Source organism: Alosa pseudoharengus, unplaced genomic scaffold (genome assembly GCF_046254945.1).
Source record: "Alosa pseudoharengus isolate Yale_2024_CS ecotype anadromous, Long Island Sound unplaced genomic scaffold, YU_APseudo_1.1 YU_APseudo_1.1_scf_23, whole genome shotgun sequence".
In the NCBI taxonomy this organism is placed as follows: Eukaryota; Metazoa; Chordata; class Actinopteri; order Clupeiformes; family Clupeidae; genus Alosa; species Alosa pseudoharengus.
The window spans coordinates 15,605,473-15,676,874 of record NW_027468685.1 but is presented as its reverse complement, the minus strand read 5'-3'; the positions used below and the strand labels follow the sequence as shown (position 1 = coordinate 15,676,874).

Sequence of the window (71,402 nt, the reverse complement as noted above, 5' to 3'; positions counted from 1 at the left end):
TGTTAATTTTCACTTCACTTTTTGTATTTGTATAGCTGTAGACCGACTCATAACATAAAACTTCCAGGGTTTTACACAAAATTAACGCGTTTGTAAACCACATGATTATAGTTGCATTAACCTCCACCCACCCACCTACATTTCAGCATTCAAAATAAAAGGTAGGCAATGAACTCAATTAAGTCGCCAAGCCCTGGATACAAAGTATAGACAACTCAAAACTCACAGCACTTATGTAGGCTATTAATTCCTGAGATGTGAAAAGTATTACAGTATTACATTTTCTAGAACTGTGAAATGTCAACAATCAGGCTAAAGAAAAAGCACCTGGTGAATTTACAGGTATAATCTTCTCCGTGATCCCATAGATGTCACGTTTCATTGGACTACAGCATCTTGAAAACAAAATCTAGGTCTTCTTCTTAAAATAATTAATTCAACAGCCTGACATCCTCCACCAAGAATGACCATTCCACATTTAAATTTGGCATCAGGGGAGAGATTATTTTGCTTAATTTAGATCATTAAATAACAATCTAGGCCAAGACTATTCAAATCACCTCTACACAATGGCAAAGTAGCCTATCACCTCAACCCTATACTATCTCCTGGTTCTCAACTTCATAACTTTGCACAAACCTATACTATCAACTTATGTATTTATTATTACTTTAATGTTTGTCATCAAATGCCTCAAAGGGACAGGGATAATAATTGTGTTCACTGATTAATGAAACTGAAGAACAACATGAAACCTGAAGCAAAATTCATGTTATTCCAATTAAACATATTAATATTTCATCTATGTCTGGGGTGAGAAGGTAATTTGAGTGCCTCACAGCTTGATTAAGTAATGTTACTCTTGTAAAATGTAGAGAGACAAGGCAACTAGAGTGTAATAATCTATGCTACACTGCCCACAATATTGAGCAGTCTCACCACAGGCTGTAATTTGTGTTGCAATGCACTGCAGGAAACCAGAAGGCAATATGAGCAGGAAGTGCAAATTTACTCTGATGTTTAGATAATTTGGCAACTGAAAGATCTTTGCCAAGATCTTCGCCATATACACAAATTTGTTAATAAAAAAAAACATTTGTAAATGCAGGTATCACATAGGCTAAGTTTCGAAGGATTCAAACAAGCCCCCAATGTCAGTGTACTGACTTGAAAAAGTTGTAATATTTATTCAGGAATCCGAAGAACATCCTTAATGTACAGCTTGCATGCTATGCCTTCAGTGACCTCTAGGAATTTCTTGAGTGCATGTCGATTTCTGGCCACTAGATGACACCAAATATGCCCTTTTTACACAAAATGAGGTCATTGGACACTACAGAAGCTTTTTTCTCTGTAGGACCATCTGAAAGAGCAGTTTTATAATTAATATGGCAACATTTGAGAAAAAAACAGATTTACAGTTTTAAAATTGATACAGATACTGCAAATCATATAAAACATAATTATATTCATTAATAGGCCTACATCTTGGCAATAGCTCCCCCCAGACTCATCTACAGGCATCTATGGCAGATGTGATTTGGCACAATTAAAATAAAACACACACACTAGGCCCATTTATTAGAATCAACTTTAATCACCATTTGGCCTCAATCACATAAGAACATATTATTTTAAAAATATAGATTTTTTTGCACAGTCCCACTTAGGTCCCTTTACAAATTGAGAATAATTTTAAGACACAGATATTAATGCACTAGACTGATAGACTTGGGGTGGGGGTGGGGGTGGGGGTAAGAAAAACAAGGTTAAAGGTCACTTTCCAGATAAGGACGTGTCACTTCTGGGTCACGCCATAGTGCAAATAAGCACAGAAGATGATGCGTGATGAGTCCATTCAGAAACATCTTCAGAGTTACAGCTGGCTACTGAATGAGTGCAAACAGTGACACTGCACATGATATTGTGTTAAAAAAGCTCACAAATGCAATAATCAGTGATTAAAACAGAGGCCGTTGGGAGAATTAACACATTAACATAAAAAGCTTTGACTCGGCATGTATCAAGGACAATTAAAAAAAACTTTGGTCAACACTCAAGCTGTCCTTAAGTGCTATGCAATATATATAAGGTCTATATAGAACAGGTCATGTGTATGCACCTGTCAAAACAGACCAGCAATGCCAAATGACACAACAGCTGTAAACCACACTCAATCCATATTGGCCGATTGAAATGGATAGAACAGTCAAACACACGCATAGGATTTAAAGCATCTCTGACAAGAAAGCCTCCTCTAACACTCTAAGTTGGACAAGCATGGCATCAGCGGCGTGAAAACTGGAATGGCCAACAATCAAGATAATGTACACAGTATCCATGAGGTCAAAAGAAGATACCTACGGTAGTTCTCTATATTAAGGCCAGCACATGATCAGTCTGCTCAGGCACAGTAGAAAACACAGAGGCACAGTGAGTTCCCATGGTCCCATCTGGAGTGTAAGCAAACCACATCCTCCCTCACTCTCTCTCCCTCTCTCTCTCCTCTTCTATGAGCAATCTGAGCAGTCAAGTTTAATCTAATCCCAAAAAGACACCAGCTCTCCTCACCCCACTCTCCACCCCACACACACACACACTCACACACACACACACACACACACACACACACATCTCCCAAATCCCCAAAATAGAAAAAGGCATCACAGATGGGAGATTATTTTAATTGGCTCCTCATTGGTTGGGAATCCCTCCAGCACTGGACGGAGGGTAAAACCCCAAACTAGCTGAGGGAACTGACACGGTATTAACACACCTCCCTGGCGTTGGGGTTTATCTCGGGCATGCCAATCTCTTCAATGCAACCGCTGACACACACAGACAATAAAAAAAAACGACAACACATAAGACCCACGGTGGAGAGGCATTGATGTGTAAACAATATCAAAACAAGAGAAAAAAGGATAAGAAAATTAACAACAAAACACCAAAAAAATCCCATTGCGACACCGTTCTTTTGTGATGTGAATAAAATAAAAAAAGGCTTCTATGACAATTGCATACACCAAGCTGCGTAGTGTAATGGTGTTGGCACGAATCAAGCCCTCCAGCAGGACTGGGCTTAATTAGACTGCCTCGTATTGCTCTTGCAGTACTTCAGTCATGGTCAGAATCCGCCAACATGGTCCTAGTTTCAATTCAAATTCAAATTTAAATGAAATTACAAAGCCTTATATTGCTCTTGCAGTCCTTCAATCCTGGCCTGAAGCAGCCAGAAATGGTCTGCTACACATCTCTTGGACGTCCCTTTTGAAAGAAGACAACGACAGAGGACTGAAAAAAATAAACACTAATAATAAAGATATTGGCACTTTACTTCTGGGATCCCCTTTGATGCCCAAAGGCATATGGGCAAAGATCAGTCTGATCTGCAGCATTCCAGAAGGCACAGCAGGGGCACTTCCCGCTTACTCCCAAGCCTTGTATCAAAGTCCATTATGGTAATTGCACTTAGGTCTCACAGAGCTACAGCCCTCCTACACACACACACACACACACACACACACATTCCCTAATCCCTTATTCAAACTTCCATCGCTGGTTCTTGTCTCCAGGAGTGCACTTCCTCATCTGGATGTCTGTGCGTCCCTCCGCTGTGCGGTAAGAGGTGATGCACATGCCCGAGTGAGGATGGTAGATGCTCCCGTCCTGCAGAGAGAGGGTCATCAGGCACACACACACACACACACACACACACACACACACACACACACACACACACACACACACACACACACACAGACGCACGAGAGGAACGTGAGAAATCGCATTAGCAGTTTCATTAGAAATCAGGCGGGCCAACAAGAGCCTACAAAGAATCTACAAATCTCGTGCAAGTTCCTAAGGCGATACAGCCAGGCAATGCCCCTGCTGGTGGCATGGCCACAAATCCCAAGTAGTCCAAGCACAAAGAAAGCTTACCTTTCATAATACCCTGCATATACAGTATACAAATATCATGTATTGAATGACAAAATGTAAATCTACACTTGTGGCATGATTTTTATTTCCATGTCAACGTTTTAGAATGTATGTGCTAAGGAGTTTATGCAGAAAGACAGGGTCAAATGGTGTTGAGTGAAATGTTGAACAGGAGAGGGATGGGGGTTGGGGGGTTAGACTCACATCTCTGAACTCCCAGACGATGCCGGGAGGCACAGCAGTTCCGTCCGGCGGGCAGTGCTTCATTCCAATGTAGTTCTGCCCATTCGGCACCTCCGCACATAGCTCCGTCACCGAGTTGAAGCGGATCTCCTTCTTGGACGTGTACTCAAAGTACTGCAGGTGAAGAGGATGTTTGCCAATGAGTCATCACAAATAAGAGTACAACCGACATACTGGCAGATCATTCAGTGGAACTCACATGCAAATAACCATGAGTTAGTCTAGCAAAACCCTACCTGCCATCAAAAACCACTTCATTCAATGAACGGTTCAATAATTCGCAGCGGTCATATAGGTTTAGTCAGATTTCTTTTTCTTTTTCGCATGCCCAAATTTCTGTCAATGATTCCCGGGACACTGAAAGACCGGGGTACACGAAACTTGGTGGGCATGTAACCCCACATGGATAGCATGGAACCATCGTTTTTCGTTTTGATCTGTAGCCCCCCCGCTGGACTGGACCCCCCGAAAGGAGGGTAGGGCAGACACAGTTTTCTGTGAATATCTCGAAAACCGTAGTGTTTAGGAGGACCATTTTTTTTTTGTATGTTGATCTCAAGAGGCCATGTCAACCCATTCCATAACCACTCATTTCATGTATAGCGCCACCTAGTTAAACACAAAAAAGTAAAAATGAGGTGTTGTAATCGCAGGTATCTGTGACCTAACATAGTCAAAACTGCACGAAATTGGAAGTGTAGGATCATTATGACACCCTCTGAATGCACGCCAAGTTTCGTGGAATTCCGTTCATGGGGGGCCACACAATAAATTAATTTATGTTACTATACACCAACTGGCCTGTAGGTGGCCTGAGACAGTTTTCTGTGAATATCTCGAGAACTGTAGGGCCTAGGAGGTCCACCTTTTTTATGTATGTTGGTCTTAAGGGGCCATGTCAACCCATCCCATTACCACTTATTTCATGTATAGCGCCACCTAGTTAAAAATTAAAAAGCAAAAAATTTGGTGTTTTCATCACAATATCTCTGGCTGACAAGGTCAAAACTGCATGAAATTAAAAGTGTAGGATCATTATGACACCCTCCGAATGCATGCCAAGTTTTGTGTACTTTCGTTCATGGGGGGCCTTACAATAAAATAATTTATGTGTACATTTAGTGACGTACACCAACAAGGATTCCCGGGACACTGAAAGACCGGGGTACACAAAACTTGGTGGGCATGTACCCCCACATGGATAGCATGGAACCGTCATTTTTCGTTTTGATCTGTAGCCCCCCCGCTGGACTGGACCCCCCAAAAGGAGGGTAGGGCAGACACAGTTCTCTGTGAATATCTTGAGAACTATAGGGCCTAGGATAGGGTCCAGGGGTCATGTTAACCCATTTCATGTTCACACATGTGCACAAACAGATAAACACACACACACACACATATACATTTACAGTAATCATACGTATGACACATACTCACACAGTAGACATATGTACGCTTGCATGCACAGGCACATACGCAGGCACACACACAAGCACGCACACACACACACACACACACACACACACACACACACACACACACACACACACACACATAACATAAACATAACACAAACAATCAAGAATTTCTCAGAATTATGAACAGGCAAGATGGAGGTGGGGTTGTATAAAATGAATTTTACATGTGAAATCTAGGAACTAATAATGTTTTGGTTAGAATCATATAGGCCTTTCAGCGTGATTTCTTTTTGTGGAAAAAATGTGCTGGACTGGGCAGCGGTCATATTTTGTACCGCTCTGCGGTACATCTAGTTGACCACACATTAGAGTCCGACTTAATATTTAATGGTGACTGCATGGGGCAGGACATTTAGGGCAGATGGCGAGACGGGAGGCTGAAGATCTCTGAACTAGGAAGCCTTTCTCTTAATCTGACAGCTAGGGTGTCTACACAGTGAGATTTGAGATCTTTGGTTTCGGTGAGACACGGCTGTCACGACAACGACATACCTTAAAGGGTATTATCCTGCTCGTTGCCGTGTCCGCTAATGACCTTAACTACATTACGGTGCGGTCACCATTATGGAAAGACATCAGAAGCCCGTCCATCTTTACGCCAGCGGAGCACAAAAAAGGTAATCAATCTCCACGGTCCAAAGGGTTCACGTCAGGTCTCATTCATCATTCACGCGGGCCAATCGACGGCTCTATTAAAAGGGCAGGTCCTGTCCCGACTCAAACTTATTTACTCGGTCCACATCGCTCCGTCTCACCGGAGCTCATTTATCTTTCACGCCGTCGACGGGGGTTGGGGTGTGGTGGAGTCGGGCGGGGAAGAGCCCTCATGGTCAGGCTTTTGTCAGATGAAGGCTAAAGTTTCCCTCTCTCAAGCATGTTGGTGGAAACATTGATTTTTGTCACGTAGCAACTTATAGCTTTTTTTCTCTTTTGAGGGACATCCGATGCGCGACATCAATGAGTAATAGGTGGCGATATCAAGACCAAGGAGACACACAGACACTGGGACACATGACATTAGACTCCCTCCTAACATGCGCCATTCAAAATGAACCAGATGCCTCTGTAAAACTACAAGGTGAAGCAAACACAAGTTGAAATACAGGCGCAGGGTGTGACTTGAAGTGACTGATTGCCATATTAAGGTGATGTGCGGTTCAGTGCGTACAGTAAGCTATGATGATGCCCTGTCATCCCGCTAGGACAGTCGAGAGGATAAGCCTGTCTGACATCTATACATTATATTGGACGTAACTCAATATAGATGACCTTTACAGATGCCTCCCTCCCCCCCTTCTTTTTCTAAATGACTAAGGTAGCTGTTTGTCCTGAAGGGCTAGTGTGATAACAGAGAGATCAAGTTGGGGCACTGCATGGGTGCCATACCTGGTTGCCGCCCTGGCCGTGGCAACCAAACACGCCCAGGTGTGCACCTGTAGGGCTGTGCTCTGGGGCGTTGTAGTCCAGGCACTCCGAGCGGATCCCTGCACTACGGACCTGAAAAAGAGAGAGAGAGAGAGAGAGATAGAAAGAGAACAAGCGAAGCAAACGCCATGATCATATTAAAAGGCCTCTTGTCTCAACACCAGCACAACTCCACACAAATTACTGTAGTCACTACTTTTGTGTTTGCTATGCTTTCAGGCGGTGTTCCTCTAAGTTTCCCCATGAGTGTGTGCTGTGCAGATTTATTGTGAGCTGTGCAGAGAGGACAACAGAGAGGCCCCTAGGGTGTCCTTCCTCTGCAGTTTTTAATTTTCCTCCAAAACAATTGAACATGTATCGACACTAAGCATGTGTGTGTGGTGTGTGAGACCGAGTGTGTGTGTGTGTGTGTGTGTGTGTGTGTGTGTGTGTGTGGTGTGTGAGACCGAGTGTGTGTGTGTGTGTGTGTGAGACCGAGTGTGTGTGTGTGTGTGTGTGTGTGTGGTGTGTGAGACCGAGTGTGTGTGTGTGTGTGTGTGAGACCGAGTGTGTGTGTGTGTGTGTGTGTGTGTGTGTGTGTGTGTGTGTGTGTGTGTGCGTGTGTGTGTGGCATGAGTGAGGACAGGGGCCGGCGATGGCAACGTCGCTCTGGGGAGTGTGTGGGCGAGATGTGGGGGCGCTCACCGCTCCGTGCCAACCCTCCCTGTCTTCAGGCACATGGAGCTCTGGGTAAATATTCCTCAGATACCAGTCGAAGCTGTGGCACTTCAGTCGCTGCCTCAGAACAATCCTCTCCGAAATGTCCCCATACGACTCCTAACAAACAAGAAAAGACAAACTTCAAGCACACCATAAAAAGGACACTCGCGCTACACTATATACGTTGATATCATATTAATGTCCGACCGGCTTATGCAACTGTCTGCTTGAAGCATCCTCAAAGGAGCTCTCATGTGTGACCTCTTGGAAGTGGCCGGCCATTCTGAAACGTCTGAATGAGTAATAAAGAGCGATAATGAGATCTCCTTAAATGGCAGCAATGTGCTATTTATCTGATGTAAACTAACGATCGGCAGAATGGCCCTGTATCAGGTGTCGCCCCTCATCTTTGGTCCCTGGCACTGGCAGCCGAGCGTGCCAGAAACTGGCACAGCATTTTTTCTCATTAGTTTGCCTTGTCCGACTTGGCACTTTTTCCGCACCTGCTTTTCACCAGGTAATTTATTGTTTGATCAAAGATCCCTGACGGTATGAATGAATAATGTAATTTTTTTGTTCAGGCGAGCAATATTGAGTTGCATGCATCTTTCATGTCTGCTTACACTAGCAACTGGAGACGGCTGGTACTTGCCCCACTTACCGTATCTCCGTTCGACAGTCTTTCAAAAACAGCAAGCAAAATCGGTAAGCGGAGGCCGAACATAAACTACCATCTAAATTTGTTGTAAAACTGTATTCCACCCTTTTTTTCTGCTCGGAATACGATATTGCCCCAGATTGTGTAAAAACACAAAGGGGCTTTTCTGACGTTCAAGCGTCTCAAACCATCTTCCCAGGGTAACTATATCTCCTTGACAAGGCCAGGGGACACAAAGTACTCCTGTGTCCTGTGAGCTATCTTGGCAGTAGTTTTGCTATGGAGACAGTTGATCTTATCGAGCCATATTACTAACCGTTCAGTTTAAAGCAATGTCTACATAACAGGAGATTACTGCGTAATTACACTTACATAAAAAGGCTGCGGTGTTAGAGCACTTTGTTGTGTGTCAATCAGCGCGCGTCAACATAAAGTCAGTCTCACTTAGCGCTCCTTTCAACAGGCCGGGATTGGTGCCAAGAAAGACACGAAATAAGGTTTCAGTACTAGTCTGAACTAGTGTCTAGCTAGCAACTCCCGTGCAATAATGTCACGGTCTTTTAAAGCTCATTCATTCAAACTTATTTTGATGCCACACTCTGACTAACAATATCAAGAATGGAGACTCAGACATTACTGATGCGCACCTGAAACACCTGGTACACTATGTAACGTTGCAGCGGGTAGGAGCATGAACCCTATCGTTTATAGACAACTGGGTACCCCCTCGGTGCAAAATGGGTAACCAGAGAGCATGCATCTGCCTGCTCTTGAACGCTTCCTATGTAAAAAACATGAAATACCTTGCGGGCCGGCGGGTTTCGTTTGTAGAAGTGGTGCTTGTAGGAGTCCATCCAGACTTCCGCGGCTCGGACAGTGTTCTGTAGGAAGTTGGGCCGGGCATAGGGGGCCTTCTTGGGGAAGACGTGGCCCACGTGGGAGCAGGGGTGGATCTCCAGCGAGCCTCCACACTGCCACACCTGTGGGTGAGCCGCCATACCAGAGTGCTTGTAAATCAGGCCTAGAAGTCACTAATAATGATCACAACTCAACATGTCAGTAGTACATGATGTATGATCCCAACATCACATATCGCTGTTACTGGAATAACAGCCAACCATATAAGTTGAAATGCTTTGGCAACAAACACCCCATCACAGGGTTCTCTTAGACAGAAAAAAGATTAGAAATCCAATTTGGATCCACCAAGGATGGCAAAAGGGGCTCAATGAAGCAGTTTGTAAAGGGAATGACTGCCTTCTTTCTTATAAACAATCACTTCTTCCTTGTTGCACAACAGTGAAATCAAGAATCAGATGACTAGATAACTATGACACAGACACAGAGATTGAGAACCCAGAGCCATAAACAATATAGCACTAAAGAAATGCAAATAAATAACATTTCATTTCTAAATTAATTAATTCCTACATTCTAGACAGAAAGATTAATTTATACTAACAGTTAATGAATATCCCCATCAAAACTACAGTTATTATAGTCAAACCACATAATTACATATACATTGATTATGTACACTGAGAGAGAATTTATCCTCAGACTGCCACTTCACTTATTGCAAATACTGTACTGTATCTGTTGGCATTCAGACAGTGCCATAAATCACTAACTAGTAATATCTAAGCATTAAAAGCCAAAGACATTAATCATAATGCAGCGATGACAAGCACTCACAATATACAGCACACACCATCAGGCACTGGTCATTCTGGCTGTTGTGTTATGATGGTATTGTTGTGATACCTTTAGCAGCTAGACATGTATAATTTCAGTGAAGAGGGAATATTTTCTTAAGAAATTCAATTTCATAAGGTATTAACAGTAACACTTATTTGCAACTGGTGTCATTAGTAGCTTAGAAGTAATACATATAAAAGACCATTTAAAATAGAGAAATGATACACTTTATTCCTATATTTTCCAAAATCCCTCTTCTTATTCTCATACACAGTTGTAAACCAATTCACACAGCATCAATTAGAGTGAGGTATTATATTGCTGTATGCATAAAACATGGCCCAAAGGTATGCACCATCTATCTTCAGTTTTACATTCGGACACGCACTGACGCATACGTGTACATACACACATCATACACACACACACACACACAAACACACGCAGATGTACACACCCCACAGACACGGAATCTGTCGTTCTCTGATTAATGGACACCTGTGGATGTAAGGAGACTCCCCATCCCCTATTTGCAGAGGGATTTCCCAGTTCCTCTCTGCATCTTTCACTCCCTAAAACATTTCCCACAGAGAGCATCTATAGCACCTCCTCAGTTACTGTATGTGGCAGAGTTCCTAGTATGGAATCCTAGCCAAGAGAATGGAACACAGACATAGAACCCAGAACGCATACTCACTCTGAAAGAAAGTTCCAGGTTCTCTCCTCCCCACACATCCATGCCCATGTCGTAAGTGCCCAAGTACTCAAAGTAGGCCTTACTGACTGCAAACAGACCTCCAGCCATAGTAGGAGACCTGTAGAGTAAATAAAAAGGATAAAAGTGATCATTTAATGTCAGGTCATTTTATTGCATGCTTGTTTGGTATCTTTTTTATCAAGGGAGTTCCTATTATTCAATGAAGGAAGAGAGTGTCCAATGACTGGCTAGCCAGTCAGCGTTCAGACTGAGGGGGACTCAGCTAGTTTGAGGGAGACCATGGAGCAGGATCTTGGATCTGACCTGATGGGGTCGATGCGAGACTTGCGTCTCCTCCGCTCTGGCAGGGGCACGGCGTGCCACTGGAATGTCAGGCGCCAGTCGAATCCCCCGATCATGGGCTCGTCCGTCTGCATGTAGAACTCAAAGGTGTTCCAGTCGATGGTGTCAATCACCGGGCACACGATGGTGCTCTGGTTCTCACCAATCCTGAAAGGGACGAGAGAGACGGATACTGACACAACTCTTCCTTCACCACCCTGAAATGCCTTGACCTAATCCAGCCATCTGCTAAATGACATTAGATCTGATCTGAAAAGTAAAATTTTTGAAACATTTTTGAAAAGGATTTTGCGATTTTCCTGTGAGGTGAGCTTCACTGTCTGTCACACAAAGAGGGTGACATGAATATAAGAAACATAGATGTGGCAAGATTAAACACTGGGACAAAGTTTGCGAGCTGCATGATTAATTGCAGCCTTTTGCGATTCACTAATTGCATTCGTTCAAATTGTGGTTTCGGTTAAAAATGGATTCATTGTGCAGCCCCGCTGATGTTAGTAGCGTGTTGCGACGCACCTCTCCAGCAGTGGCTCGATCCAGCCGGGCACACACTCGCAGTGGCAGTCCAGGAAGGTCAGCACGTCACCTGTGGCGTAGGTGGCGCCGATGAGCCGCGCCCGCACCAGGCCCTCGCGCTTGTTGGTGCGGATGAGGCGCACGCGCTCCAGGTTGCTGATGTAATCCGCCAGCTGTGTCTTCAGATAGCCTGTGAAATTTGCGACGACAGTGACGACAGTTAGGAGGGGACACATGTCTACCATGATGCCTATCTGTCTGGGTAAACCTTATTTAGTGTTATCTCCAGCAGTCAGACTGGGACAGTCAGCAGAGAGTCAGACAAGTGACCCAATAAAAAACGGTGAAACAAATAACATAAATTAATTGGTGGCATCATTAGTGGCTAACGAAGGGAACTGGCAGACCCAGTGCTGTATGCCCAAGAGAGCCACGCTTGGACAAAACCCTCCATGGACCTGATTACTACCAATCTCTCCAAATTAAACGCTTTTTTCATTACTGTCAAGGAACAATGGAGGTACAACCCACAATACACTCGCTGACAGGCTGGATGAAAAGTCCCGCTCTGGGATCTTTGTGTCTGACAAGGTCTTGTGTTTCTCTTTCCCCTCCCCAAAGGGCAATTAAACGGGCCTTCATTGCAGTGTTTGAGTCAAAACGCAGCCTGCTGAGAGTAGTTACTCATTTGGAAAAGCACAGATGATGGCATGTCAGCCTCAGAGTATCTGTTGGAGGACAGACAGAGGAACTGAATGTGCGAGTATCCGTCTTTTCGCTATCATAACACATCTGCACTGAAAAGCATTACATCCACAAGGAAAGAATTTCAGGGGGTGATTAGAATTAGGGTGAGTGATTGGAATTATAATTGATGTCATACCCACACAACGAGTGAGCTCTAAATAGGAAGGAAACCTGTGACGCACAGCTAGCCTATAAATCACATTAAACTCCTCATTAAAAATGTCAGATGTCAAAAAAGGAGCCTGTCGTCTGAGATACTGTGAACCCAGGGCTTTACAGAGTACTGTACTATGTGCATGATACTGTGTAGGGGTCTGTGAGTGCATCTCTGCAGCGCTGGCTAAGGTGTTTTCTGAGCTGTCACCGGGGTGTGTGTGACTTTGGAGAGGCCTCAGCCTTCCGAGATTCCTCCAGATTAGGGGAGGGAGGCAGACAGGAAATGGTTTGGTGTGAGGTCATCATGAGGCGTAGCATCTGCGAGCAGCTCAGCGCTGGAGGAGACGGGGTTCTGGCTGAGGAGGATGAATAACTGCATGAACACTAGCGTGATACCCCACCACTATCTCTCTGTCTCTCTCTCTCTTGCATTCTTTCTTTCCCTCTCTCTTCATTTAGCTCTTGCCTAGCTTTCGTTTTCTCTCACCTTACTGCACTCCCTTTCTGTCTTCCTGAATCTGCCTCTTATTGTTCACTTCCCCTGAGTCCTCAGCTCATACCCTCATTTTCATCGCACTATTGACCTTTTTCACACTTCCGTATTTTCTCAACGCAGTGTAGCGGAACTTCCGGTTACCATAACGGCAGATGATAGGATGTGAGCTGTCAGTTCTCATAACCTTTATCGGTTACACTTTACTTCACAGTATTGTGACATGACACTGTCATGAACGTAAACAAGTCATAAACGTTTATGACATAACGCCTCTGTCATTAAGTGTCATTCTGTTTTTGTCATAACAAATTAGGATTAGGATTAGGTTAGGTTTAGGGTTAGAGTTAGGGGTAAGGGTTAGGACTAGGGTTAGAGGTTAGGATTAGGGTTCATGTGTCATGACAATGTCATGTGTTCATGACAGTGTCATGTCACTCTTATGTAGATACTGTCACGTAAAGTGTTACCCATTTATCCGCGTTTCTCTAACGGATTTCTATTGCTGTATATATCTTGTACAAAAATCTAGTTTATAATTAAAGTGACAGGGATTCTGTCAAAATTTGCCAGCATTAGTTTGAACACATTTTCTAATTAATGTTTTTTTGGATGAACAGGAGCCGCAAATCTCACTAGCGGTGAGCAAGTAATATTTTGCTGGATTGTATAACATCAATACTTTGGTAAGGTAACCAGGTTCGCAGTAAAAGTCTAAATTTAGCTGCCATTTCTCCATCAACAAAGCATACAACGGAACTGGGTTTACCCATCCTTGACGGATTTCCTTTTTTTGAGCAAAAGGTCTATTGAGGCATCCTTTTCTTTGTTCCCTCTCTCTCCACTCTCTCTCTCTCTCTGTCTCTTTTAATCTCTTTCTGTGAAAATGAGGCCGATCACAATTATTACATAATCACCTGATCACAATTATTTGAGAAGAGTCGTGCATCATTTTGCATAATCATCATAATCGTTTCCATTCATCTGTATAAAAACAGCTGGACAAAATGAACTAAGATGTCATATTTCACTTTGTCAATTTTTGCAAAACAGGGAAACAGCTATGTCATTTTTATTTCAATGTTCAATGCTCACACATTAGCTCTCCTAAGATGTATGTACATTATTAAACTATGTTGAGACTTAATAATACAACCATAAACTGAACAGAGAAAGACAATGAAATTGTTAATTGCAATTATTTGTATGACAATTAATCGTCCATTAGAATGTGTGCTTAGTTCCAATTAAACACTCGAAAAGTTTACTAATATGGAATGTTTCTAAGTTAAGTTTTTAAAAGTTTTACCCACCCTGCCCCTCTCCCTCTCTGCATTGTGAAATCACTCCCCATCTGGTACTCACTGCGGTCGCTGAAGTCGTCGATGAGGATAATCTCACGCAGCAGGACGGCGGGCGTGGTCTCCAGAACGCTGTGGATGGTCCTCAGCAGTGTGGACCAGGCCTCGTTGTAGAAGGCAATGATCACCGATGTGGTGGGTAGATGCCGCACGTCAAACACCTTCGTCCGACACCTGACAATGGCAAACATGACATAAGAAACACATGAGATTAAAAAAAAGATATAAAAATATTGAAATACTAATAAATACTAATCCAAAATACTAATACACTTAATAAGTGAGTAAACAAACATACAATCACATAACTAAAGAAAAAAAGAAAGAGATAGATTGATTGATTGATAGATAGATTAAGAAAAAAAGAAAACCTTTATTTATCAATTAATAAATAAATCCAGCTAAATGAAAGACCCGGAGGCCATGAGCAGCTGGACATCAATCATGACCATAAATACTGACGTCAGCTGAGGAACAGGTGAGAAACCTGCTACAGCAGTGTGAGTGGAACAGGGGCACTTTGGCCAATCACACCGCACCGCAAAACCCGTCGGTTATTATGTGCCGCAGAGATACGGTTCTGGGACTCCAGAGCCTTTGGCAGCCTCTGGGGATAATGGCACAGAATTAAAAAGGACAAAAAAAACATCACACTGAGGCAACACATGCCAGAGAGGATTTCACAGATGCCTGGGGAACAGAGAAAAAGACAGAGAAGGAAAGAGAGAGATAGAGATAGAGAGAGAAGGAAAGAGGGAGATAGAAAGAGACGAAAAGAGAGATAGAGAGAAAATGAAAGAGGGAGAGATAGAGAGGGAAGGAAAGAGAAATAGAGAGAAGGAAAGAGGGAGAGGGATATGGCACTCTTGAGGATGTGTAGCACCCTGCAAATAAATAGACAGGGACAGCTTGTGCAAATGGTTCAGGCATCACTCGAACTGTTGCACATTAAATAACTGACAGCTGATTTATAGCAAAATGGTAAACTGCAAGGGGCCCGTTTCTCTAAGGGAAAAAAGCTTATTAACATCTAAATTAAGTTCTGGGAGAAACACAAGCAGGTCAGGGGGCTGGTTGCAAAAGTTGCTTCAAAAGGCTCCCTAGAACTCGTTAGGAGCTGTTAAAACGAGTGAACTATGAATCAGAAAAACTCCCAAATCTTCAGCACTAAGTCAACACAGCTTAAAAGCTCCCAGCAAGCACAGCAAGCCCTATGATGTTCCAACTGAACCACTCTTTAAAGGGCTCCTGTTTTTTTTTTTGCAAAGCTCAGAAACATTCACAAAAAAAGATCTTGTTCATCTCAGCAGGGAAATTCAAAAAACATTTCTGATGCTTTTGCGGAAAGCTGACGTAAAATCCAGCTCATTATTTCAGTCCAGGGCTTATTATACAGCGAGAAAAAGGAGTAATTACTCTTCATACCAACAACAGGGACCCACACGGGTCAGGGGATGAAGGGAAAGGGCAGGTGGTGGAGAGAGGAGGGTAGAGCCAAAACAAAGCCAAAAAAGAAACGGACGAGTGTATCATTCTTTAGAGGTAAGGCAAGCTTTGCTTTGCTTTATACTATTATTACTTCATAAGGGAATTGTTCAGGAATGAAAAAGAGCATTGTGATAAACCATAGTGGATCGCCAAAGCAAAACCACAGGAAACATAAATAATCGACTCTTGTCGCTAAACAGGCCAAGGCCAAGCTGACACCATCTGGATTGAAAAACAGAGGAAAAATGCACATTCCAAAAAATGCACATAGGCCAGTCCAGCTTTCACTCCAGTCCAGGAACACACCCTGCAAATAACCAAACACGATACAAACATGCACCCAAACCCCCCGCAAAAACAGCCATGACGCAGGGTAGGGAATGGGAAAGTGACGAGAGAGGAACTATGCCAATCATGCCCAGTGTGCCCGCCCAGCCCGCCCGCCTGCACGCCCGCCTGCACTCACTCGTACATCCGGTTATCCTGGATGTGACGGTGTAGCGAGATGTGGTCAGACACGAAGATGTTGATGGCGTAGCGCTCGATGGTCTCCTCCTGCAGCTTCTTCTCGTCGTCCGTCAGCGTGAGCCGCGTGGCCTTGCCCCACTCGCCCGGCGCGTTGCTGTCCGCCGGCGGCTTCCGGTACACGGGTTGCCGCAGGGCCTCCGCGTCCTCCGCCTCCGCCGCCCGCTCCACCCGGCCACCTACCGCCAGGCCCGTCTCGTCTTTGGACCCCGCGGAGTCCGCGGAGGGGGGGGGGATGAAGGCGGCGCGGGAGACGAGCAGGTAGGTGACCCACACGAGCCACAGCACCATGCCCGCCTTGGCCAGCAGGCCCAGTTTGCGTGACAAGCGCACCCTCATGACGGGGCAGTTGGTGACCACCCAACGCTGACCTCTGCCCGACCGCCTCGCCTCGTCTTACTTGTCTCTGACTGCTGTCAGCTCACTGTGGAGAGAGAGAGAGAGAAAGAGAAAGAGAGAGAAATAAAGAGAATATGGAGAGAGAAAGATAGAGAGGGCCACAGAAAGAGTGACAGACAAAGAGTGAGAGCTTTTTAAAAAACATACCAATTCACACCCACAATTCTTTCAGAGTTGACACAAATGCCTTAAACAAGGAAGAAGGGAGGGAGAGAGAAAAATGTGAAAACAATCGGAGTAAAAGTAACAGTTAAAGCATGTGTTGCATGCGATGATCCGTTAGGAGCACTTGGGAAATTCCAGCCCATTCAGGTGAACTGATGCTTCAAAATGCCAATGAATGGAATGCAAGTGATGGCGACAGCAAAATACCCAACTTGTCTGTACACAAAACCCCTGCTGGTCCTCAAATCTCTGTGCGATCTCACCTGCCCCATCACCAGTAGTGTAATCCTCCCCATCCCCCAAAAAGCTCTCGGTTGCTCTGACAACTCCATTGCCCTCACCCAATGGGCAACAGGGCTTTCAGTGGGGCATAAACACTGAAACATTCTGTCACACCCACGTCTTACACTCTCACAGATCCCATAGCCGAATGAGCATTTGTTTACATTCCAAATGAGCCTCTGTTATGCTCTAGTGCTGTCTTTACAGTTACCCTTGCTACCTATTTACAAGTACCTACGCAGTTGTGTGATTTTGATTAATTATCGCTCAGGTGTTGGGTTTTCTGTCTCATTCTACGCTGTTCCTAGCTGTCATGAGAAGCACTTAATAACGAACAACTCTATGGTTATCATTACACTGCTCTCAGGTATCCTCCTCCTACAGTGTCGCCTGACTCCTTGTTAATAAAGTATGGCGTGGATGAGATTTCGATCGGAGACTCTCAAGGTTTCTCCAGCCCGGGAGGCAATCATAGCAGTGTGAGCCCCAATCCATCGGCACGTCTGCAGCCTCCTGTGTAATCACATAATTGGGCGGCATTAATATTTCAGTGTGCAGGGATTTGCCCTGAGAAAGCCACCGCTGACAAAGTGAGAATCTGACACTTTGAACTGCCGCCATTTCTTTCTTTATTTGCACGGGAATCCTGAGTGTTTTCTGTACCTTTCCAGTTACTAAACCGGCAGCCTCTCATTTTCTCTTGCTCTCTCTCTCTCTCTCTCTCTCTCTCTCTCTCTCTCTCTCTCTCTCTCTCTCTCTCTCTCTCACACACACACATACACACACACACACACATACACACACACACACACACACACACACACACACACACACACACACACACTCACACAAACAGCATGCACAGACACCTGACATTTTCTGCTTTAGTCTTGTGCCATACCGTACTAATGCTGCAGTTAAAGCCAATGATTTGTGTTTTTATAAGAGCAGCTGATAGGAGATGGCAATAGAAGGAGGGAGTACTCCCACTACAACCCAGACAGTGAAAAAACCTGTTCTATGTCTAATTGGTATGCTGAACCAACACCCTTCTGGATTATTTCTAATCACGCTGCTAGTCAAGGTCTGAAGACAAAGAAAAGAACACCAGTTTTGAATGGAACCGGGATGCATCATCAAAAGAGGTTGTACGTCGCATAAGCAAGCACAAGATAATGATATGCATAAACAAGATATAATAATGACAGTGGTGCCATAAACAATTCAAACAGTCACTTCACTTCAACTTCACTTCACATAAGCGACTTGGCTATCCTTGCCAGTTCTTGTGGCAGCTTTCGTTATTTTGGTTTATGTCAGTCAATAACTGACAGTCTTTGTTATCATGCTATCATATTAAACAAAATGCGTAATTTGTCAGTAAAATCAGAATGCCCTGCACAAGATTAACTAGGTTAGAGGCAGAGTGTATAAGTGAGGCACAGACACATCACTCTTATCTCGTGAGCCTGACCTTTAACAATTCAGTGACTCAGAAGCCCAACAATACTCCACTCCCGCAACACACAACCGGTTCAGAGCCAGTTCTTGTGAGCTCCAGAAACAGGAGACGCCGGGGTTGGCCTAGAGCAGGCTGACCACTACCCCACGCCGGCACACAAATAACAGCCCCATTATGAACTGGCCTGCCGGTCACACCTTTCCCCTCTGCCACCTGATACGGTCTTGGCAGCACCAAGCACGCAAATGGGCACTGGCTCTCACACACACACAAGAGCCCTTAAGGGGACCACTGGCCTGTAGCCTGAGCCCGCTCCGCTCTGCTTCGCCGGACAAGGCGGGAGATGCCACCGGTGGCCCAGGATAGGCAGCCGGTCGGCGGTGAGGAGGCACCAGTGCCAACCGCTGCTAACAGGTGTGTGTGACTTCACCACTGATGCCACAGAGCAAAGATGAGGCAAAAGGGCAGAGCCTCTAGAAGAGGCTTACTTTTGTGAGGTGGGGCTCACTGCCAGTCCACAGACTGGTGGTGTTTACCTTTGAGCTCCTCGCTGGATGTGGTATCAGAAAGAAACAGAGACAGAAAGAGAGAGAGGCAGAGGGAAATTAGTGAGAGAAAGGTCGAGAGAGAGAATTTGAAGTAGGAAAAAACAGCAGTGTCAGTCCTGGCTCACTACTCTGTGCCCTGGGGCAGCAAGCTCACAAACATTGTGGCCCACCCCTTTATTTAAACAGCACCATTCCATTGAGTTTGCGGGCGACATATGAAATTATATGTGTGTCACGTGCACTGTGAAGAAAGGAACAAAAGACACAGCTGTGTAAAAGACAAAAAAGAACAAAAACACACAAAGCAGGGGGTAGCAAATCATGCGTTTTTGGCGATCTCGACAAGTATTACACAGTGTTATTACTATGTGTTTACATTTGGACTGATGTTGTTGGGTCTTGATGTGACAGAGAAAGAACAGCAGTTAGCCCAACCAGTGGTAAACGCAGTAGTGGCTGTACAGAAACATTGCAATGACCTTGCTTCACTCAAGCAGGGGGTAAAAAACATATGGCCATGGGTTATACTCTCTATGTCTATTTAATATAATAAAATACCTTTCCTATTTAGTCCCAGCTGCATGATTTGTTTTAGCACCTATGTTAACCATGCTCTAATGTAGTCCAATAATTATGTAAATGCGGCCAGGTAGGCGTCACTACGTTACAATTCCACGTATAGTTACAATGTCAATACACTGTATCCGGTACATAACAAAGTGGAATGCCAAAGTGACTTAACCCTCAAGCTAGCAGGGGGAACTATTTGCTGCTCTAAAAAATGTGATGACTATCCTGAACATCTAGTCTGACAAGATGCGTGTGCCTAGTGGGCCCCTTTGAGTCTTTAAGACTTTCATCTCATCATCAAATAACGTCAAGTAAATACTGACCCACTTGATGCGCATACTACAATGTTATTCCGTTTACGCTCTATAAACAAATCGACCTACACAACTCTTCACTCGGCAAACAGCTCTTGACTACTCACAGCTGTGCACATCTCAACTTGAGTAAGAAAATCAGTGACGTTCTCGTAACACACAAACAAGTGCGCAAGCACGCGCATAGAAGAAGCTGTAATATACCTCCTGTGCAACAGGCGTGCACTGATTTATTTTACCTACCTGTTCTTTTCTATTGCCTTAAAGAGGAGTAAAAAGGTGAGGATTGCCTTTGTAGTAGACTATAGCCTACTATATATTTTTTTAATGAAAAAGAACCAGAGTAGTTAAACTACATCGCCTTTTAAAACCGAATTCCATCACATTAAACGATGGACAATTCAGTGGCAGCCAAATGTGCGCAAAGTCTAAAGTCTGTAACTAAGTTACAGTGAGTGACAGGCACGCACGGCCAGATCTGTGTAAGTGGACTGCTACCCGTCTGTGGTCCTCATCTACGTAGAATCGAGTCAAACGAGTTTCTTTGGCAAGATGACGTGTGCGAAATGTATAAATTCAATAACCGGAGTGACCAGTTAAACAATGAATTGAACATTTGTTCACCTCGCTTTTACAGTTTACAACGGTATTGCACTTGAGTTAAGCTAATGACATTTGAGTTGGTTTGCAATGTTCAGCATCACTTCGGCAAATATGAGTTTGATCAATGAACTTCAGTGAGAGCTCTGCAAAAGAACGCCAACTAGTAGCCAAACTAATCGTAGGATATCAAAATGTGAACCATTGGAACATTACGATTTACAAAATGCTGTTACATTGTATAAAGGTTCAGCAAGGAGCTCTTACCTTCCACACTACATTCCGTGCTGTTTCAGACTCTACTGCTTCGCTGGACTCGTAATCAACGTTTATATCTTTCAACAATTGCTAGTCGGCTAGCTAGCTTGTTGCAATGAATAGCATTTAAACCACATCCTCCTCAGTCGACCTTAGCTTTAGCTGTTTTTTTTATTTCATTAGAACTGACAACTTTGGAAAAAAACTAGTTCAATCCAAACTGACTATCCAATAGAATTAATATATTATTAATGCCTCAAATCAGGTCACAGGACTACTCCGAGGTGTTAGACGGTAACCACTGACGCTTTTCCTTTGCCTGTTCCTCTGTTCCTCAGGAAGTTTGACAGGCTTGTCTAGTCGCTATAACACGTGACTCTATACATTCTGGCCACTCTGTAGCCGAATGTCAGTTTCTACTAGTCGACGTGGTCACTTTGTCATTTCATATTCTGTATCAAGACTTCAAAAAGAATGTAGGTCTAGTTTATAGGCTGTTACATTTAATCTTTTTTATCTAACAACTATCTATCTTTCTTTGACATTTTAGGCTACTCACAAGAATAAACATTGCATTGTGTGTAGATTAGAATGGCCTAATCAAAGTAATGACAATACCAATAATAGCCTTTTTGTAGGCTATTTTACCAGCTGTCAGACTTCAGTTTGTTTATTTATTTTGCACAATCATGCTTGTAGCTTCTAGATTGAACCCTCCAAACCACAACCATCACATTCTTAGGTAACATGTTGTGGCAAGTACAGCTTGTTAGTGCTTAACAATCACTTATACAAAATCCTGTATTTACATTCACATATGGAAGTGTATATACGATATTACTTCTCTATTATCTCAATTTCAACATTTATTACTGTCTTGTAATTCAACCCACTGAAAGACAATGCTTGAAATATGTTTCCCCTTCCTGGAACAGCAACCAAAAATGCAAATGGCTGGCCTTATCAGTTTTCCATGCAAATTCAGTAGACCCACACTGTACTGAAACGCTGTCCCCCACAGGCACACCTAATGACAACAGCTGCTTTAGAACTATGTGTTTGCGGGCTCAAGCGTTTTATTAAACAGCTGTTGTTGGAGAGAGGCTGACTCCTCACCCTTGAACCTGAAGGGTGCCGTGGTATGAAACTCGCAGAGAACAGGAACAGACAGCAGAGGCCCAAGTTGCTCCGGCTGGTTTCCATGGATGTAATATAAACCTGGAAATCCTGTCACTGAGAGAAAGAAACAAAGCAACACTTTTGAACTCATATTTGCAGATACTCATGGCTTTGCGATGCAGCTCAGCTAGTGAAGCCCTGCCCCTGTATTTTAATAGCCGGCCCTGCAGTAAAAGCACACTGAACTTCGACCTTTTCACAATACAGCAACCGAGATATTTGGGTGAATCTATGCTTATGTATTAACCTAATGGTTAAAATGTAACTAATCATTCAAGTCTAATAACAGAAGGCTGCTTCTGCCACAGGGAAACAAAAGGAGGAGGTTTTGCAAGAAACAATCCTATTTAATGACTCGCAGAGTTCAAGCACATCTTTAGGGTCATACTCTGTTATAGTTGTCTTAATGATAAGAACTCTTTGGCCTCTTGCCAAATAGTGCAGTTGCAGTATGATTATCATTTTATAATGAAGACCATACTTTGCTCTCATGCAATAGGAAAGGACATTAACATTATGGGTGTGACGATAAAATAAAATCTGTCTTAATCTACAGTATAGCATAACACGATGTCACTAGTTAAATATTTGACACTGGATTGTGGCCAAGGCAAAGCGATATGAAAGGATAGGAGGAGATTTAACAGTAAATCTAGCATAAAACTGCAAGTGAGAACATGAGAGAGGATGAAACATTTTTTTAGTTTAGATCAACACAAAGTGGCATGTTTGTCTTTGCAGTGTTCTTGTTTAGAGAATGTGTCACACAGGGGCTTTTGTCACAGAGTGCTTTGGACAGTGTTTTTTCCCCCTCAAAGCTTCCTCTTTTGGCTGGAGCAGGCAGCTTGGCCTGTATGAAGAGGCTGTCAAGGCCTGGCTTATCTCACTGTGGTGTGAAAAGGCTTTTGTAAGACATAAACAAAGCACCGCAAGGCTAACATGAATTTAGGGGCTCCAGCCAATTATTGATGCATTTCAGTTGATTTATTTCTGTTTTTATTTCTGTTCTGTCAAAATGGATGCATTAACAATGCCAAAATATTATCGGATATTATAGGATGTGTTAGACATTATCAGGTGTAGTGATATGTGGGTTAGCAAATGTTTCTTTTATAATGTTCTATCAAAGGGTGTCTATGTAGCATCACCCTGTGTGAAAGGAACATTGTGTGTGTGTGTGTGTGGGGGGGGTCTCTCCTCAAGCAAACCTTCAGGATTTGGATGGGTACTTCTTATCTTATCTTATGATTATGATGTTGTCTTACTGTAGTACATTCACTATGAAAAGTGTGCCCACGACAGAGCAATAGGGTATCTGTGTGTGTGTGTGTGTGTGTGTGTCTGTGTGTTTGTATGTGTGTGTGTGTGTGTGTGTGTGTGTGTGTGTGTGTGTGTGTGTGTGTGTGTGTGTGTGTGTGTGTGTGTGTGTGTGCAGAGCAAATGAACATACACCTAGTGTGTTTACCTGGAAGGGATTGGCACAACATCCATTTTAAAGCCACATCCTGCTCGGGCAGGACATTGTCAGGCAGTCTGTGTGTGTGTATAGCATCGGTTTAGTCCATTGTTTGCCAGACACCTGTGAGACTTGACACGCCGCCAGACACACCTCCTTTTCTCCCTCTCTCCTTACCTCTCTCCATACCCCAACACCTCCACCCCATCCCCCTCTCTCCTTACCTCTCTCCATACCCCAACACCTCCACCCCATCCCCCTCTCTCCTTACCTCTCTCCATACCCCAACACCTCCACCTCATCCCCCTCTCCTGCTACTTACTTATCCTCACATTCTATCCCTTTAGCTTTCAGTGTCAGTCCTCTCCTTTATCAGTGCTGCTTGTTGTCCGAGAGCCTCCGGAAGGTGGGATTTGATTTCTCCCCCGATAACCCAAAATGGCAGCCTGTATCTGGTAAAGAGGTGCTCTTATCTTTCACCGGTGGAGGTGCCGGTGGTGTACTTCCCAGTGTTGCTTTGGGGACACAGTCGGTGTACAATGTTAGTGGCTCTCAGTGGCCACGTTGGCCTTTTCCCCCCGGGCTCCTCAACTCAATTTACCAAAATGTCCTTCAAAGACAATACAAAAGGTGTAGTATGCATGGAATTTTAATTACTCTAAGGGTTCAGATGGATGGGGTGGCAGATGGCATGGAGTGTGAGGTCAGAGGTGGTCTGGCATCACTTACAGACACTAAGTTAAAAGGTTAAAGGGTCATCGTGGTTGAAGGGTCATCGTGGCTATTGAGCACTGCCTATCCATGCCCACATCCACGGCTGAAGTGCCCTTGAGCAAGGCACCTAACCCCTCACTGCTCCCCAAGCACTGCTGTAGCAGGCAGCTCACTGGTCCGGGTTAGTGTGTGCTTCACCTCACTGTGTGTTCACTCTGTGCTGTTTGTGTTTCACTAATTCACAGATTGGGATAAATGCAGAGACCAAATTTCCCTCACAGGATCAAAAGAGTATATATACTTATACTTACTTATTCACTCTTACCATGAGCAGGGATTGATTGCCTTTTTCTGAACAGCCTGCTTTTTTGTCAGTATATTAGCAATATTGCCACAGACATGTCTTTCAGATTGAGGAACTTATAACCCTTATGCCTGTGGACTGGTTACGCTATCTGCACTTTGTGTTGACTTTGTCTCTCTTTCTTAAATCACTGTTAGCCCTTTGAGATTAAATCATGCCATGATTTACTCTTTAGTAGTCAGTCAATTCCTTAATGGACCAAATGAACCACTTGAGGATAGCATGGTACTTGCCCACAGATCTGTTCTCACACTTCAGTGGCTGTTCAAAGAGGAAATGACGAAACAAAGCACTTTATCAAGGACAGGGTGTCATCTAGTGGACATTCTCTGAAGCTCATCTGACCAATCAATTCTTAAAGGGCCTAGTTGTCTCAAAGCATCAATATAACCGTAACTAAAGGGTCCAAGAGTAATGCTGCTATAACAATGTACTATACAGTTTGAAGCCAAATAGGCCTTGAGTGTCTGGGTACCATCATTGATAAAAAAGATTAAATATTTCAACTTCATAGCAATACGTAAATATGTTATTTTGATCAATATAAATGGTAGACTTCAGGACTATATGAAGTAGTTTGCTCTCAATTTGAATTAAGAAAAGAGATATTTAACAAGTATGTGCACAAAAGTCTTTAATGGTTTATTGTGATTTGTGACTTTGGGTTATGAGGATCAGCATATAAGGACAAACACATCCACCAAGACACCACAAAGGTTCAATGTCACTGAGCCCTTTTGTTCATTATAGCTTTCTGTTAACAAGCCTGATGAACTTGTTCAAGGCCTAATTACATTATTGTCTTTGTAGCCTGTTCATTTACTGCAACACTATCATACATCAAGCTGACACAAGTGCTGCTTTGGGTGCATGGAGGTCAGGCTATCTTAATTGAAATGGATTCTGGGCTTTGAAGTCCTCTAATTACGGGGATAGCACAGGGAACAGTACCCTCAATAGAGCTGAATGTGTTTAGCTTTCACTGTAGGATGTCAGGCTTGGTAGCCATGATGTTCAACCATAGGGCAATTCCACGCAACTGTCACGTCCATAACGCCAACTAAATACAATGGCATTGTGTTGGCGTTATGGATGTGACAGTTTTGTGTGGAATTGCCCCATACTTAATGAAATGGTAGTTTGATGTTACTGACTTTTATACAGTATATCAAGGAAGATGAGTCACAATATTTTGTATGTGTGTGCTAGTCAAATATCTGTTCCACAATCAGTTGTAATAAAATACTTTATTCCAAATGAAAAGGAATTCAGGGGTAAACAGGAGACCAGAATAGTATTATCATGATTGTACTATGAGAGTGTGCATGTGTACTACGTGTGCATGGTGGGATGGTGAGTCATACTTCACAATCTCTTACTGAGAGGAGAGGAGAGGTTACGGAGGACACCACGCCCGTCTGACATACAGCCAGCCCTGCTGCTGCCTATGCCCATGCTCTCCACTCGCTTCGGTGCTGCCAAGGTCACCACACCAAAGGTGAGTGGATGTGGATGTGTGAGTGTGAGTGTGTGTGTGTGTGTGTGGGTGTGAGTGTGTGTGTGTGGGTGTGTGTGTGTGTGTGTGTGTGGGTGTGTGTGTGTGTGTGTGTGTGTGTGTGTGTGTGTCTGCTTTTGTATGAGAGAGAGAGAGAGAATGCATGCAAGAAAGGAAGGAGAGGATGGAGGTTGGCAATGTGATGACAGTCTTTGCCAAAAACCCACGCCAGCAGCATCCCTGGAACACCTTGTGCGTCGTTACAGAGATGCCTCGTTTAAATGGCACACAACAGGGGGTGTTTTCACTCCTGGCTGGGACCCCTGCACAGTCCCATTCCCCCTTACCGTTACCAATCACTATCTCACTTACCCACAGCATTATGCACACTCCAGAGTTTTCCTCACGTTGCCCCGGCAACACATTCAGCGCCTGAGCTGGTTGTTTGTGTGGCTACAGACCAACAAAGAGAGAGAGAGAGAGAGAGAGAGAGAGAGAGAAGAAAGTGCACAGAGTGTGTGTGTGTGTGTGTGTGTGTGTGTTGATAAGGTTACCTTGTGTATGGGTCGAGCAAACTCATGCAATAACCAACCAAAATGTATGCAGAGGTCTATTGGGAGCTGTGGGAGTGAATCAGGCAAGGGGCCAGCTCCTTCTATTGAGGTGAAAATCAGTGTGAAGTTGCTGGAGCTCTGCAGTGCACTTGGCTTGTGCTCAGCTGTCTTTGATCAATTCAGTTGGTCGGCGACGGGTGGACACTTTCCCCCCCTCCCTTCTCTCTTTCATCCGTGGAGAATGCGCCGGGCTTCACTGGTGTGAAGCAGAGTACCATCACGGATACCTATGTCCCGATGGCTGACTACACGCTCCACTGAGCCTCTAACGCAGTGACAAAACTGTGCAGGTGTTTGAGTTGTTAGAGCATGAGAGAGAGAGAAAGAGAGAGAGTGTGTGTGTGTGTGTGTGTGTGTGTGTGTATAGTAATCAAATATCATTCTGTCACAAGAAAATGACAGGCTAGATACCAGCTTATTTCTTTCAGACTGACTGAATGTGGGCAGAGAGGAGTTCAAAAACATGTGTGCTGTACAACATTCTTTGGAAAAGAAGGAGGATGCTGACGCTTGCCTCAACTCCCAGCTCAAACAGAATTTCCTATTTTCTCTAAACTGATTCCTCACGGTCTGTAGCCAAACCTCAGGCTTGTGCTCTCTTAAAACAGGGCTGTCTGGAGAAAGGGCAAAAGGATACGGACACAGAGTCCATAAACAGTGCGGGTTAGACAGACAGACATTGGAGAGTGACAGCGACAGAGAAAAGCAGAATTAGTGGCATCATTAAAAGGCTTGAAATCTCTCAAGCTGCAAAGGAGGTGAGGAGATGACAGGGCTCACAGGGCTCATATGCCCCCCCCCCCTTTCTCATGTGTGGGTGAAATGAGTCACAGCTGGTTGGTGGTGACTATGAGGAGTGAAAGAGAGAGAGAGAAAGTGAGTAGAGACAAGGAGGGAGATAGAAAAAAAACAAATACAAGGAGACAAGGAGAGAGGGAAAGAGGAGAGAATGAAAGTGAGAAAGTGGAGAAAGTGAGAGACAAATAGAAAGAGAGTGAGAGAGGGAAAAAAGAGGAGGGAGAGAGAGAAAGAGATGGAGAGAGAAGAAGAGAGAGAGTTAGAAAGACAGAGAAAGAGTGAGAGAGAGAGACCGAGAGAAAGAGTGAGAGAGAGAGAGAGAGCAGTGCAGCGCTCAGATCTGGGTCTTGCAGATGGGGCCGCGGTGCCTCAGCCTGTTTGGTCCTGATAACACTGCTGGAATTGTTCTTCTCGCCTCCCCCCGCTGCGCATTTATCAAACGACAGGCACAACGAGATCCTTCAGAGTCAGCCCGCGTTTCGCCGAGGTGCTTTCATGGCAGCTGGCCATGAAATGCACTATCGCACAACCCCCTATCACCCCCCCCCCCCCAAACAAACCACTGCCCCGCTCAACACCCCCCCCCCCTTCATCGCTCATCCCACTCACCAAATATCAATCGTCTGCGCTCTTTCACGAGGGGCGAGAGCCTGTCAGACAGAGAGAAAAAAGCCTCTTTACATCTCTCTTCTGTTCCTCTCCTCACAGCTGCCATGGCTGGGTGAGAGCGCTGAGTGTCTGTCTGCAGGCAGAGTGCTCGCCGTATGAAGGCCGTCGCATCATGTGTTACATTAAGCTACTTCCCCCTCTCTCGCTCTCCTCATTTGGGAGATGGAATGTGTCATCATCGCCAGGAAGACTTTGAAAGCAGAGCTCTTGTCTAAGGGAATTTGTTTTTTTAATATCCTTTAAAAAATTTAAAAAAAAAAAGACCTCAGAACTTCTAGTCTTCACGGGATGTTGAGAAGAAAATACAATTATATTTTGACAGTTAAGCCAACTTGAATATGATTCCCTCCCCTTCCGTACTCCTTGAGCGAGGGAGAAAAATAAAGTAGCCCATTAATTTCACAACCCACTGACTTATTAACTGAACTACATTCATCTTCCTCTCTGTCACCGGCTTTTAAAAAATGCATTCTCACCCCCCACCCCCACCCTCACACCACACGCAACAAAAAACCCCAACTGCGGGGCGGGGTGCGGTGGCAAGCCAAATACTGGACTTTTTCGACAGCCGTCCTCCAGTATTCTGTCCAAAGATGAATAAACCATGGAGTACAGGGAGAAAGAGCAGAGAGCAGCCCAGCAGACAGAGGATGACCGAGTCAGGTCGGGGTCACCTTCACTGCCACTTCTCCTCAGAGACTGGCCTCACTGTCAGCCTGCTCTACAGACTACTCATTTTGAGACTTTGTCCCAATTGAACATTCCTAAGCCACCTTTGCATTCAGCGCTCACACAAACCCTGCAGAGAAGGACTGAATGATTCACAAAAACACTATTAGATCTGTGGAGCATCTGTCTGCTTTCCTTTTCCCTGCCGGGAAGAGGTACCATGTGTGTGCAGACCCATGAGGTGGCCTGGTGTCTTGTCACATGTGCTGAAAAAATTCCAGATGTTGCTGCATCTCACACACCTCTGTTAGCTTTTCATAATAGTAATTTAGCCCTCGGCTGCAGGCACGAGCCCTGTGGAGGGCGGCAGATGGTGATGTGGGCACTGCTGGAGTCCACCTGGCCCACTCTAGCCTGGCATCCAGAGGGGCACTGGGAGAGGGAGGGGGAGGGAAAAAGAAAACCTCTGACCGCAAAAATTCCTGGCTACCGCTGGGCAGTTTCAATGCACCCACCACCCCCCCACACACACACCCCTGCCTCGCGCTCTGTTGTGAAAACTCCTAAAGGACAGCCTGTCAAAGACCATTTTCAATTTCTCTCATCTTCCCCATTGATTTATGTTCTGTGTATGTGTATGTGTGTATGTGTGTATGTGTGTGTGTGTGTGTGTGTGTGTGTGTGTGTGTGTGTGTGTGTGTTTTTGTGTGTGTGTTTGCATGCATTTTTGTATGCATGTGCAAAAGTGAGAGATAGGAAGGAGAGAGAGAGAGAGAACAAGAGATGAAGAGAAAGATAGAAGAGGACTGGAGATAACAACACAACAGCAGAGAGAGAGAGAGAGAGAGAGGACATATGAAAGTGAACAAGTTTGTGAGAGGGAGTAGGGGAGGAGGAGAGAAAAGCAACCCAGTAGAAAAGCAGAGAGAGAGAGTGCGAGAGAGAGAGGGAGGGGGGTCATGAGAGCAAATGTGTATCTGATAGCAGCATACACAGCATTTGAATGCTCTTCTCTTTTCCACCCCCCCCCCCCCCCCACCCTCCGTCTCGCTATGCTCGTTCCCCTTCCCCGTCGAGAGATGGGGGCTCGGCAGGCGATGTACCACGTACCATCTGCAGATCTCTATTGACAAGTCACAGCTGTCAGCCAATGCCCACACCGGGCTTGCTTCTGATGAGTCACATTACTGTAGGTTGAGTCTCTCCTATCTGTTTCGCAAAGGGCCTTAGCACAGGAAGGGAGAGGGGGGGAGGGGGAGGGGGGGGCGTGTTCCTGGGGGGCCCCCTAGGGAACGCCAGTAAATTAAGCGCGAGGGCCCGGGTCCTTGGGCAACCGAGACAAGGGGAGCCGAGGCGACGGTGCTCTCTCAGGTGAGGTGAAGTGAGCCTCTTTCAGCACTGAGGGAAAAAAAGATTCTAAAGCCAGGTAATGAGCAACTGAAGGGGGAAAAAGAAATAGAAAGAGAAAGAAAAAAAGAAAGAAAAGAAAGAAGAGACTTTTCTGTGTTTTTTTTTCTATTGGTCTAGCACTCATTTTGCCCTCACTTGTACCTCTCTCTCTCTCTCTCTCTCTTTCCACGTCTCTCTCATTCTGACACTCCACCTTGCCCAGACACAGTGACAGTGGAGCTGACTGTGTGCAATGACCTTGCCGTATGTAATTGAATACTGCTGATAAAGGACTCTGATTAATGTTCTGCTGAAGTGCCAATTGTGATCCAACCCCCACCCCCACCCATCCACTCACACACACACACACACACACAGTTCTCACATTTGTTGGCTTATTTATGTCACGCGCTACATGCTCTTGCCTGGAGGTGGCACGTGGCGCATGCCTCGGCGGCGGTGGTTGCGGTGGCGGCGGCATTGAATGCGGTTGCGATGGCTTAAGCCCTCCCCACTAAAGGGCATGGCACCGAGCCAAGCAGGAGGGATTTCCAGCCAGACACCGGCAACAATCTAAACATTTGGTAATCAAAGCAGTCGGCCATTAAAGGTTAATCTGAGAGCTGAAGCTGACGAGAGAGCTAACCCTTCAAGTGCACAGCGAGTGCCTGACTTCACATTATTCAAATCTCCACTTTGAAGAAAGCAAGAAAGTGAAAAAGGAGGACAGGAGAGAGAGAGAGAAAGGGAGAGTGAGTGAGAGTGAAAGAGGGAGAGAGAGAGGGAGAGAGTGTTTCCTCTCACCTTAACAACAGGAGAGGGTTTGATTGCTCCCATCACAGAACATTTCAAACGGCTCTCACCCCACATAATTCTTCCTTAAGAGAAGCAATGCATTTACACAGAACGAGAAACATCATTACGAATTGGGGTGGAGGGCATCCTTGATGGAGGAAATGGCTTTTCGAAATGGACAGAGTTATAGGCAAGCTCAAATGAACCTCACTCTGATCCGTGATTGGGCCGACGGACATTAAGTGTTCTGGCACAGGAGAAAGCGCAGCATGGAATTTTTGCCAGCGCTCCGAAACGAGCCACTCAAACGAAGCTGTCAGCTCCGCCATGTCCTCTGTCCTTGGCAGCTTTTCGCTTCAAAGCCAGAGAATGACTTGCCTACCAGTGTGTGTCTTAGAAGTTATTTGTGTACTGCTGTGGGTGCTTGATGCACTGTAAACAAAGATAAAAGAGACTAATGACAGCATATATGTGTATTTCAAAGGGCTTCATGCTGAGTTGTTTGGACCCTTAGCAAAGATACAGTGAAATGTGTTGTACTGTGTTTATAACGGCATAATAATTTTATGAAAATGTTTTTTTAATATGTTTGGATTAAAAACCATAAGGGTGCCTCGTGATTTTTTCCATCAACATCCAACTGTACAAATTACATAATAACACATTTATATCCTAATCTGATTTATCATCACAAATATCAGAGCCCCAATCTGACCTGTAAGTTATGTTATGTAACATTCTGTCAATTTCATGATTTACACACATTCAGCTTTGGACGAGGCTGTGCTACATTCACATCCCCAGATATCTTCTCTAAAATAAGATCTCTAAAAGCACTATCACATTCTGTACATTGTGATACGTTGTGGAGTTTCCGACAACTAAATGGCATGTAAGTTGTGAGCCAGCAGACTTAGGCTGACTAGCGGTCAAGCTACCATGTTGATATGGGAAGCCAGCCTTCTTCTTTGGAAAACAAATCTATCAAATCAGGCCATAACACGACGGCGAGTCAAGCAATTCGATTTTACATTGCATTCGAGTGGTTCCTTCAAAAGGAAATGGTTTCATTTTAGGAGTTTAAATAATGTCTCGACCCCTGTCTCGTCGATGGCTGCAAGGCTTTCATCTCAGTGATGTTTGAACAGGCAATCCAGTGTGCATATTTACATCTGCAAGACGATGACCTGTCTGAGTGCCTTGATCTATATGTGTGAATGTGTGAGTGTGAAATATGTGTGTCTGTGTGTATACATACATGGTGGCTGTGCTGTCGTTTCTGTGTGTGTGTGTGTGTGTGTGTGTGTGTGTGTGTGTGTGTGTGTGTGTGTGTGTGTGTGTGTGTGTGTGTGTGTGTGTGTGTGTGTTTCTGTGTGTTTGTTTATGCATGGCTGCCAGCAAGAATGAGTGTGGCTATGTAGCCATGTATGTGTACATGTGTGTGTGTGTGTGTGTGTGTGTGTGTGTGTGTGTATGTATATATGTGTGTGCTTGCATGTATGCGCGTGTATCAGACAAACAGAGATATTAGGAAGCGTAGGCATTCTTGTGCCTCTTCATCTGCACACTTCATCCGTAACCTTGAGGGAGATAAAGGACCATTAATACTGGACCAGACAGTGCCAACGTGTCTGCCAAACGCCCCCCTCACACACCCAGGTGCATTACTGTTGACCTTGTCTCACTCTATTGCGCTATGATAATGTTTGCCTTGCTGCTGGTGAGAAAGAACAGCTTCTTCTTTTTCAGAGTGTGTGTGTGTGTGTGTGTGTGTGTGTGTGTGTGTGCGCGTGTGTGTGTGTGTGTGTGTGTGTGTGTGTGTGTGTGTGTGTGTGTGTGTGTGTGTGTGTGTGTGTGTGTGCGTGTGTGCGCACCTGTCATTAAAATAAACCTGCCACCATGCACCACGCCACATCCCTTTAAAAAACACAAAATACTTTTCCCCTTTGCATATCAGAACAGAACAGTAACTCTTTTAAAAATAGATGCCTGCTCATTTTTACTTGGGCTCTTTTTCAAGCGATTTTTAACTATAACATTTACAGCATCTCTTCATGTAAGAATTAGAGCATCAGAAATGTTACACGTACAGTTGGCACTTGATCCCTCTAAGCAAGGATACAGCTCTTTACCAGAGGCCCTTATCCAGGCGAACACAACATCGTTTTTAAATCCCTCGAGAGAAAAGAAAGACTCAGAATCCTAAATCACCCTGGAGGGACAAAAAAGGATCTGCTTTAAGACATAACTAGAAAGAAAAATGAATATTAATGTAAAGTTAGAAATAAATCAACATCACCGCCATTGATGTTGCCAGAGCAAGACAGCGTCCATGCCGTGTGATGTCGCTTCGCTGCTTGATGTGGGGCAGGGAGTGGGAAGCAGAGCCTCTCTCTCTCTTTCCCTCTCTCTCCCTCTCTCTCCCTCGCTCTCCTTCTATCCATCGCTCCGGCTGATGCTGGTGCTGGGAGAGTGGCCAGTCCACTGGCTGCAACACAAGACACGAGCGGGAGGCAGAGGCAGCTCCCATGTCCTGTGTTGCAGCCCCTGGCCAAGCCACAGGTCACCTTTAGCTGGCTGCCTCGCCCGCTCCATCAGACGCTCCCTGTGAAAGAGTGAGAGAGAGAGAGAGAGAGAGAGAGAGAGAGAGAGAGAGAGAGAGAGAGAGAGAGAGAGAGAGAGAGAGAGAGAGAGTGAGATAGAGGGGGAATATGAGAGAGAGAGAGAGAAAGTGAGAGCAAGAGAGAGGGAGAGAAGGAGAGAGGAAATATGAGAGTGAGGTGGTAGGGAAAGGTGTCGATAGAGGAAGGAATGAAGGGAGTGCGGATGAAGGTGAGAGGAGAGGAAGAGGAGGAGGAGAGAATGATGAGAACAGAGTGTGAGTGAAAGAGAAAGAGGGTGGAGGGAGGGAGGGAGTGAAATGGAGACAGGAAGTGGAGAGACAGAGAGGGGGAGAAAAAAAGAGATAAGAAACAGAGCAAGCAAGAAACAGCAAGGGAGAAATGAAGATAGACAGAGAGAGAGAGAGAGAGAGAGAGGGAGGGAGAGAGAGCAAGGTAATGTGTTTTTTCCATGTCATGGACACCACATTCATCACACACACTGAAAATAGCCTCTCCTCTTCTCGTTCACCTTGCGTCCACATGAGGCAAGCCCACCCAGATCTCCTTCAGCCCCCCCCCCCCTCCCTCCCTCTCTCCCTCCCTCCCTCCGAGGAGGCACTGGTGTGGCCCAAAATTGCACACGAGCAGAGCAAGGTTAATGACAGGAATCTGTGTCACGCACACTCCCCACTGTTACCTTGGCTGAAATATTTATACTGTTGAGGAGGTGGGGAGACAAAAAGAAAATTATGTTTGTTTCCCGGGGGAGTTTTGGAACAATTCCAGAACAATTTGCGACAGCAATGCAGAAATGTATCCAGAACCGCCACAGCTGTGATTCCATTTCCTTGCTATCAATCCATTCCAGACTGTAGATTGCCATTATTTCCATTTTCTTTCGTCTCCAACCCTTGATCATTGCACACATCCCTTATCCTTTCAAGGTAATAGGAATGATAAAGTCAACCCCATCTGAGCTCTCCATCATCCTTCCCTACTTAATCTCCTTTCTGGGAGGTGAGAGAATAATAATCTATCCTTCTTTCTCTCTTTATTTCCTTATTTGCCTCTTTTTCTCTCTCTCTCTCTCTCTCTCTCTCTCTCTCTCTCTCTCTCTCTCTTTCGTTCTCAGCATCCTCTGAGGTGTGACCGACAGCAATCATCAGCTGCATGTGTCCCAGCTCTACTCTCTTACTCTCTCTCTCTTTCTCTCTCTTTCTCTCTCTTTCTCTCTGTGGGAAAATGGGTCCAACCTACTTCCGAAACTGCTGGGACAAGCGCTGTGTGGCGCCAGACGTTTCCAAGGACGCCCTGGCAAGGTGAACCGAAAGAGGAGAAGATGGGAAACTTCTGTGCTGACAGGAGAGAGCAGAGAGAGAACGAGAGTGAAAGAGACAGTGAGAGAGAGAAAGAGAGAGAGAGAGAGAGAGAGAGAGAGAAATGCTGCAGAGGCCAAACCTGGCCAGATCAGATGATCTAGCAGATGGGAGAGATGGGATGTGTTTGTGAGAGGTTGTACATGACAGAGAAAGTGGAGAGAGAGAGAGATGGAAAGAGAGGAAAAAGCACAGAATTATACTGTCATGAAGTTTGGAAATGCTTAATAACTACAGGCTATGGTGGGAGAAAACAAAAAAAGGTTTAAATTTAAAAGGAGTTCAAAGTGACTCCAGTTGGTAGGCGAGAGCTCTGTCTATGTTAATATATCACAGCAAAAAACCCAATAGCTTTGAAATGAATATTAGCTAGTCACAATGAGGAATGACTTTTACAAAGAAAAGTAAAACTCACTGAACTACATTTTTTTTCTTTGCCACTTCGGGGGTAAAAGCTGATAATGGGAGAGAAATAGGCCACCTATTATGCATTTATATTGCAATCATCAGTCAGAATTGCTTTTTTATTATTAGAGCAACAACAGAATTGATTTCAAATGTGTTTCAAGTGGCTGCCGGCAATTAATAAGAGTTGTAATTAAAGTATTGACTTAGCCTATAATAAGTACCATTTACGCAATCAGGACAATGACAACTGGCAGCGAAACAGATGCGTGTGCAGAATTGCTAACCAAATGTTTAAATGCCCCTTTCTTCTAGAAATGGTTCTCCCCTCGATCAGTTGATGTTGCAGAGAGATGTCAGAATGGGCTGCCACGCATTCACTGCAGGCTCTGGCCAAATGAAAAGTGATGCATCACCACAGTCAGTGAGAGGCAATGATGATTCATGACCTGCAGAAGAATGGCATTTAATGACGAGGAATAAATCAAAACAAATAAACAACAACAGCAGCAAACAAACCAAAGTCCTTGTCCGGGTGCCAGCACGCAGCCTGGGGGCTCAGGGCCACAAAGTAGGCCGGCCGTGTGACCTGATGTTCGGACTGTGCGACGGCTCCCTTTTGTTCTCTGTTCTCTACAAAAGAGCCCACCAGAAATAAACAGGCCCACGGTTCCACGTGCCACCGAACAATAGCGGCCCAGTGTCCCCGGAACGAGCTTGGGATGTTTCTCCCCCCCCCCCCCCCCCCCCCCTCCACAGGAGCCCCTCGGCCCACAATCCCTCATTCCTCACTCGAGCCGTTTCCTCCTATGGTACCAGGAGCACTTATTGTGGATTATTGTGTGGTGACTGGACCTGCCTGTGCCTCTGTAGTGGTCAGAGGCGCCGAGGAACAATCGAGCATTTGGCCCGTCGCTTGACTAGGATATGTGTGTTGGTTCAGCCGTATACAATATCTAATTGTGGGTGGCTGGCTTTACTTGTTTATCAATAAGCTTTTTGTGGTGAGATATGTGCAAGTCAAATGCCCCCAGGCCCTCTGTCCCTCTCATTTCCTCACAGCATTCTTACAAACATTTCACATCTCCTTGGGAAACCCTTGATTTCATTCGCCCATGTAGTCAATCAACTATATGGCAGCTTTTCAACAAATATTTAATAAACCTTACATAAACAGTCAGTCTAACTCTCAACTTCCTTTCAAGTAACTCTATAGCAAATCTAGATATTCCTTATTGTATTCCACATTGCCAGTGTCAGTCAATGGCAAAAAATCATCTCCATCTCAGAATAAGAATCAGCATTTATTTGCCAAGTATATATATAGAATTTGCCTGCAGCTTTTGGTGTCATTCTGACATACAATAAATAGACAGTGACAATACAGTGTATAATACACAGACATATTACAGTTCTACCCTATAACATAATCTTCCAATTTTGTCCAGTCATTTTCCCAAGTTTAAGATATGATTCTAATTCTCTACTGGGCTGCACTCTCTGCTCTGTTGGACTCTTTCTCTTATTTCAGAGTCTTGCAGGCTGGGCAGCATAAGAATTAGCTGTGGAAAGGGCCCGATTTCTGTCTAGGCTCGGGACCACATTGAACCTTTTGTAGAGCTGACATGTTTTGTTCTCTTTAAACCTGATTATGCATGGCAGTGCAGGGCATCCTGCACCATGGTGTCTAGAGCGGTATGGGAAAGAAAAAAAATCAGGGAGAGATAGAGCTTTGCATCGACACTTTGATGCTGAGTCTAACAGACTTTTTTAACCGCAGGAATAAGCAAGATAAACAGAGGAACCCGTGTGTGTGTGTGAAAGAGAGGAGGCTGGCACGCCTAATTAGATGGGGTCCCAAAAAAAATGGCACTCAAAGATAAAAAAAAAAAACAATCACGCCACTCTTTTGGCCAAGTGTTAGACTCATCCAAAAATCCATCTGCCACCAAATGAAAGCACCCAACCAAGGTAGACAGATCCTCCTTTTGGAGAGTAATTGCAGTTCCCCAAAGACACACACACACACACACATACACAGCCTGGAAGTCTATCTCCATCCCTGCAGATACTAAATGTAAGACGTTTAAATGCGTTTCTATTAAGTCTTGCCAAGCATCAGACAGGTCTGACAGTAAAGATGATAGATCTGGTCAATGCTGCAGAATAGGTTGAATAGTCTAATAAAAATAACTCATTTCCAAAGGCCAGGGCCTCTTTTGTGACTGTGAAGGGAGGATAAATGTTTTTGTATTCTGGATTTGAGAACTTGTTTTGAATAAAGATTGGACTTCTAGCCATCTAGCCAGCCTTCTAATCATTTAAAGCCAGACTGTATCATCTTTACGTGACATGAACAGAAGCAGGGAAACAAAACAAATGTGAGAACATTAAACCCAACCACAATTCAAACGTCCCATTGCAGGATATCTTCCTATGATCATTCGCCTGTGATGTGAGAGGTGTTAGAAAACTAATGAAGATGTGTCTCGCAGTAAAGAAGTTGTTTGACAAGTTAACAGTAACGAATTGTAAGTGCCAGTTTCAGTAGCTCCCCCCCTCCCCTCTTTCTCCACCACCTCACATCACTGGAGACGGGGCTGCGTTCGCCGGCTCAGCACAATCTGAGTTGGTGTTGCGTTACATATTTGTTGGATAGCACCCTCTGCCCGCGTGCTGCAAGGGCAGCGTTACTTTGTCCGTCTCCTGTCAGTCCTGAGACAGGGTGAGAGGCGCCTCTTGGTACGCTATGGTGAATCCTATTCCCTACAGGCTGCGAAATGTTTATTAGGCCTACTGGGTTATGGGTAATGAAGGTAATTTCTTTGCTTTTTACAAGTTGTGTGATATGAACGTCTCCCGTTCTCATCTCTGAACAGTCACAGCTCTGATGTGCTGGGAAGCCATGGAAGGGGAAACATACATTTATGATCTCAATCTGCCTCAACTTTGATGCTCATTAAAATGTGATATGCTGACAGTTAATCACATAGCCCATAGCTAAATTAAATTATTTACAATGCCCCCGACATGATCTTACTTGCGGTTTGGTTTCGAATTGTCAGCAAGGGCTGGACAGCAACTCACACCCAGACTCACACGCCTTAGTTCCGAGGTAAGTGATGTCAGACCTGTTCAGACTTCTTAACAAGAGAAAACGTCAAAAAAAAAAAAAGCCTGAAACATTCTAAATGTATATCTCTATAGCATATGCTCTTACGTTGAATACTTGACACAGGACACGACAATTGAAACAATAGAAACAATAGGCCTACATGAGGGTGTTAAAATGTTATTCAAATAAATCAAATTAAGGGACACAAATTGATCCACTTACCTGTGGGCCATAGTCTACTTGAGTTCCATGCGGGCTACGTGAGAGTGATCCATTCGCTCGCTTCCCTCAGCCGTGCTTAAGCACTGACTGTGGATACTGATACGGGGGGATACCGGCTTTGGGGAGCACGTATCAGAGAGACACTGCAGGTGTCTCGTATGGGGCTCTCATCATCTGTGCCCTGACGAATCTTCAGTCATGTTCAGCCAAACGCCTAGTCTATTATCGGTAACTTATTTCTTGTCAAGTCACGATCACCCCGCAAGCCGAAGCATTGTCAAGGTGCGTTCCCGATTCTGTTGCTCTCTCGGATGTCTTCACTCAGCCAGAGTCAGCGCAGAGAATTGCGGCTAGAGGCTCCGCGTCGCCTTTAAATATCCAATTTCATAGACGCGGCACCTCCGGGGATTTTTTTCCAGGAGTCAATGTGATTATTTTGCTGCTGGATCTATGAGGAGGCGCAAGACACTTCTAGGGGGAGGTCTGTCCCATGGTGCGATCAGAAATGGGGCGGTGAGCGTATAATTGCTGCCCAGTGTCGGGCAACGTCAGACATTTCTAGGGAACAAACAGTGCATAACCTTAAGCCTCAGTTTGTTTCACCATATAAGCAACTTTTTAATTTATTTTTTTTCTGTCAAATTAATATATCATATCACCTAGGCTAAAACTCTTGACTAGCCCACCCCTCCTCTTGAGATTTAGGAACGTTGAGCATAAAGGCTAGAACAGGTCAAGGTGAGTTGCCTTGATTTCACACTGATGAGAAGCTATTTGTAACCATTTTGTTTTTGGCTCATATGAACTAAATTGTAAAAAAAAGAATATAATAGTCTTAACCCTTTCAGACACTTTATTGCAAAGCTGACAGCCCTATGACATGGTCAGTAATAATGAAATGACACCTCAGGTAAGCTATATATAGGCCAGGTCAGGTAGGCTATAAGGTCAGCCAGGTCAGGTAGGCCTAGGTCTGGCTAGATGTGGGCCCTGGTCAAAAAACAGTCTAATTGGCAATAATGTAGGCCAACCCCATTTTGGGATTGTTGTTCTTATTATTAGGCCTATTAACAAAGTTTGATGTAGCCTAAGCCTATAGGTCAATATGATCAAATGTGTCTATTTACATCGTAGATCCATTTGTAGACACTGGGTAGGCTATGCTAAGATAGGCCTATTGATCAAATTCTAGCTTTAAGCAATATAGGCCTACATTATGGTTATGGTTATGGGATGATTTGGCAGACATACGTTATGAGGATGTTTAACTACTACAGATCACACTTTGGTACCCTATATTCTAATGTGTTCATTTATATTCTATATATTAATCTATATAAGTGACAATTGTGCCTTGACCAAAACATTCACATTGACCTCTTTGCGTCCTTACGACTACGTATCCCAGAGTGCATTAGTTTTCTTGTGAAGGATTGTGGGAAACCCGGATACATGTGCTACTGCCTTATGGATGCAAGTGCTCTCGCTCTTGACCAGGATTTCTTTGCCCTAACATTATACTGTGCATGTTATATCGGTGGTTATTGGTTTGTAGGATACGAATATTATGTAATCGATTGTTTTAGAACTGATGTTTAACATTTGCAGTGCAATAAGTCACGTGAACTATAGGAACTATAGTTTTCTAACTAGCCACCCGGCTAACATATGAACATATTTACACACGTCTCCGACCTATCCAAACATGGGAAAAGATTCGTTTTTGACGGAAGCTTCTCTTCTTTATAAAGACACCTGCCCGGAGCTGGCTCGATTTCTCATGTAAGTTAACACGTTGAATATTTAGCTTTGTGAAACATACATCACTATTATTGTAATATTTCACATATCCCCTAGGGGGCAACAGAGGTTCTCTCCAGAGTTTACAGAGTATCACTCCTTTCTTTCCTTCGGCTCTGGTACACACTGATTGAGGTTGATTGACATGACTGATTCCATTGAAATTAGAAGTCATATCATATAAAATAAGTGACATACAAGCTGCAGCTTAACTGAATGGAACCTAATTGTCGAGGGCATCAGCCCTTTTTTGAGTAATGATTGCTGCAGGTAATCTATTAGGCAAATCCCTCCTCACAGACAGCGACTAACCCAGAGCCATAGTCTCTTTATGGACTAACCTATTTCCCAGAATAACAGTCGACAGGTAGTTGGGGGAGGGGCTATGATTATAAATGGTGGCCTAAATGTTGCTTGAAAACCTTGACCTTGCTCACCCACTGTGCTGATTTAGTTGGGACTGTTGTCTACAGAAAAACCTTTATCCAGGTTTGCCAATTAATGTTTTCCTTTTAGTATAGTAGTATAGTATAGTATATATACTTTTTTGATCCCGTGAGGGAAATTTGGTCTCTGCATTTAACCCAATCAGTGAATTAGTGAAACACAAACAGCACACAGTGAACACACAGTGAGGTGAAGCACACACTAATCCCGGCGCAGTGAGCTGCCTGCTACAATGGCGGCGCTCGGGGAGCAGTGAGGGGTTAGGTGCCTTGCTCAAGGGCACTTCAGCCGCAGCCCACTGGTCGGGGCTCGAACCGGCAACCCTCCGGTTACAAGTCCAGAGTGCTAACCAGTGGGCCACGGCTGCCCCCTCAGTGCCCCTTTTGTGCTTTTAATGCTTGTTGTGCCCATGCGCTAGAAATACCAATTGTGATGGAATCATTTCCCAGATGCTACCTGATATCACATTTAACTCTTCACTTAATGACTCAATTTGATTGCTAATCAGTGTGTACATGGATTGTACATGGGGTGACTATAGGGATAGCAAAGGGATAGGACTGTAAAGTTATAGGGATCCTTCCCTCCTTACTCAACACAACCATACCATGGTTTTCCTTTCGCCCAGCTTTAGCTTAAAGCTGTAAATGATATGAACGTCCGGTTTGCACTTTCCTTATGCGCGTACTAGGGGTGTAACGGTTCATGTATTCGTATTGAACCGAAACGGTACGGGCGTCACGGTTCGGTGCATGAATTTACACGGAGAATACACGGTATAAAAATACATAAAACTCGTGTGCGGATTAATTAATGTCATGCGCAATTACTGTTAAGTATCGAGAGTTACGGGAGTTCTTTAGCGACACCTAACGCTAATCTGTAGCCTCGCCTTAGCTCTGAAGCTCTGATTGGCGCCTATGTTTTTTTTTGTCAGGTCGTCAGTCGAGTCCGTCAGTCATTAGCAGCACTAAGGTTAGACCCACAAGAGTTAGAGGATCCGCTGGTCTATTTAAGATCGCAAGTTTGAGAACTTCAGTTACAGTAACGTTAGTACAGGCGAAAGAGTGGTGGATAAGATGAAACTGTGTGTCAGCGTTGTTCAGCAGTTATTGGGTATGTGAGTGGAATAAATGCTACACATATTCGAAGCCATCACCCAGATGATGTAGGCTTCCAATCACTGAAACGAGGGGAAAAAAACTTCCCCTGCGCTTCAGCAGCCTTTGGATACACATACAAATAGGGCCAAAACCTATCGCGTGGTAATTACCTTTATGTTGGGGTAACTTGTAACTTCTCACATGAGGAGCTGGTAGTGTTAAGTGCATAGACAGTAAAATAAAGTGACAACGCTAACCAGGCTAATAAACAAACCATGCTAGTACGGTGAGTTAACGTCAAAGGGCAAAGTCACGTGACTTCTAGTTGTAGTCTGTTTATGAAATGAAAGGAGCAATTTCGTTTTTAAAAAAAAAGGCAAAATAGTGTGATATTTTCACAGTTAGTAGGCTAGATTATTACTTTACACACAATGAAAAATATTGAGGCAAATTGTAGACCCTTCCATATACAACTAAACACAGATGTTGAAGGTCTTGCTTAAGTGGATTTTTAAAAATCATTTTTCTATGTAATTTGCACTTTCAGAAATAAGAGATGCTGTAGGCCTATTTTCAGTTTTATAGCCGATTGTCTTATTTTGTTTACAAGTTACAGATGGAGTCTGGGTACTTATTGTACTGTTTAGCCTACATCTTACACACTTCAGGCTGTTGCAGATAGCTCAGGGAAGAGACTGTATGACACTAGGTGGTACAGCCTGAGACATGCACAATAAAAAAAATGCTTTCTGCATTTTTGTTTTGCTTTTCCCTCCATTGTACCGAACTCGTACCGAACCGTGATGTCCGAACCGAGGTATGAACCGAACCGTGACTTCTGTGTACCGTTACACCCCTAGCGCGTACCCCTGCAGAGAGAGAGAGGGAATGGGGGGACTGTCGTAAGCCGACCCTCTATTCGGTGAAGGGCCTACGTGCAGCTGTCAAGGTCACTAAGATTTTTCTTTTCTGCTTGTCCCCTCTGCCTTTTCCCATAAAGCCTTTCATGACTCAAATTCGTATTCTGCTCCGGCCTCTCTGAGCCCTCTACTGTATCTTTTTGAGGTTTCTTCCTTTCTTTTTTGGTGTTTATACTTATTTTCTCCACACTTCGCTGAATAATTTATGGACCCTGCCCTCTGAATGTAAAGAAAAGCACCAGAGTTTTATTTGCACATCCTGCAGAGGTGGGCCATGACTTTCTTAAGTTTAGCTGAGCAAGTTTCATTTCAACTGGACAGACACATAGAGAGAAAGAAAGACAGAGAGAACTTTTGGTGTTTGTACTTATTTTCTTCACATTTCGCTGAATAATTTATGGACCCTGCCCTCTGAATATAAAGAAAAGCACCAGAGTTTTATTTGCACATCCTGCATAGGTGGGACTTCAACTGGACAGACATATAGAGAGAAAGAAAGACAGAGAGACAATGTCTGACCGGCACGTTCGCGTGTCCTTGTGGTTTGCTTTGGCCCAGGCCCAGCCTGTTTCAAACCTGGACCGTTTTCTCTGTCACCAGTCAGCACCTGAGCCAGGAAGCTTGCGGCCATGGCTGAATGGAAACCAAAACACCCAGAGCCTTCAAAAAGTCACGGCCGTCAGTCACTATTTCCTTGCGGCACTCGTGTGGATGGCTTCGTGCCTCCTGCGTTTTGTCCAGACGGTCGAGGCGTCTGCACCGCATCTTGCCCTGAAAAAGCCACATTTTGGAGAAAGGTGAGCCTTCTCAGGCACAAACAGTAAGCTATAGGCAACAGCCGTGATTGAGGTGAGGGAAGAATGCTCGAGCTTCTCTGTTTTTTTTGTAGCCGTTAGAACCCGGGGTATCTTTTGGTTGTATTAGGAATCACACCACGGTCCATAGCCATATCCCTCATACTCTTAGACATGCTTATGAATTTCTACTTAGAAATTTGCTCACCATCCGTCATGCTCACAGAACCTGTGTACCTTAATGGGGGGTGGGGGATGTTTTGGGGAATTAGTTCATTTGGTCAGTTATTTGTGTTTATACTGCATAAATATACAGTATGACTATCTGCAGTCTTCAAATAATAATAATAATAATAATCTGAATAACAGTACAGGAAGATAGGCAATGAGAAAAGTTGGCCCCGAAGACATTTCTCTATCTGTTGTCCGTATTAGGGTGCGCGCGTGAAATTGGTTGTATGTGTGTATAAAGTCATTGTGGGACATGCTGTACTCTGACTCATTGTTTGTGTACATTATGGTCCTCTGTGTGCATGGGCAGAGTCAAACATGGATGTAGGCTGAGTGCTTCCATTACTCATCCTGGATGTTTTCTCTGCGTACGCATTGTTTTTGTTTTCATTATCCTACATAACTCCAGCCCCACAGCTGCCCACACTTATACAACACACACACACACACACACTCTCTCTTGTCTCGTGCGTCTGTGGACTGGCTATGGCCTGAGTCACAGCAGCAGAGTGCGTAGCTTACGGGCAGCCGGCCCCTGGAGGAATGACTGCTATGGCAGCTCTGCTGCCCAGAATGACGCTAGTATCCCCTCCATGATGATTGAGCTGGGGCCATCTCATGTTGCGCACCCCCCCCCCCCCCCACTTCCAGCACCTCATCTATCTGCCTGATCGCTTGTCTGCCACACACCCCACTCCCAGTGCCAACCCCAGCTTTATGCCTGTGAGCTAGCTGTTGCTTTTGATTGGAACGTGTTGACCAGACACGATGGCAGCTGTTGGCCAGAGGCCTCGGTGCCACACTTCCACCGCAGGGCTCCCCTTTGCCCGCCTGCACTGCCCTCTTCAGTGACCACAACCACCGCGCGGTAAAGTTGCTGCACAACTACGGGCTAAATGAGCCATTACGATTTCCCAACCCACCCATCTACACGCGATGGTATCGGGAAGTGGTCCTGGAGAGAGCCAAAAGAAGCCTTTGTTGATAGCATCTAGCTTGACAAACAGGGCTGCGCCTATTAGCTGATGTTAATCTCTCCTAAGTGTGTGCTTAAAAGGAGATGCAAGACAAGTATGTTAATTCAATTAGTGCTGTGAAGGGAATGGGGCCCCATGGTATCACATCCTCCATCACATACTCATATGGCGAAACATGCAGAGCCTCCCTGGGTGACTGTTTTTACGGTCTCATCTTTTCTGGGCCACTCCTGGAGCGTTATGAAAACCGGAGGCCGTAATTGAGCACATTCTCAAACTGGGCACGAAGTTGGCCCCCTCTCTCATTGCTGTGCGTCTCCCTTTTTTCTTTTGCGTGAATATATCATAGGAAGCGACTTTGGCATAATGAGATCTACTTCTCAGAGAAGACGTGCCTGGAATGAAAAGCCAGAATGTCAATTTTGGAGAGCCTCCTCAGGGGGTCAAGTAGCCACAATCATCAAAACTGTGCGTGGTCAGTCCAGTGCACATTCACAAAATGAAAAACCTCCTGTCTGAGGCTATTTTTGGAGGGCTACTCTGAGTCTGTGAATACCCCCCACACTCCAAATTAACAGTCCAGTCTTGATTGCCCTCGGGCAAATGCTTGGCCGAGTGAGTCAGCTACGCCAGGCTTTGGGATGATGCCTCTTTGGCTTTCTTCTTCCAGTGCCACGGGCATCGTGCCGGGAAGAGGGGAGGGCAGCGTTTTGAGGATGACGGCATCATCGCCAAGCCCAACCCCCTGCGGACAGTTGGCATGCGGTCGGAGGTCATTTGAACCGCCAAGCGTCTCGTTTTATCCCCGCAGCTTGACCGCAGGACGTGCACCCCTCTGCCCTCCCTCTGAGCCCCAATAAACAAAATCTCATGAGTCAGGTTTTAGTGCCGTCTGCTAATTTTAGCTGAGCATTATGAGGGGTTCGCACAGGCCGGTTCAGACCGCCCTCGTCTCAAGTGCCAGAAGGGGAGCTGGCAACTGGGGTGTTGATGAGGAGAGGATACTCTCCTCTCATATTTTACTACTGCACTGATGTTTTGACTGTTTTATGTTGGCTAGGCTAAACCAATTCAGTCCCATTTTAAACAGTTTTCATTTTTGTGTTTGTGTTGTTCAAATAGTGCAGGTATGTAACAACATCTTTAGAGTGTAGGTGGTTGTATATTCTGGCAACGGCAAGAAATTCACTGAAATGGTAGCTCTGCTGAAGCCTGCTTTTGTGAGCAGAGGTGGATGTTTTTTTTTATCTGATTTGTTCTCTTTTGGTAATAAAATCCTGTGAATCCTACGCAATCCTGTGATGAGGGAATCCATTTTCATTGAATATCACTATAGTGATTGTGAATCACTGATTGTGTGATTTTCAGTGTTGTGGCTGGTTCAGATTTAAGTTGAAAAGTCAGAATTTGCTGTTTGTTTCTTTTTTGTGTGTGGCTTAGCCTATTAGTTGGTGATGACATAATTTCATTCAGTTAGATGCTCCTTTTGCCATGCTACATTGTGGCACACCTTGCCATTGTGATTTCCAGGTCTGACCATGTCAAGAGTTTTTTTTTACGAGTGTGTATTGTATATGGTAGTAGGCATATTTTAGAACCAGAGATAACTTTGACTCTTCATGCTGAGGAAGTTTGTCTGGAGACCTGCCAAGTGACACTCATTGTGGCATTTCTTGGTTTGAGCCTCTGCCACTAATTTGAGGTGTGTTTTTTTTTTTTTTTTGTTAAGTCTATTAGCTGGTTTGATGTTCATTGAGTTTAATGCAAATCGAACCAGCTAATAGGCTAACTGAAAAATACACCATGCAAATCTCTAGGTATGGTGAAGGGTATGTGGTGATGTGGGGCTATTTTAATTCCAAAGGCCAAGGGGACTTTATCAGGATGCATAGTATCCTGGATCTATGAAATAAGTGGCCTTTAAAAAAAAAAAAATCTGCCTGCCTCTATGGGAATTTAACATAGGAGTCAAATACTTATTACCCCTGTATTTTAAGGAAGAACATTTATTTATTTATTTACGATACATTCTTCATTCACTAAAATTGGTGTTCTTAAAGGTTGGATTTTTACTCATTTTTTTAATTTAGGCATTAAGATCAATTTTTAACAGATTATTTTATATTCCTCTTTTTAGTCAACTTTAGCATGGGTTCAAATACTTATTCTCCCTACTGTACTTCAGTATACTTGAAGTAAGGCGTCACCAGATCACTTTCTGTTGCCCCCCCCGTCACCTGCTCCTCACAAAAGCATAGTCCAGCCCATACTCCTCTACTGCCTTCCCTGCTTTTTCAACATGCTAACTGCTGCCAACAGAAACCGTCTCACATGCATCACTCATACTGCAGCCAAAACAGTAGGCCTCCCCACCCCTAATCTATCAGACCTCAACAATAAACTCACCAAGAACAGAGCAAAGACCATCGCTCATGACCCCACCCACCCCCTCAATCCCTTCTTCACTCTGCTTCCGTCTGGACGCAGATACAGGGCTATGGGGTGGAAGCGAGTGGGTTTTGGGAAAAGCTTTGTGCCCTCTGCAATAGCAGCACTGAACAACACACAGCGGTGATGGATCACTGTGCCGCCCTCATTCCTCTGTAATGCCAACTGGTGATGGTTTATGTAATGTGATGTATATGTGCTGTATATGTGCTGTTGTGATATATGTGCTGTACATGTGCTGTTGACATCTATGTGGGTGGGGTATGTGGTGACAGGGTGGTGGGTGAAGGACCGTAACTGTGTGTACCTGTATTTCATGTTTGTGAGGCTCGTACGGTATGTGAAAACAAATTTCCTATGTAAGGACAAATAAACTAACTAACTAACTAACCACCACTGGGATAAGTGTAGAAATGTAACGTGTGTGTGTGTGAGTGTGAGTGTGTGTGTGTTTATGTTTATGCATGGCTGTCAGCAAGAATGAGTTGGGTTTGAAAATTGGTCTTGCAAATAATATCCCATGCAATTCTTCAGCAAGTATTTTCTAAGTTATGAAAATATTTCATCATGTTCAGTAGGCTTTGGGGACATGCACAATTACTTTTGGTGATATTTTTCTTGTTTACATTTGGCACCATTGCAGAGTCAACTAAATAGCTTTTTTTCTCATTTCAGGCAAACCCAGCAGATGGATGGTAAGTTACATAACTCCTCCTTATTTTATTTCTCCTGTTCAGCTGTCACTTCACTCATCTAAACTTTCAGAGCCAATTTCTATGACAAGTAGTAGTTTTAGCTAGCCTGGCTAGCGCCACCACTTCTCAATGAGACGTGGTCTGGGAACCAAACATTAATTTTCTCGTATTTGAAGAAAATGCCCAGATCTGTTTATTGGGTGCCACGGATGTCTATCAAATGCGTCTGTGCATAGCTCATCATCGTCTTGCTTTCCCCCTTGTTCTGTGATTGGTCCCCTATCTCAGGCGAAAATTTGCTCCATGGTCGCCAGGCTGCCTTAGCAGCAAGAATCAAATCGCGCGCAAGGCAGCATGGGAACACCCAGCCTAAGTTTTAGCCACCCTTGGCTAGATAAAACTAGACCTGTCAGTGGAACTTTGTGTGTGTGTGTGTGTGTGTGTGTGTGTGTGTGTGTGTGTGTGTGTGTGTGTGTGTGTGTGTGTGTGTGTGTGTGTGTGTGTGTGTGTGTGTGAGTTTGTGTGTGTGGTTGCTGGGAGTGAATTGGTACAGAGGTCTGTCTCTATTAAAAAAAGACATAAAATAAAATAAATCAACCACTAATCCCATTAGGTCAGTCGGTAGACCTCATGTGAGGTGTTCACAAGCCCTGTTAAAATTCAGCGCTGTCTGGCCCCTCTCCCAGGCCCGGAGCCACTGGCAGACAGCAAACAGCCCGTCCACTATGATATCCTGTCGGAAAAGCTTCCCAGGGCTTTGATCCCCCACCCCCTGGCCCCCGCCCCCCCCCCCCCCACCCCGTTGGATCTCAGTGCAGCTCAGAACCTCAGAATAGATCAATGCCCTCAGTTGTGGTTTGTGTAGCTTCCTAGTTGGCAGAGACTGGACTTGACAGTAGATACATACACCCTGCTGAGCTAGCTCTGGAAACAACTCGGCCTTCTACTCAGTCAGCTGTTCTCTTGTGCGATGCATTGTCATCATCTGAGATTATTGTTGCCTGATTTTGTTTTGCTCTTGCACACCTTGTGCTGCGTTGGCCCGGTCCTGAAACAAACAATAAACAACAAACAACAGCACATTGCATTCATAGAGCAGTTAATCTAGGTAGGCTACTCAAATCGCTTTACAGTGAAGTGGGGAACCACACTTCAAGCACCACGTAACATGTGTAGCACCAGTCTGGGAAGAGACCATGTATTCAAACCACCGTTAATGCACTGTATTCTCAGGACTAATTCAACATGGCACCTTTGTCCCCCCCCTCTCTCTTTCCCTTTAGACGATGCGGCGTCCACAGAGGCGCTGTGTCCGTTCTGCTTCCAGTGGAGGGAGCCGGACAACCACCGGGTGCGGCTGCGGCCCAAGCGCAGACCCTCGGCCCGGCTGCAGAGGCTGCTGGGTAGGGAAGCCAAGGGCCACAAGCTCAGCCTAGAGCAGAAGGACGCCCTCTGCAGGTTCAGGAGGTCCTCCAGCTGTCTGGTGAGTTCTGGGATCACGGAGGCCTGTTATGTGCCCATTTAAACTCTGTGCCCAGTGCTATCCTGTGTTCTTCTGGCAGAGCATGGTCATTTTCTGATTTGGTCATGTGTTTACTGGCCAACATAAACACCAGATGAGCTGAAATGTACTTTGTCTACTTGTTTATACGTGTCACTTGTAATGAAAAAAATCAATTACACTGCATTGTACCCCCTCCGTGCCATACACACACACACACACACACACACACACACACACACACACACACACACACACACACACACACGTCATAGTCTCATATCCGTAGACGTGCACCAGGAAGAAATCTACTAAAGGTATGCAAAGGTATCTGCAGGTGTTTGCAAAGATGGTTTGCCCTTTTGTGTGTCATCCACTCTTGGAAAGCTTCTACCACCTTTGCCAGCCAGCCAGTCCCCCACAGATCACTGCATGTTCTCCGACAGCCTCACCCAAAACAGCCACCCAGTTTAGGGACAGCTCGATATCTAGCTCACCTCACCATTAATGAGTTGCCTGGCGGTCAGTTCGAGCCTCAGCGCTGACCCCCAGCCGGGTCCACTGATCTGTCTGAGCGCCACACCATCACACAGGGGCTTTTCCCATGATGCCGTGACCAGAGAGCGGAAAAATACCATCAATGTGGGCTGGCAGCCACGGCTCTGCTCCCCACCGGGTCTGCCGCAGTTGCAGAGTTCTGGACTAGAGTTTCTTCCCTAGAAGGAAGGGCCGGTTGGGTGGACTCGCCATATTAAATGACATCAGCTCTGGGCTCTTGATTGTTTGCTTCACCTCCTCTACCTTACTTGGTTAAACTAAGGTATCCATGAAGTAGTTACAACAGGCCGTGCTGTCTTCCCAACAATACCTTATTTGCTGCATTTCTCAGACTCTCCTTGCTTTGCTTTTAGGAGCTATTTCCTCTACAGCACGTATTCCTTGAGCTTATGTTCGCTCTCCATGTTGTTGTGTTTCTATCAAAGCTTTCAAGGGGAAATAATAAATTGAATGGGCTGGAGGATGTCGCCTCGATCAGCTGGCACATGCTCGAGATGACATGACGACAGTCTGCTGCAGAAAAGTCCCGTCTTTGTTACTTTGACGCGGTTCTGTGCGAATAGAAAAGAAGCAGAAATCAAGTGTGCACAGATAACAAGGACACTAGAGGAAAGGAAGGGGCACGAGGTGGGTGTTCCATGCATGAATGACTTTTCATTAGACAAGCGAAGTGCCTGCAGAAATACTCAAAGCCAAGAGAAGCAAAAGGAATATGGTTTGATTGATTTTCTAGTCAAGTCAAGTCAAGTCAAGTCAAATTTATTTATATAGCAAAAAAGACACATGCAATAAATCCACCTGGATGCAATGCCTCTGCTTTCTCTCAGAATCGTTTTTGTTTTTGTCAAGAGAGACTGAAGTGGTTTTGATCCATTAAAGATGATGGACTGCCCGTATGGAGTTCTGCGTTCTGTAGCGAGAGCTCCCATAAACAGTGGAGAAGGCGCTCCGCCGGTAAAAAAAAAAAAAATGAAAAATGGCAACTCCTAAGATAAGAGCTCCGTTGCCATCGTTGACGTTACTCATGCACAAGCTTGATTGAAGTGACCACCTTGATTGGCTGATGATTAGGCCTATAACGCGGGAATGATGGCAAAAACCTCCCCTACGATGATGAGTGACAGGTGATGATGAGGTCTTTGCTGGTGAGAATGCGTGCACTGTACAAGTACCGCGAAGGATGGAAGATGATGAATAAATAGCCTAAATGAATAAGAGAAAGATAAAGCAAATAGCCTAGCTGCTAGTAGCATAATGAAATGGGCCTACACTACGGATTGAAGCAGTATTTTTGCAACATGTTTTAAATTAATCTGTATGAAGACACGTACAGTCGCAAGGAGGAGAAACAATTTAATTTGATTTAAAATGAAACGTTACATTTAGTTTACATGCAATGAATGGTTTTGGTTGTTGGTGCCGTTATTGCATCCCTTAGTTACAATGCACTATTATTCCATCGCGATTGAGAGCTCCTGTAACCGCATGTTCATTTCAAAACATCGGCATTGCGACGTGAAATGCCACAAAAAGCAGCTTAGGATTGTTTGTAAATAGTCTTAGTAAGTTAGGAGTCCTCTCGACTTCTTGATGTCCCAGACTTAGGTGTTACTTTTAGGGTTAAAATGCTTCATGAATTACTCTTAGTCACAAAAATTAGGAGTTCTAAAGTTATGAGTGACACTCCCATTATTTTTAGGAGTTTCTCCTAAATTCGCCAGTTAGGAGCTACTTTTAGCCTTAAAATTCTTTGTGAATACGGGCCTGGTGTTCAAGCTAAATGCCTTTTGCATAACCCATTGCTTGTGTGTGTGTGTTTCTAAGGAAATCATGATCATGAAATGGTACTTGATAATGATAGGCCTGCTAATTGCGGAATACTATTTTTGGCTATCCATATGTACAGTGCTACAGACACCTACTGACGTGTCAGACGTTCCAGCCACCCTAAAGATACCCCGGGTAGATTGACTAACAAGACTAGACACTACCTAATCAGAAGTTAGTGCATCTGAGTCAACAATACGTGAGGTGGAACGTCTGTCAGTGAGTGTCAGTGTATGGATATTTGTTTTTAGAGGATTTATCTCACCCATTTCAAGACATTGTCAACTCTTGTTGGACAAACCAACTCGCAGAAGGGTCACTGGGTTCAAGCAGGAGGCTACTCAATCTTGGCCGTGGCTATTCATGTGTCTGGGGTCAGGAGGAGTCACAGGCTCGGCCCTTTGTGTCCTCTGGGGTTGGCCTCTGCAGCATGTTGCAAATGCCCGTGTTGTGAATCGGAAATCATTCTGACAGCAGAGCAATGGGAGAGGTGCTGTTTTTTTAGACAATGTTGGCACTTGGCACATTTGGCTTTTGCAAGATTGTAAATGTCATCATGCCAAATATATGCCATATGTTGCCATGCTAAATATATGTAGGTAATTTACTGCAGGCTGTTTCCAGAGCCAGTATGTGTGCACTGTAGCATTATGTTCTGTTGCAAGGTGATGATATGGCAAATGCAGCAATAAAATAGTATTCACGAGCACACACACACACACACACACACACACACACACACACACACACACACACACACTCTCGCTCCCTTTCTGTCTCTATCTCTCTCACACTCACACTTGCACACACAAGCATGCACACTCTTTCTCACCCTTTTGGCCACTCTCTCTCTCTCTCTCTCACACACACCCATACACAAACACACACTCTCTATCCCTTCCTTAACTAGATGTACCGCAGAGCGGTACAAAATATGACCGCCGCCCAGTCCAGCACATTTTTTCCACAAAAAGAAATCACGCTGAAAGGCCTATATGATTCTAACTGTCTCACTAAATTGCATTATCCACACTCAATTCTCATTGGTATCTGCTAGACAACAAGTACCAAAAGATGATTAGTTCATAGATTTCACATGTACAATTCATTTTATACAACCCCACCTCCATCTTGCCTGTTCATAATTCTGAGAAATTCTTGATTGTTTGTGTTATGTTTATGTTATGTGTGTGTGTGTGTGAGTGTGTGTGTGTGTGTGTGTGTGTGTGTGTGTGTGTGCTTGTGTGTGTGCCTGCGCCTGTGCATGCAAGCATACATATGTCTACTGTGTGAGTATGTGTCATACGTATGATTACTGTGAATGTATGTGTGTGTGTGTGTATCTGTTTGTGCACATGTGTGAACATGAAATGGGTTAACATGACCCCTGGAGGCAAACATACGGAAAAAAATGGTCATCCTAGGCCCTACAGTTCTAAGATATTCACAGAGAACTGTGTCTGCCCTACCCTCCTTTCGGGGGGTCCAGTCCAACGGGGGGGCTACAGATCAAAACGAAAAATGACGGTTCCATGCTATCTATGTGGGGGTACATGCCCACCAAGTTTTGTGTATCCCGGTCTTTCATTGTCCCGGGAATCCTTGTTGGTGTACGTCACTAAATGTACACATAAATTATTTTATTGTAAGGCCCCCCATGAACGAAAGTACACAAAACTTGGCATGCATTCGGAGGGTGTCATAATGATCCTACACATTTAATTTCTTAATTTTTAATTTTTAATTAATTTTTTAATTTCGTGCAGTTTTGACCTTGTCAGCCAGAGATATTGTGATGAAAACACCTAATTTTTTGCTTTTTAATTTTTAACTAGGTGGCGCTATACATGAAATAAGTGGTAATGGGATGGGTTGACATGCCCCCTTAAGACCAACATACAAAAAAAAGGTGGACCTCCTAGGCCCTACGGTTCTCGAGATATTCACAGAAAACTGTCTCCGGCCACCTACAGGCCAGTTGGTGTATAGTAACATAAATTAATTTATTGTGTGGCCCCCCATGAACGGAATTCCACGAAACTTGGCGTGCATTCAGAGGGTGTCCATAATGATCCTACACTTCCAATTTCGTGCAGTTTTGACTATGTTAGGTCACAGATACCTGCGATTTCAACACCTCATTTTTACTTTTTTGTGTTTAACTAGGTGGCGCTATACATGAAATGAGTGGTTATGGAATGGGTTGACATGGCCCCTTGAGATCAACATACAAAAAAAAAATGGTCCTCCTAAACCTTACGGTTCTCAAGATATTCACAGAAAACTGTTCTGCCCTACCCTCCTTTCGGGTGGTGCAGTCCAGCGGGGGGGCTACAGATCAAAACGAAAAACGATGGTTCCATGCTATCCATGTGGGGTTACATGCCCACCAAGTTTCGTGTACCCCGGTCTTTCAGTGTCCCGGGAATCATTGACGGAAATTTGGGCATGTGAAAAAGAAAAAAGAAAAAAGAAAAAAATAAATAAATTCTGACTAAACCTGCGCGGCGGTCATAATAATATCTTATCCAGCATCAGCAGTTTACAGTTGGATGATTTCTGCCCCTAATGCCTGCAATTTCTCATGCAGTGCCCAAGGGGGACGTTTTTAAATCAGGTAACTGTGTGCCTGCTTTACTGCATTAGGCATCTCTCACCAGTCTCCACTGCCACTGCGCCATACGGAAACTATGCGCAGCGAGTGCAGAAAAGAGAAACGTAATACACACACACACACACACACACCCCCAATCCTCTATCTCATGATGTTGTATCTGTCACGTAGGCCACCTGCCTCATAAGCAGAAATGAATGAAGTCACCAAGAGATGACGGTGGATGAAATGGAAAGAACATCTGGAACGTTTTTTTGTTTGTTTTTGTTTTATTCTTTCCATCATGGGACGGAAAGCTCAGAGAGTTAATATGTCCATCCGAGGGGCTTCACAAGATGTGTTGATTGATGGCATTAAGCCCTAGAGAATGGACCCAGGGTGGACGTCGATGGATGCGACTACAGACGCGGAGGCAGTTGCCGTGCCCGTGGCCTTGGCCCAGTAATCACCTTGAGCCTTTTGCAATACGCCACATGCCCGGCAGAGGTGGTGCACGTGCGGCCCTCTGCCAGGTCATTAGCGCGTTATTTTTAAGCACCTCTGCCCATCACAACAACCGCTCTCCCAACCGCAAGCTTGGCTAATGGCTTTTTCATCTGTCCAGATAAAGCTCCACAAATACACACACACACACACACACACAAACACACACACACACACGCTTTCATGTAAATGTAGGAAGTGTACCTAGCCGCTAGGATTAGAGCTATTTCTGACCTGCCCATGCTCGTGTTGTTGAGTGAATTTTTAGTCAATTGTAAGCCAGGTTCAGGGTTTGATGAGGTCTGCTCTCTCTCTCTCTTTGTCTGCCCCCTTTGTGGCGCGCCGTCCAGCTGTTGCATCGACTGGCATAGACGCTGCATCTATTTCCAGTCTCAGGGAAAGTCTTGACGTATGGAATGGAGTCTTGGGGTGTGTGTGTGTGTGTCTGTGTCTGTGTGTGTGTGTGTGTGTGTGTGTGTGTGGGTGGGTGGTCTGTTTATACTCAGCCCCTCATCCCGGGGGCCTCACCACTGGTCTGCCCTCTGGTCACGTTCCTCTCGGGCTTAACACCATGCGCCGGTCTCATTACTTCCTCCGCCTGCGTTTCACGTTGCGCCAGCCACTATTAAGGAGACAGTGCAGAGATGGAATGTGAAATTGGACTACTCTACACTATGCTACACAATGGGGACGTGGTGGCAGATGGTAATCCAGAGGCGTCTTCCAAAAAGATGACACCCCACTCCCACAACAGAAGATGATCAGATGCACTCCGACTTTGAAGTCAAATTAAAACGCCTCTATTAATAAACGAGGCTGTGTTTCAAATAGTGCCGATGCATCATCATGTTTTAATGAAAGCATTTAAACTCCACTTCAAAGAAGGAGCGTGTGGGATCATTTAATGTTTTGCTTGATCGCGGTGACACACTTTCTGGGGATGAGCGCATATCAGTGTGTTGTCACGTCATCTTGCTCCCCTTTGTGCGGTGGTTTCTAATCTTATCACCCAGACACAGAAAATATGTGTCTGATCCACTGCAGATAACCACTTCTCCAGTCCAGCAAGGAGATGGAGTGAGTGAGAGAGAAAAGGAGAGGGAGATAGGGAGAGGGAGGGAGAGGAGAGAGAAGCACAGGTGGAAATGGGTGAGGAGTTGTTGTTTTTGCTGGCTGTGAACTGTTGTCTGTCTGGCCCTTGGGCTTGGATCGATGAGTATGACACAGGATCATGTTTCCAGCTTATTGGAGCTAGTTTTCTTTGTTTCTCACAACCAAGCACACACACAGACACACAGGCACATGCACAAGTGTCTGATGACGATGGCTCTCTGTAGCAAGGTCACAGGATCCAGCCTCGCCCGGCTGTGAGTTGCTTTGGCTGGGTTGCGAGGGTGGTGGGGCATATTTTAAAATGGCGGCCTATTCATAGATAACAATGAGCTCGTCTGAAGGATTGATTTGTGTGTGTGTGTGTGTGTGTGTGGGGTCTGAACTGTGAGCGGCTCCTATGTCTCGCTGGTGGGTTTGATGTTTACAGTCTTGCGCCAAGTGCCCCCAGGCTTTGGTGCGCCCCCCCCTCCCAAGTGTGTTTTTGACCTTAAGAATTCAATCAGTCTCTCGCCCAGCCTGCTTGTAATCCCTGCTGAAATACCACTGCCTTCTCATTTGGCACATGCGTACACTGTTGTGTTGAACACCAATTTTTACACTAGCTGCAGCCAAATTAGAAGAATACGGAAACAATTTTTAAAACTTATTTGTTGTTGTTTTTTTCTGGGTTTGTTTTGCAACAGACTTTTTACTTGACATTCAAGAGCAGGCATTCCCGTTTAGAGCTTTCTCAGCATAAATTCTTCTCCTTCTAAAAGCTGAGCTTGAGCTCCCCTCGGCCCTGGCTCGTGCGTGCGTGCGTGCGTGCGTGCGTGCGTGCGTGCGTGCGTGCGTGCGTGCGTGCTTGCGTGCGTGCGTGCGTGCGTGCGTGCGTGCGTGCGTGCGTGCGTGCGTGCGTGCGTGCGTGCGTGCGTGCGTGCGTGCGTGCGTGCGTGCGTGCGTGCGTGCGTGCATTTTTGAGAGGGATCCCACTTCATGTCACCATGTCATGAATGTGTTGTAGATACATCGATAGCCTTGTTTGTGTGTATTTTTGAAGGGGGTGCTAGATTTATGGATGCTCTCAGAGTGACTAGTGACACTAATTTAGCAGATTTGAGGCTCCATGGCCTTGCCTCATAGCATTCTACAGCCAAAGAGGGCCCCTCTCTCTCACAGTCATCAGAGATGACCTCTCTCCAAAACATCCTCTGCCCGTATCCAATGATGTTTATAACAGCCCCTCATTCACTTTTACTATGTTTATCCCCTAGTAAAATGGCAACTCCATACACAATCCCACATCCACACAGACACACACATGCACACACACACACACACCTACATGCACTGAGCCACAGAGCTTTATCACAAAGCGAGCCCACCCGTGTTTATAGTGAGTTTTTATAGTGCGATTGTTATCGATGTCAGCTAGTGTCTTTATTTTCACACAGCAGTTCCCTGTCTCTGTTTCACAATAGGCTTTGTGGAACTCCGAGTTTGAGGCTTTAGATAGCATCTGCGCTCTTAATATGAATCCATGTCAGCTCTTTCAGTCACAGTTTCCACTGGTATGCAGTAATGGTCATCTCCAGTGTGATAATAATAGGCAATGTTCATTTTCCTCAAGCTTTTTTTGGTTTTACACACACACACACACACACACACACACACACACACACACACAAATACAAATGCAATAACTCTTGATCTTGATTTTCACATTTCAAGTTTGAGATGTTAATTTAATAAATATATTATTCAGTCTTTAATGAGTTGTCCAAGACTTAGAAAAGTGTAATGTCCCCGAGAGGCAATTTGTTTTACAGTACAGGCATGTAGACACATAATCCACAACACAAACATTGAACCAGACATCTACAGCACTATTTATCTAACACATAACATATACACATCAATAAATAAAATACAGTAAAAAGGAGTATATTGCACTTCCCTAAAAGGCCTAATGTCATAAATAAATAAAACTAAAACTACTGCACAGTACTTCACATATATTCCTCCTCTCATACCCCTCCCCACATCTTATTTAATTGGGTTATTGCCATGGGAATGAATGAGTTTTTTGCTCGGTTGGTTCTGACGTTAGGGTATCTATATCTACGACCAGAAGGAAGCGGCATGAACTCCACTGAAAGTGGATGGGTTGTATCCATGCAAACTTTGTCTGCTTTCTGTGCCAATCTGGCCAGATATAGTTGATACAAGTTCAAGACTACACTACAGAACCAGGATAGAATGCAGGATATTATGTATAATATATATGTTGTTTTTCTAAAAACAATAAAGACAATTGCATCATTAGACAAATAAATTGCCACTAAAAGAACTGTATGTGATCTACTCTCTCCTTGATATTCACAACCAGTTTTATGCCTTTTCTATGAATGTTATTTTATTAAATGGAGCTATTGGGGAATTCATCACCTACTCAATTTTGTGTATTCCATTTGGTGATAATGGAAATTGGGTAAAACAAACAAAAAGAAAAAAAAAACAACTAAAAGGTTTACGTATGCATAGAGGGGAGGCCTCTCTTACCATTTTACCATCTCAGTCCTCTCAACTGCAATCCTAGATAGAAGGCATTTGCAACCCAAAACAAGTCAATATTTTCCAGGGAATACCCTCCATTTCAGACAATCAATTGTTTCAGCCTGAGGCAGTTTATTATTGGAAATCCTCTCTAGGCCTCCATTTTATCTAACAGTGGGAATTAAGTTAGCACATTTCACATTTTGTCATTACCTTCAAAAAGGGGGTGGCTACTTGGCAAATGCTTGGACAATGACTGTTGATTCTGAACCATTCCAGGTTCTTGTGGAATTTTGTTGTGGATCAGAGTCGTCAGAGCTGGCAGGGCAAATGTGAAAAGGGGCCAGTGACAGTTAAGAATGTAGCAGGCCAACCCCGCCCACTCCGGTTATTGATTGGTCGAGCGGATGTTGCGTCTGCGAGGCTGGGCCTTATAGCCCTGGACACATTCCCTCCCTGCTGTAGTAAACATAGAACCCAGTCCCCAAGGGAGGAGAACAGAAGCGACCATCCGAGACTCGTGTACACTCACTCGACCACCTGTCAGACTGTCAAACATGGCTACCTTTGTTTCGGTGAGTTACTGTTGCTCTCACCCTCTTGTTCCAAAATACTTCTAAATCTTCTATATCCATCACTTTAAATACTTTAGTTAGGGACATAATTGCAATCCGGTAGCAGTTGTTTTGTGTTTCATATCTTTGGGATTGTTACTTTGCATTGTTACTTTGGGGGTTTGAGGAGGGGAAGGCTCTTTGCAAAGAATTGTGGGGTTTAGTGGTTAAGTAAGAGGTAGGAGATCATTTGGGTGCAGCTATGTGCAGCCCTCGTGATGCACTCCTGCAATGCATGTGCCTTAGCTTCCACATTAACAACAGGAGGCACAAGGTATGCCGTTTATAGGGGGACTCGTAAAACCAGCCACTCTCCTTCATAATGGCACTTAGGGAGTCGTTACAGAGGCCTCATACCATCGCCAGTGGGTCATTGCTAAGATTGAGACCCAGTCTCTGTGGAGAAAGTGAATTTTGAGAAGGAGAATCTTGACTCGCTAAGGCCATTTTTTTTTTTTTTTTTTTTAAAGAAGTGCATCAGCTTTTCAGAAACGTATGCGTCTTTTTTTTTTTTTGGTTTTGGACAATCTCACTTGTATGTGTGTATGTGTATGTCTGTGTATGTTTATGGCTATTCCTGAAATCCTGAAATGGTATGATACATTTTAAGAATAGGTCAAAGTAGTGGGGGGCAATGGGGGGGGGGGGGGGGCAGCCTTTAACCTATGAGGCACAAGCCAGCCACCCGTTGTGACACTGTGAATCCCCCTCCTCTGGTTTCTGGGCAGAATGGCAATGGAAGCATATCTTCTTCCTCCTCTCCCTCCCACCCATGTTACTTGTCAGCCTGACACACACGACCCTGTGGTGGCGCCCTGTTTTAGATGCTTGTCACAGCTGGCATGGCAAACTCGGGCCTCGAGATAAGGAGTGTTTGGCATCCTTAACACTTGCCCATCATTTTACACAAAGCCCAGACACCAGTGAAAGTGCACGGCTGTTCTTTTGACTTTGGTTTTGTCTGTCAGCCCTCTTAAGACGTGCTATGGTTTTCAGTAGGCTTATACATATTCATGAAGAAAGGCCTAGATAATTAGCAGAGTTAAAGCGCTGCCTTTCTTGTGATATCAGCACTGAAATAGATATGTTATTATGAGTTTTTAAGTACATTCATTTGTATGAATGTGGATGCTCAGACTTTTGCTAAAAATTACCCATGGTGTGAGTTCTGTTATCAAACTTAACCTCAGAACTGATTCTAATGAGGTGATTCTGAGGTGAATTGGCTTCCATAACATTCATTAAAATTCAGCTAAAGTTTATGAATTGGTTTGACTGGAATTGTCAGTATAAATCTTATGGACAAGTGAAGATGATCAGCTAATTCATGTCGGTTTGATGGTCTTTCTAATGACCCATGATTGCTCTGTCTTACAGATGGCCACCTGCCACACCTGCAATAAGACATCCAGAAGAGCTGGACCAAACCGGGACTTTCTCACAACTCTGGTGAAGAACCCAAACACCCCGAGAAATGCAGGGAAGCGCAAGAGCCCACAGTCGGCCAGCAAAGGAACCATGTCAACTCCTAGCTCAGCCTCCAGTCAGAAAACACCTTTTAGCACACCAAGGTAAGACCATTTTGTCAAATCTGCTGCTCTGAAACTAACATTAAACAAATAAAATACTATTTTTTTCACATTCTGTTGTATTCTGTGTTGCCAGGGTGGCGTCATCCGATTCCACCAGTTCTTCGAAGTCGACAGGTGTGAAGAAGTCAGCGTTCTCGCGGCTAAAGAAGCTCCTGATGCTGGAAGACAGCCCCAAGACCAAGAAGGGGGGCCTGAAAGACTTCCTGTCAGCACTCTGAAAGTGTTGTTGCTGCGTCTGCCATACCAGCTGAAACCTTAGGGCCTCTAGCCTATTTAAAAGGTCTCTTCTGCATCAGGCCATAAGGAGAATGTAGTGAGCTGGTTCGAATGGGGAAAGATGTGGTCACCTGTCTGGAGGACCTGTAGCTCCTCCTGCTGGGCTAGTTAGCGCAGCCAGCATCATTTCTAAGACTTGTGTACTCTTTCCCTTCTATCCCAGGGCCTCGCTTAGGCTAAAAGCTAAGGGAAATGCTAACGTAATGTAGCCCGCTTCATCGGGCTTCTCTCAGAGAGCATTGACCTCTGCAGGCCCCTGCTTGTCACTCCTTTCACATGACACTCTTTATCAGAGTGGTTTGGTTGACTCCCACACCAGTCCTATCAAATTAGAGGGGAGTTTTGAATTATAATTTGTGATGTATACTTTTTTCTTACTACACAGTATGTTAAGAGGCGTTTACAAGTAATGATTCAATTTGTTTTTTTCTTGTGTCGCTAACATGTGTATAGATCACTTTTTTTACTTCAATTTTGAGAGGGAAAAAACATGGGAAATACCCATGGCTGTGTATTTATTTTTCTGTGTTGTTAAGATCACAGTGCAACTCCTTTTTTTAATACTCAAAATCATTTTTCATACAGATGGGTGCTGTTATCATGGAAAAGGTGAAGGCAATGAAAATGTTTACATGCAACTCGGCAAGTTTAATTTTGAAGCAAAGACCAAAGTCGAGCTTTTTTGTAGTTGATACGTTGACAAAAAGACTTCTTATTCTGCCTTTTATCGAATTTAGTTGATGTATAGTAAAATATCCAAGTAGACACCAATGCTGCCAGTCATATTTGAATTTGTATAACTTTGTTGCTGGTCCAATGTAGTAATTTCACCGCTTTTGTAATGTATTCAAAAAATAAAACAAATTATTCTTATTCTTGTTGTTGCTTATTACATGGTGTATGTGCTCAAACCATATAGACTATAAAAAAAATTGTATAGTGGTGTCAGAGAATGTCTAATAATGGAGACGCATATTTGACTTAAAAGTACATGTATGTTTCTGCCAAATGAGCAGTAGGGGCTTGGTGGTTGGTTGGTTGGCTGTTTCTACTTAAAAGTTAAAACAAACTGTTAAATAGCAGAGCCCGTCTACGACATTCTCTGTAAATAGGAACAAAATCCATAGTGTCTTTGCAGATATATGGGATGAAGTTCTACCCATTGACTGTGTTTACGCAGTGACTTTAATTTTGAAATAACATTTTACCCGGAAGCGATGGGTTGTTGCCTCTATGGTTGTTGCTAGCATTGTATTTCGTTGTTTGCTAGCTTGGACATTAGAGCAATATGATATTAACCACCGTTATTTGAAGTTGTATATTTAATAGGCCTCGACATATAAATACATTTAGCTATAATGTCAGATAGGAAGCGATCTCGAGAGAAGGAAGATAGGAGAGAACATAAAAGACACAAGGAATCAAAACACGAGGAGGAGAAGATCCGAAAACATGACAAAAAACTTAATCTCGAAGTGCAGAAAATCAAGCATGTGGAGACTTTGTAAGTTGTGTTTATTGATATGAAAACATCTTGCAATGCATTATTTATGTTTTTCTTCGCACTCTTGCCATCGTGAAAACATTTATTAACACACATTCGTCTTTTGGCTGTGTTTAGCTAGTCTAGTTTCACTTGAAGACTAGGCCTAACATTATGTCTTGTCTGTTAATAAACTAACGTTAATCTGTTGCTTTCCCCTCTTTCAGCTATGAAAACCCACCCCCTGGACTTATAAAGGTTCGTTGAGCTCAAACAAGATAGGCTAGCTAAAGTTGTGTGCTGCAGCCTGTGTGGTGTGGTGTCTGTCTCGCACGGTTAACGTCAGTACCATGGCTTCCCCTGGTATCACTGCAGAAGAGTCTAATGCGATAGCTCTGTCTGGGAGTGTGGGGTATTCAGTAATACACAGAAGCCCGGCTTTTGCAGGAATATGACGATCGACCAGAGGACTGCATCCCGAATGACCCAGGCAACGAGCAGGCACGGGACTTCCTGGCCAGTGCTCCCACCAAAGGCTTATGGATGCCCCTGGGGAAGGAAGTGAAAGTCATGCAGTGTAAGTGGCACTGACTGTTGATTAAACTTGTAAAAAGGGATTCAATAACCAATACAATTAATACATATGACACTGACGATACAGCAAACATACATGAAGCATAACATTATACTCAGTACTGCCAACAGCACCAGAAGTCCATGTTAATTTCACATGTGACTAAGGGGAATGCCTCCATCCCGGCAAAAGGTTGCTGACATTTGATCTTACTACTAGACTAACACACTCCTTCCTTATGAGCTGGTTAATTGGTAAGCTGGAATAGTCTATGCTGTCCAAACCACATTGTTTCCCATTTATAGATTCAGGAGTTTTATTTAATTGCAGACTCTGGACAGAAAGCTACTGAAAAGTGGCTTTGAATTGTAATTAAGGATTGTAGCTTTTACAGGGTCTAACATTTGAGACTCTGATTTTCCTTCATATTTTATGCTAGTATGGACATGAAATGAGTCTAAAATGTCATTCATTATAGTCTTAAAATGGTCTTAAGTTCAATTTGTGGAAATGTGCAGAAACCCTGCTTTAGGTGTCAATTTCCTTTCTGTGACCAAGGATTTTATAGCACCATTCCTGACCAGTGTCTAATTTCCCCATTGAGTATTTTTGAGTATTCAAATCAGTGTTATACTAATCGATCAGTTTCATGGTCTATTTTATCCAGCTCATAACAGTAGTAACAGGAAATACTGTAGGCCTACATGCTTAGACTTTGTGAGAATGAATGCGTCAATACCTTAATCAGTCCAGAAGGTGTCACTTGTGTGCATGCTAAAAATGAACAGAGACAGACATGTCAGCCATTCAAGTCTATCTGTAATGAGTGTGGGGTAGTTAGTATACAGATACCGTAAGTCCCATACTCGTATGCTCCACTGAGAACAATGCCATCCATTGTTTGTTCCACGTAGCTTCTGGTCCCACACTATTTTCAGTTGTGCTGGGCACGGGAGCATTCAAACATGTTCCACAAGTGTGTGGTTGTTCCTCCTAGGAATGCGCAGGCATGCATTGTCAAGAGCAGAATGAATCCAGATTATTGAAGGGAGGGTTGAGGCTGATGGCGGTGGGGGTGGTGGTGGGTAAAAAAAAAATGTAAGCCTAGCCAATGTTTTTCAATGAGTGTGATGTAACTGACAATCAAGGGTCTGTCAACACACCATCCTCATTGACAAACATGGGTTTCACCACATTTTTGACGGTGTGCTCTTTGCAGATGCACTGCTGTTCAGTTCTGGGTGTGTTGTCTGAAAATGCTGCGCCATGGTCTTCTGAATTATAGAGTCTGACGGTGAAGCAAAAACTGCTGAATGTGTTGTTTTTTTTATAACTTAGAATAAGATAATCAGGCATTTCCTGACATCTTCCCAAATTGCTTGTTTTGGACATTGAAGGAAAGAGAAAATTGAGGAAAATTCCCCTTGCTATATAGTTCCCTGTTTGATAGTGATGGACTAGGGAGGAGGCCAAGTAGTTTTTTTTCAATTAATCTTTCCTGAGAGATATGTCCAACCATTAGGTTTCATTTTGTCATTACCTGATTGCCATTTATGGACTTTTCCATGGAGATTCACTGTGTTTGTTTGTGTGTTTGTTTGTGTGTGGCTCATGCAGGTTGGAGATGCAAACGCTATGGACACAGGACCGGAGACCGAGAGTGTCCATTCTTCATCAAGGGAAACCAGAAACTGGAGCAGTTCAGGGTGGTGCGTGTCCTTGTCAGAGCTCTCTAAATGTGTCACATTGTGCAAAGCCTGTCGAAAGCCCAGATTTGGAAGTTACATAGTCTCTACAGAGAAGGCCTGCAGATGCTCCAGTTACACATTACCTATGTTAGTCATGTCCGTTTGATGGGTCATACCTTCTGTACGTAGTTGTTCTTGTAGCTCAACTGGTGTGGTGCTATATATGTTTTATTTGTATTTTTTATTCTAAAATCATTTTTTACAAAGATTAATATACAATATCACTCTTGGTATTAGGGTCAAGGTCATTATTCAAGTTCCAATGGCCACCAAGTTTTAATAGACTGTAAGCTTTTATCACTGTAATGACATTGTGTGGATAAGTGCCCTGAAATGCTGATGTAATTTGAGTGATTGGCGCTTGATGATGTCTTGTAATCCGTTAATGGATGAGGTGTCGCCGACTTCCTCTGCACTGACGTAGCTGTGTGTGTGTGTGTGTGTGTGTGTGTGTGTGTGTGTGTGTGTGTGTGTGTGTGTGTGTGTGTGTGTGTGTGTGTGTGTGTGTGTGTGTGTGTGTGTGTGTGTGTGTGTGTGTGTGTGTGTGTGTGTGTAGGCCCACGAGGACCCCATGTACGACCTGATCAGGGAGAACAAGCGCAATGAAAAGGAAATGCGGTGAGTTTTCTGCCATGACTGACCTCAAAGGTGTGGTGTGTGGCACGCACACGCAAGAAACGTGCCTGTACTAATGAAATGAGGGTGCTGAGTTAACATCTCCACTTGTCGGTTATCTGACATGATTTCTTGGGAAGGGCCTTGAAAAAAGAAAAAAAAATCATTTAAGATAAGAAACTCAAATAGCTGAGCAATAGCAACACATTCTTTACTTTTTTGACCCAACCCCGCAGCTGTAGCTTTAGCAGCCTGGCAGGTCTCAGCCTGTGCTGAAAACAGCAGTACAAACACGTCATCCTCTTTCATTCAACTTCGTCTCCACAACTCATTGTGGAGACGAATGCATTGCAATCAGACAGTCAGTAAAACAAAAGCTACTCTCTGTTTTCTGAGAAGAGTATATCAACTTGGAAGATGCACCACTGTCTGCGTTAAGGAAAAAAAGCTGAAGAGAAAAATGACTTAAACCACATTACTTTAAGAACAGGCCTGTGGGTTATAGAAATTTTATTAAGCTTGACGTGTGGCTAGGTTTGGGATTTAATGGAGGTCCTATTAGTGAGATGGAATCACACCAACTGGAAGCTGCAAACCTGCAGCGCCGACTCGGCGAACAACTCATAAAGTGTAGCAGCTAATCGGAAACTATGCTAATCACGAGAACCAATGCAACATGAGCTCTGAAGTAAAATGGTGGTTTACGGTATAAATGCATGCAGTGTAATTACCAAAATCCCCAGTAAGTAATAACTTGCAGTGATTTGCTCATGCGCTCTTTTTAGTGTTATTGTCACTCAGCTGGTGGAACAAGATTGTACTAACAGCAGTACCTAGCGTGTACACATACTGACAAAATGAATAACTGTAGAGTAAGTCATTTTGAATGCAACTGTTTAACGGAAAGAAATACCTTTCTCTTTTCTGCTGTCAGTTTGTGGAATGTGTTGCCTGGATATGTGGCTGTGTGCTACACCTTCTCTGTAGTCTCTGCAAGTCTCTGATCCAGTGGTATGGGAGGCACGCCTGGACAAGTTAGGATGAGCTGCAGAGTAAAAACATACATATTCATGCAGTGGAATACCCTGCATTTTTCTTTTTTTAAAAACTCAGAAGATGCCATATTTTGGAGCTGACTCGACATCTGAAGAGTGTAAAGTCCACCAAGTGAAGTGAAGCATGAAGTCGTGCACTTTAATTATCCAGCGCAGGCGAGGGTTAGACCAGGGGGAATGGGGAACAAATAATTGATGAACTGAAGAGGTTTTAATTGTTTCCTCTGGTTCTTAATTGTCAGAGATGATTTCAAATGAAGCTCTTCCAAGACTACTGCCGCAGATTAATTGCCTTGTGTCGACGCAGGCAAGATGTGAAGGAGTGCTGTGCTGAAATTTCCCTCCTTTGTCTTATTCAGATGTAGTGTTATCAAGGATATCAAGATACCATTCAACTGAAGTAGCTCAACTTTTCAGAGTGCACTGTGTACAAAGCCAGAGGAGTAAGGTTTCAGAAATGCATGTTAATGCATGGTCCATATGGGGGGCAGCCGTGGCCTACTGGTTAGCACTTCGGACTTGTAACCGGAGGGTTGCCGGTTCAAACCCCGACCAGTAGGAAGTGGCTGAAGTGCCCTTGAGCAAGGCACTCCCCGAGTGCCGCTGTTGTAGCAGGCAGCTCACTGTGTCGGGATTAGTGTGTGTGTGCTTCACCTCACCGTGTGTTCACTGTGTGCTGAGTGTGTTTCACTATTTCACGGATTGGGATAAACGCAGAGACCAAATTTCCCTCACGGGATCAAAAGAGTATATATACTTATACTTATACTTGGGGAACACTAAGACAATTTAATGCAGTGTTTTTATGGAATTATTATAGTTGCTTCAGGGAGATCTGTAAGTGAAATACAGTAGAGGTGTAATGAAGTTACATGGATCTCTGCACCTGATATATTTAGTCAATTTGTCTCCATTGTCCCTGTGCGGGCATGTTGTTGCATTGCAGAAGCCTCTGAAAATAAACAGCGATGCAAACACGTTCTCTGCAGAAGTGATGCGTCTTCAGAGCGAAACTGACATTTTTAGGACTTGGCCCGGTGGAAAGCAAGAAGGCTATTTTACCAAATGTGGGGGGGGGGGGGGATGAAAGATTAATGAGACTTGCAGGTGTACCGTGGTCCAGAAGTTTTCAGAGTTGATTTTTCATTTATTTATTTGACTTTTTACTTTTACTTTTTATTTTTACTTTTTCAAACGGATGAAAGGACGACTAGTTAAGAGTTACTTTCAGGCCACTGTTGCGCAGGGGCGCTAGCAGACGAACGAGCTCCCACAAAAGAATGCCTCTACACTGATAAATACTTCATTGAGGTTTTGGAGCACTCGAGGATGACTTTTGAAGTTAGTTGGTGGAGTTCTCTGCTGTGTGTCTTATTTTATTTTGTTTTATTTACTTATTTACTTTTTTAGTCTTGTGCGGTGCACATTTAGGATCAAACAAGGCTAGTGAAGTGGTTGCTTAATGAGAGGTAATGGGCCAGTGAATTGTCAGTGTTCATTAAAACTGTTTATACATCTCTCTTATTTTCAGGGGGAGGGGAGATCTATTATTCAGTGAAGCAGTGTTTCATGTCTTTCGAATGAGCACATTCATTCATTTTTGGGGCTTTTTTTGTTTTTGTTTTTTGGAAATGTTTGATCTCAACTATGGAGATCAAGGGATTTCTCTCTGGCTGTTCAAAGCTTCTTAAGTGATTCTCCAATTCACTCATGGGTTGAAAAGTTTATCATCTTCCTGTGTGAAAGTACAACTGTTATCCTAGTAACACATAGCCAAGTCACACATAGCCAACTCACACACACATACAGTGTCGACATCCTACATCCAACACCTAGTTTGCGATGTACCGGTAATTAAGATCAACATACCACGGTCACTGTCAGTTAACAGTGTGCACACACACACACAAATTATTGATCTTCTTGGTCTCTCCCTGCAGCATCCAGCAGCTCCAGCAGCTGTTACAGGACACTACGTCTGACGACGACGACGACGACGACTCTGACTCCAGCTCCTCCTCCTCATCATCATCCTCGTCCTCTTCCTCCGGCCACGGTCACAAACACAAGAAGAAGAGATCCAAGGAGAAGAAGAAGAAGAGAGAAAAGAAGAAGGCCAAAGAAAAGAAGAAGAAGAAGAAGAGGAGCGCGCACAGGCACAAGTCGAGGACGAGGAGCAAGGGCTCTGAGTCAGACTGACTGACTGTGTAAAGGGGGCTGAATCTGAATGAGGCCCTGGGGTGGGTAGAGAGAGAGAGAGAGAGAGAGAGAGAAAGAGAGAGATGGATGGAGGATCAGTGAAGATGGAGAATAGATGGTGGGTGGGCGGAGAGGAGATGGAAGGATTGTTGTGGAGGGGATGAGTAGGGGTGGGTGGGTGATTGGGGGGGGGGGGGGGGGGGGGGGGCAGGGCAGGGCAGCTGCACAGGAGCTGACCTCCTGACTCCTCCACCCCCAACCCCACTCCCCCCAACCACCACCACCCTGCCACCCTAGGCCCCTTGGGCCACCCCCCCCCCCCTCCCCTTCCCACCCTCAGGAGCTGTTGAATAATGCATGGACTTGCCTCTGCTTTCTCCAGCATGGGTGGTGTTGAGCTTGTTAGGCATCTGCACTGGACACAGCACGCACAAGTGGCCGTGCTGTATGGCAATAAAACTGCATGGTGTGACCCCAGCTGAACTGACGTTGGTGACGAAGGAGTGGGAAAAGATGGTGTCTGAGATGCATATCAGGTGCAGGAAACGTGTATTTTTCTATCAGAGAAGACTATGATGGAGGATGTAATGTATTGAATTACTGTACTGCAGTATGTTTCTTGTATTCTCCATATTTCTTTGCATGTCCTGCGTTTATCCTTTTGCTGTTTTTTTTTCCCCACGTAAGATTGGTTATGTGAAAAGCCACTGATTACCATGATGAAGCAGGCTGATTGAGTGAATGAATCAAATAAATTTGAAATTCCACCCTTGTGTGTTTTAGTTTGTGGTTGACCTCACAGAGCTTGCAGCAGCTCGCCCAGTGTTGTTCTCCATGACAACTAATGAACAGTATCAGAGCTGTACATATCTATTTATTTATTTCACTTTTTATTGTTTTTTTTTTTTTTGTATGGTTTCGCTGAGATTTGGTGTGCTCTGAAACTAATTATCATTTCACCCTATTGTACGAGCACACTGTTCTATATCTGCAGGGTAATGGATTTGTAGGTCAGGAGTGTCCGGTGTGATAAATTGCCAGGTAGGCTGCTATTTTTAAAACTTGGCCAACATGATTTAAACTGAGGTGTGATTGCTCATCTGCTCAGGCTCCTAGATAATGGTGCCTCTATGGGCATTATCTCCTGCATCTGTAGATGCAACAATCCCTGCTCTGTTTGTGTCCTGAAACACACTCACTCTCTCTCACACACACACACATACATGGTAAACCCTCTACACACACACACAAATCCCCTAACAATGTAGTCCTTCAATGAGCTAGAACTAACACACAACCCAGGAACACAGTGATGAATAAACAAACAGACACATGTCCACAACCAATACCCTGGCTCCACACAAACACTCACACATTCAATATCTCACTTTCTCTTTACCCAATTACAACTATGGGGAGGTGACACGCATTAGCACATATGGCGAGGAGGAAGAGCTGGCTCTTTCCTCCTTTGAGCTTTTAATTCCTCTCTAAGAACCAGGAATCCCTCTGAGGGTCCTGGGGAATACGTGTGGCATTCTGTAGTGTGGCCCTGCACCACATCAAACACTCCCTCCCAGCTCCGCTCCTCTCTAATAAGAGAGCCGCTTGGGGCCTGGCCCTTCACCGAAGGAGCAGCGTCTAGGGCCAGCGCCTTGGCCACACCAACCCTCCTAGTCTGCTATTATAAGCCCAAAACTGTCCTTCAAGAAGCGACACACCCATACATTTTTATATAAATGTGGGTTTGGGGATTGTGTGCTTGTTGGTTTTCTGAAGGGAAAAAAAAACACATAGACACACACACAGGCGGTACTCTGCCTGCGGAGACGCGGAGGAGATAACGCAGTCTCCTTAGTAACAGCGGGGTCCGTCTGATCACCTCTCCCTCCCGGCTGCTTATCCTGCTTTCCATGGCAACTCTCCGTTTCCGTGGCGCCCCTGCTCAGGGCATGAAATAAATCAGCACTATTGAAACCGTGTGTGTGTGTGTCTCTCTCACTCTCTCTCTCTCTCTGTGTGTGTGTGTGTGTTTCATGTTGTCTTTTATCTGGCCAGAAGCATCAGCCTCACAGATGCACCTCTCCCAGGGAGGGTCTCACAGGGAGCTTAACTGTAGCAGGGCCCCAAGAAAATGCTAACTTATACATTGTGTTATTTATTTATTTGAAGATACTTTCATGGTGAATTCTTCCCCGGCAGGCATCTGAAATCTGAAGTGTTTCAGGATGTTTCGCTGTTTTGTAATTC

General features: G+C 44.4%; 3 protein-coding genes across 4 annotated transcripts; 2 read left to right on the top strand and 1 right to left on the bottom strand.

Moving 5' to 3' along the window:
* Positions 1 to 1,577: 1,577 nt before the first annotated feature.
* poc1bl (POC1 centriolar protein homolog B (Chlamydomonas), like) lies at positions 1,578 to 21,406 on the bottom strand. Of its 2 annotated transcripts, none has more exons than XM_076301765.1 (11): positions 21,097 to 21,406; positions 16,431 to 16,913; positions 14,481 to 14,650; positions 11,720 to 11,909; positions 11,165 to 11,350; positions 10,841 to 10,958; positions 9,249 to 9,425; positions 7,773 to 7,904; positions 7,050 to 7,160; positions 4,147 to 4,299; positions 1,578 to 3,669 (listed from the first exon to the last, which is right to left on the bottom strand). In XM_076301765.1, the coding sequence occupies exons 2-11, from the start codon at positions 16,826 to 16,828 to the stop codon at positions 3,541 to 3,543; spliced, it is 1,764 nt and encodes a 587-aa protein (XP_076157880.1). In that variant the 5' UTR covers positions 16,829 to 16,913; positions 21,097 to 21,406; the 3' UTR covers positions 1,578 to 3,540. The 2 variants fall into 2 exon arrangements, with proteins under 2 accessions (XP_076157880.1, XP_076157881.1); XM_076301766.1 differs by lacking the exon at positions 21,097 to 21,406 and adding an exon at positions 20,473 to 20,692.
* Positions 21,407 to 40,410: 19,004 nt separating this feature from the next.
* On the top strand, positions 40,411 to 62,351 carry rmp24 (ribonuclease MRP subunit p24). Its single transcript, XM_076301763.1, has 5 exons — positions 40,411 to 40,732; positions 48,346 to 48,365; positions 49,649 to 49,848; positions 60,988 to 61,181; positions 61,276 to 62,351. Exons 1-5 carry the CDS (start codon positions 40,656 to 40,658, stop codon positions 61,418 to 61,420), a joined length of 636 nt encoding a protein of 211 aa, XP_076157878.1. The 5' UTR covers positions 40,411 to 40,655; the 3' UTR covers positions 61,421 to 62,351.
* A 350-nt stretch (positions 62,352 to 62,701) lies between these two features.
* rp9 (RP9 pre-mRNA splicing factor) lies at positions 62,702 to 69,304 on the top strand. The gene is made up of 6 exons (XM_076301762.1): positions 62,702 to 62,982; positions 63,189 to 63,219; positions 63,409 to 63,538; positions 65,153 to 65,244; positions 65,840 to 65,901; positions 68,894 to 69,304. Exons 1-6 carry the CDS (start codon positions 62,837 to 62,839, stop codon positions 69,150 to 69,152), a joined length of 720 nt encoding a protein of 239 aa, XP_076157877.1. The 5' UTR covers positions 62,702 to 62,836; the 3' UTR covers positions 69,153 to 69,304.
* The last annotated feature ends 2,098 nt before the right edge of the window (positions 69,305 to 71,402 follow it).

Excerpts from the sequence above, each read along its gene's own strand:
- poc1bl (XM_076301765.1), bottom strand. The coding sequence starts at position 16,828 with ATGAGGGTGCGCTTGTCACGCAAACTGGGCCTGCTGGCCAAGGCGGGC. Across the intron at positions 10,959-11,164 it reads TCTCGCATCGACCCCATCAG|GTCTCCTACTATGGCTGGAG; the intron begins GTCAGATCCAAG and ends TTTACTCTACAG. Across the intron at positions 4,300-7,049 it reads ACGGCCAGGGCGGCAACCAG|TACTTTGAGTACACGTCCAA; the intron begins GTATGGCACCCA and ends CTTCACCTGCAG.
- rmp24 (XM_076301763.1), top strand. The coding sequence starts at position 40,656 with ATGGGAAAAGATTCGTTTTTGACGGAAGCTTCTCTTCTTTATAAAGAC. Across the intron at positions 40,733-48,345 it reads GAGCTGGCTCGATTTCTCAT|GCAAACCCAGCAGATGGATG; the intron begins GTAAGTTAACAC and ends TTCTCATTTCAG. Across the intron at positions 49,849-60,987 it reads GGAGGTCCTCCAGCTGTCTG|ATGGCCACCTGCCACACCTG; the intron begins GTGAGTTCTGGG and ends TCTGTCTTACAG.
- rp9 (XM_076301762.1), top strand. The coding sequence starts at position 62,837 with ATGTCAGATAGGAAGCGATCTCGAGAGAAGGAAGATAGGAGAGAACAT. Across the intron at positions 63,539-65,152 it reads GGAAGTGAAAGTCATGCAGT|GTTGGAGATGCAAACGCTAT; the intron begins GTAAGTGGCACT and ends TGGCTCATGCAG. Across the intron at positions 65,902-68,893 it reads CGCAATGAAAAGGAAATGCG|CATCCAGCAGCTCCAGCAGC; the intron begins GTGAGTTTTCTG and ends CTCTCCCTGCAG.